The sequence below is a fragment of the Ornithodoros turicata genome, chromosome 9 (assembly GCF_037126465.1).
Source record: "Ornithodoros turicata isolate Travis chromosome 9, ASM3712646v1, whole genome shotgun sequence".
Classification (NCBI taxonomy): Eukaryota; Metazoa; Arthropoda; class Arachnida; order Ixodida; family Argasidae; genus Ornithodoros; species Ornithodoros turicata.
The window spans coordinates 17,022,356-17,083,303 of NC_088209.1; the positions used below are offsets into that span (position 1 = coordinate 17,022,356).

General features: G+C 47.5%; 1 protein-coding gene across 1 annotated transcript; it reads right to left on the reverse strand.

The window, feature by feature from the left end:
• Nucleotides 1-33,044: 33,044 nt before the first annotated feature.
• On the reverse strand, nt 33,045-50,791 carry LOC135368217 (alkaline phosphatase-like). Its single transcript, XM_064601364.1, has 8 exons — nt 50,603-50,791; nt 48,682-49,016; nt 46,476-46,718; nt 45,724-45,922; nt 37,571-37,711; nt 37,102-37,293; nt 36,884-36,991; nt 33,045-34,465 (listed from the first exon to the last, which is right to left on the reverse strand). Exons 1-8 carry the CDS (start codon nt 50,694-50,696, stop codon nt 34,251-34,253), a joined length of 1,527 nt encoding a protein of 508 aa, XP_064457434.1. The 5' UTR covers nt 50,697-50,791; the 3' UTR covers nt 33,045-34,250.
• Between the last annotated feature and the right edge of the window lie 10,157 nt (nt 50,792-60,948).

The following is a 60,948-nucleotide window of genomic DNA, read 5'->3' on the forward strand; positions in this document are numbered from 1 at the left end:
GTAGCGGAATGACAAATGTGAATTTATACGAAGCTTTTTAGGAGTTCTGGAGAATATCATGTATCTCTCTCTCTGAAGAATTATGAACAGTTGTGGATTCGCAGGGGCTCACAGGCGACAATGTTCGAACGGAATGCCGCAGTAAAGGACTGACTACGTCACACAGAGTAAAGTGAGGATAAATCGGCCGTTTCACAGACTTCACGAGCTGGTATCGCGCTTTATGAACGCTGCATAATACAGCACATGTTCCTCTAAACCCTGTTTCGTCAAACAACGCTATTTTATTTCCCGTATTACCACAATGCGAAAAAGCCATGAAGGTGTGGTTGTGAGCAAAGTCCACACTGAAAGGTTTGAGTATGGAGACAGCAAAATCGACGACAGCATACGCAGGACGCTGATGTTTATGTCCTGCCGTCGTCTTCTTCTGAGTCCCGTGCAGAATCGGGCTTTTTGAGTGTGGGGGTCATCCACCAGCTCGCCTGCATTCGTGCCGTATGATGAAGTAATTATTCCTTCGAGCTAGGCGGAATCTTGTATTTCTCCATCTTTATTCCGGATTTGTTATTCATTTTAATAATTCTATTATTTATTGTTATTTGTCTACGAAGGGTGACAATATACATTACATAATGCTTTCGAGCAGTAGAAATCATCCCATTTTCTTGGCATCGCCCGTGTGTCTCTCGGCAAATCCCTGTCTATAGTTGCAATCAACTGGCCCGTTCGGTTATTTTATACAAGCCCCGGGCACTAATAGAAGGCATTCAAAAGTGAGGAACCGCTTCTTTTCTCGTTTTCTTTTTACCGCTCCTGGGATGCAGCGAAAAGTCATCGCCGCGGAAAGGTGCTTTTCGAATTGTCCCCATAGAAAATAATTGTTCCCTTAGGAAATAATCGTTCTCCCAGATCGCGGAGGTTTTGCACCGGTAACATCCGCGACGCAATGGGGGAAAGGGAGGTAGAGAGCGAGGAGGTGAAGGTGAGTGACGAGCTTTGTGGGTGTTTCCCCTTGCCCTTTCCCGTGAAACTCTCTCTGTCTCTCTCGATGCAGGCGTCATAGGCGAGAGGAAACCGGTTTCTGGCGGTCTCATCACAAGCACTTTGTTGTCCCGGGAAACATATCTCGCATGAATCAGTGCAGAATGAATAGTGTTTGGAAATATCCCCCGGGTTGAATACAACAGACGCGTTTTCCACAGAGATGATTTCAGCGCAATTGGTGATTTTGAAGTAAATATAACCTACTCCTTTTGTGGTGAAAAGTCAAATGCGAACCTAGCGGGAAACGCACGCAATCAATCGTTTACAAATCGAATTTAGTGCGTAGCTCCCAAGCTTACTCGTCGTATACACTTTTAAAACAGAACATCGCCGCATATACCATGCCCTTAGCAAACATTTCTACAATCCTCAGCCAATGCCTTTTTTCTCTCCTTATTTGTTTAAAACGAGAGGAGTACCTCTTTTTATGACACTTTCACGGTTATGTTAGTTGTCACAGAAAAAAAAGGGGGCACGCCCCGCGCTTTCAAAAAATCAGACACCATACCAGCATCACTTTGTGCAATGTGGTCCTCCTTCGGGCATGCTATGCAGTGAAGTTCTGCTTTTAGAGCGTACCATGCACTGTATAAAGAACTTTTCCAACCTTTCAGTAAATTTTACTGAAGTTTGTTGAAGTTTACAGTTCATTGACCCTGACCCGTCTATGATGTCCCTCCCCTCCCCTCCCCTCACACGCGCGTAATCTGTCTCCAAATAACGTGTGCCTTTTATGAGAGCAGATTACCAGGAGACATCTAATCCACCTTTCCAAAATGGACAAATCTTCAGAGCCTCAGCCGTCTCGCAGATTGAGTTATTTCCCGAAGCCGGAAAGGGATCAGAGCTCGTGTTTGTGAAATTGGAGAAAGGACTTCCCTCTGGCGTCGTAAAATTTAATGGACCGGATGACGTCACGCGGGGCGCCGTTCTCGAAATTCTACCCAACTCGCTGGGCCGCTGTTTTTGAAACCGGCCTGGATTGGCTTTGGCGCAGCCCTTTAGGCTTAAAACATCGACTGCAGCGACGTGCCGTGGTGCTCGTATTTTTTTTTTTTAGCCTCACACGAGACGTGATAGGACTGCCGTATGCCTCCTTAAAGCCGCAATAGCCCCTGTTTCAGGCGGAATACGGCGCACGAAATGGCCCGGACTTATTGGCGAACAGATTTTCCTACGAGTTGGTCTTCGCCGCACATACGCCGTGCTATGAGGGAAGGCAAACGCGCGTTCTCCGCGTAGCAGCGAGGATGGGCTAACGCGAAATAATATTCGCGTCCTCCGTAATCTCGCATGTGTATTAGAGAAAGGTAAGGTCGCGATCGATGAGACTAAGCAGACGGCAGGTGATCGCAATGCATTTAGAACGCGGACGCATGAAGAAATGCTCGACCAGAAAACTGTGTCTGCTCACCGAAGCGCCTGATGGTGTGGAGATGCGCCGCTGGGGACGAGGGTAGTGCATCGTCTGCTACGCCCGAAGAACTCGCAGCGTTGTGTCTGGTTGCACAAGGATGAATCAGAAGTATTTGCACATTGGATAGTGCCGTGGAGAAGGCGAAAACGTAGTCGCTCGAGGCCGTGCATCGAACGTGGACATAGCGGCTGTCTGTCTCCCTTTTATCCGCTTGGAGAGCGACTGTTTGGCGCATGCGCACTTCCCTGCATCTCTCATTTGAGCTTTTTCCCTTTCGCACGGGCGAGTCCACGTTGAAGGGGAGGGCGGAGCGCGGAAAGAGGGGGGAAACTTGGATGGGGAAAAAAGGGCGAGTGCGACGGCCAAGTTTGGGGATGGGAGGAAGGCATATTCTTTTCCGGGTACTGATAGGTCCATAATGATGCTATTTTATTTTGGCAGCGTCGCTAATTGGCGAGAGGGAGCGTCATGCCGCCAAGAATACCACAGCTCGGTCACACTGTAAGGTGGAAAAGAGGATGTGGTGTGGGGGATGCGCGACATAGCGGACACAGTTGCATACGCCTCGAGAGAGCTTGGTACAGGGGAAAAATTAATGAAATTTTGACATCCGTAGGAAATCATCGAGTTTATATGTATATCTTTTTAAAGCTAAATTCAGCATGTTCGAAATACTTCCCTCGTGACATCAAAAACAAAACCCAGAGGAAGAAAAACAAAACACTTTGATTTTAACACGTTTAACGGGTATTATCTAGTTCTCACCATGGACCTGCTCTAAATGCATCCTGCCACTTCCATCCGCAGAAGAACAACGAAACGCGAGTGACGTTTCAAATTAATGTCTGCAGATGTTATTTTATAGTATTTCAAAGGTCTATAGTATTTACGGGGCTTTATACAGTTAACTCGTTTCGAATAATGTAACTCTCGTGCTTTTACTTGCCTCGGTGTTCTGATTTTGAAAAGTGAACGTCAACTATCTCATTGTCGCCTCGTGCACCGTTTGCCTTATGAAGCTCCGTTTCAGGCACTGCCATTGGAATATGTGTATACAGCTCAATTAAAACGAAGGGGAGGGATGCAGTAGTATGATATGGCGCAGGTAAATACTCTAGTACGCGTAACTTTCGCTCCGCCGTTAGATTAGTGGTATACTCCGTGAGCGTGAGACGAATATGTGCATTCACGTATGCTAACTTTTGCGCCATTGACAAACAAAATCCAAATTAACTTTAAAAAACTTAAGAGAAAAAAAGGAACTGCGCATGTCGAAAAATGGTGAGCAGGATCGCGTGCTGACTGACTTTGATAGATCATATAGGCATGCGCATGACGTTACCAACAGTAGTTCTGTCTGTCTGCTATTTCATATTGCCACGTTGAACGTAAGAAACACTATAAAAATGTTCTTATTTCTTTTTCTTTTTTTGCGTAGAACTATTGTTTACGAATTTAAGTACTCGCGTATTGGATGTGCCGTTTACGGTGTCAGACACTGAATGTGAATATTGTGAGTCACCTATAGGAATAGCGTAAGAACCTCGAATTACAATATCAAATACAACGCTGCTTTATTCATTAGTAATTTCATCATTATATCAGTATCGTCTCATTTTATAAGCATCATTACTAATTCCTTTTGTGGGGTTGACCTCTGAAGTAACCCGGGGATATGAACCTGTGTCTTTCCCGATTTAGGTCCCCGCATATTGTTTTTCAACTCAATCTTACCCCAAAACCTTTTTTTAGCGCAATATCAATTACTTTTACACTATATGGGCAGAAGGAAGCGCAACCAGTGCTGTTCCTAAGTTTGGCAGAGGTATACAGATAACAAATGTACAAAACTGTCGGATCGAGCTTAACCCCGCCTTCGGCTTTAAAGACGCTGTTTCCCTGTGCCTGATGACGTCCTCCAATGTTTAACCTTTCTGCAGTTCATCGCTATTGTAAAATCTGTTAAGTTGTCAATATTGTATGCGACTAGTTGTCCCCAATTACGTTATACCGGCTGCCAGGAACAATCTGTAAAGTTTGCTTCTTAGCACGCACCGTCTCTGCAAGGCAGAGCACGCTTTACAGGCACAGCGAATGGAGGACAAGGTTTTGAACAAATCGGGGTGGAGATCGTTGTCATTCGGGATTATGGTTGGCTAGGGGCGTGCTATGTGGTGAAGTTCATTTTTAAGAGTGTCACGCCGAGACTGGGAGGTACCCGGGTTCGAATCCCGGTGCCGGCTGTGCTGTCTGGGGTTTTTCCTGGGTTTTCCTCAGACGCTTTCAGACATATAAGTCCCTTAGAAGTCGGCCCAGGACGCACATTCCCCCAGGGCGTGAGTCGTGACGTTGCCCACATACGTGAGGCCGACAACGGCAAGTCCTATCACCACCACCACCACCACGACCACCACCACCTCATTTTTAAGAGTGTAGAGTCGAACGCTATGTGTACCTCCGCGTTGGCGTCTGATTGGCTGCTGCAATTCTTCAAGTGACGTAACAATTGACAGAGGTATCTGGATGATGGTACGTCTACTCGCCCGTATCCGAAAAAAAAAAAGTGCGTTTTTGTATTAACGATGCACGTGTCATGAAGGAGAAGTATTGAACAATAAATTGTAAATAGAATTACGAAGCGCAGAAGAACAATATTACACCTATTAAACCCGTAACTGAATACCTGCAGATAGGAGTTCTTGCCTGCTTTATCCACTCCAGACTCGGAAAACGGCGTTTATCTTATTTAGTCCATGAAAAGAAGGTACCTCAAGGATTCTATACGCGAAATTTCATTCCTGTTTGCGAGCGTTGTGCATTTCTATCCATTTTTGAAAGTCTGCTGACCTCCACGAGTTTCGACGACGCGAGGAGAAGGGGACGTCATGACTTGCCCACAAATTGCAGCGATGTCATGCTCTGGAGGGAGCGCTCGTCTCCTCGCAACAACGCCAGCGTCCGGAGAGGGTCACGTGGCGCTGACCGAAGGAGAGGGAAATGGGAGAGATGTCTTCCCCGTTCTTGTGTTTTCTCGGAAGTCGGAGAGGTCGGAGGATATGTCACGTGAGCCCCCGGAGGACGCGAAGGGCAACAATGTTGCGAGGTGAGAACCCGCCGCTCCGTCGGAGCATAATATGATGTCACAGTTCTCAAAAATAATAAAAAAAGTATTTTCCCTAACGTTCGCATCACGTAGAGCCAAAATATTTTGCAGGAATGTAAAGTGAGACAAACAGATTTCAGTAACATAACTTTGGTAGAATTCTGAAGACACGAGATTTAGTCCGTAGTGGCAGTTTAAGCCCCGGAAGGAAACGCTCCTCTCCCACGAAGGAGCCTTCTGCAAAATAATGGGTAACTTGCGAACATTTCAAGAAAAATTGCCCGTGGAAAATGAACAGAGGTTATAAGATATATCACTTTTCAAGTGAGCAAGAAGAACGTTTTAAAGGAAGCCAGTTTGCGTCTTCGTACAGTTTGCTGCTTAGACATTGACCGCGTTCGGTTACTTGTGCGGTGGCTGTCCCTGAACGCACTATGTGGTGAAGCGCTGCTTTTACGACTAATACGTTCTTTTTTTTTTCATGAATTAAGGGGGGGGATATGTTTATTAGACAAAAAGAGAAAAAAAAACGGGGAAAGGTCAGCCAAACGGGACGTCGGCTTGCTATTCCAGAAATAAGAAATAATAATAAATAAATAAAAAGAAAAGAGAATAATTAAAGAAAGAAAGAAAGAAAGAAAGAAATAAGAAGGAATAAGAAATAAATAAATAAATAAAGAAAATAAAGAAGTAAGAAAAAGAAATAAATAAAGAAAGAAAATTAAGAAAAAAGAAATAAAGAAAAGGAAAAAAAGTAAGAAAAATAAATAAATAAATAAATAAATAAAATTACGAAATAAGAAATAAAGAAAAAGAAAAAGAAGTAGGAAAAAACGAAAAACTACCAGATGATGAAAGAAGGATGAGGTAGATTAAAGACAAAGATGACAAAAAAGATGACTAACAAACGGTGAAGGAATGATGAGATGAATCACAGAAGATGACTTTAAAAAGAAAGCATGAGGTTAATGCGCTGAAGGTGAGAGTGGGGCACAGAAGAAGAATGAGATTTCACGAATTAAGGGTCTATTTATGCGGCGTCGCTTTAATTGCAACCTGTTTTCAGCAAATGTTTTGAGCCAAGTGGATTCCTCTCGCAAAGTGCATTACCCGGTGCGTCATAACCACTTTACATGCAGCTTTACATGCTGCTGCAGTGTTGTTGTTCGTGAAATGAGGAAAGTGAGTGGAGGAATAACTATTCTATTAATTTTTCTTCGTCTAAAAACTCTGATACACACCCGCTTAACATTATTCATGTCACACATCCAGAAGTTATTGACGATTTCCCAAATTTTTAGCCTTTGTTGTCACAGCCAGTTCCTTCTTTTGCGTTCTTTTTTAGCGTTAAGCAATCTTTCGCTTTCCCTATACACGTTTATCAACTGCTTTTCGCTTATCTGGATTACGTCAAAAAGTAGGATTGACTTTTCCCAGAGGAGTAACACAAAAAAACATCGTCACGAATTTTTTTACCCAAACTACTACCGTAATAATTGATATCGCTCCTACGCCTCATACCTTGCACTCACTAAGGCGATGCTGGCTGAGACAGCGGGAAGCTTCACATAAGAAGTGACTGAAACCAGCCGTGGTGAATGGATGTCTGCGGGGGAACAGCCAAGTGGATGCGTCTGAATCGCGCGTGTAGCGACCTCTTCGGCTTTTGCAACACTGCGCGACCTCGCGTCGAGCGTCTCCGTCGCTCTAGCAACAAGAGCATCACGTGGTACTCTTCCCGAGTATGCACAGACCATAGAATTAATATAGGAAGACTCTATATCCCCGAGCGTTACCGCCCGGGCGCAGCTATCCGTTGGTCATGGACAGTGTTAGTGGACGAATTTATGTCCCTAACTACAGCGTAGCTGCTCCGTGTGTTGCTAACCCTGTGCAGTCACGCGGGATAACAATCGGAGAAACGGGCCGATAGAGGCATACGATGGAGGGAACGACGTCAAGCGAAGCAAGCGAGGCACGCCGTGTAATTAGCGTTGAGTACGTACGAATCTTCTGGGTGCGTGCAGAATTGAGTAGGGCTATCGGTATCACAAGAAAAACGTTGTCATATGAAACGTGAATCATACTTTATATGTGAGATTGCCTGCGACGCCACCAATCCTTTGCTTTCCACGGACACGGATAAACATGTTTACCGCCATGACGTGTTGAAGTAGCGTTTGTGCGCTTTGCGAGCGAAATCAATAAATCGTTACTCATCGTAACGAATGTAGGCATGTATCTCCGAAGACAACAGTAATCCAATTATGAATACACACAGTTAACCGCCATCTTTATGCTGCTCTGCGAACCAACGGGAACCGGAAATGGCAAAAGAAGAAACCACCCGCCATTCTATATGCTCTGGTCCGTCGAGGTTCGTGATAATAAAGTGACGAACGAACCACAGCACGCAAGCGAGTGATGTATAGTGGGAAAATATTCGCTGCTTATTTGTTTAACAAATACATACGAGACACGCACATAGTACGCCAAATTTAGATAGCAAATGATGAATTTAGGAAAACGAGAGCGTCGAGTTTAGCGGAATGAAGCAGCCAATGGAAGACAACGCCTCCCACATGACCAACGGATGGCAGCGCTCTTGTGGTCACGCTTCTCTGAGCGAGTCCGACCCCCCCTGGCACAGGCAATCCGTTCCTGCACCTGCCTCGTATGCTCGCGCTTGGAGAGCGTCGTTGTTTCCCGAGAGGAGGAAAAACAACGCAGGTCTCCTCGGTGTTCGCGTCGAAAACGGCGAACCACTACCTCATTTTGGAAGAACAACGTGTTTCTGAGGACGTTGCGTATATTCCCCAGTAGCAGAAATGCTCTCTTCTCAAATTCAGATGATGAATTCTTCGCTGCCTTACTGCTATCAAAGGAGTCGGTCCGGGTTTTGTATCCAGTGTTCATTTGTATTTAGATTGCGTACTTGACGAATATACAGGGTTATTCTTGCAAACGTTACACACTTCAATCGCACTGTAAAAATAGAAAACTAGGTTTGACCCGTCCCAAACTTGGTAGACTGATAGCCATTTATCTGAAGTTTCATTCGAATTTTTTGTAAGAGCCATTGTCATGTAGAAAGAAAATTAAAAATCAAGCAAAATCTCGCCCCATGCATTTTCAATGGCCTATCCCACACAAACACCGCCATTTTTTCTTGTGTCTGCTTCATATTCACATCACTTCACACAGATAGCGCTGCCTACCACGATGTCACATGCCTATTCTGACGTTATGCACCAATCGTGTTGTTCCAGTCTTGTTCTGTATGCTAGTGCCACCTGTGTGTGGTGAAATGAAACTGAAGCGCACAGAGCAGAAAATGGCGGTTTTTGAGTGAGATAGGCCATTGAAAATGCATGGGGCGTGATTTTGCTTGATTTTTAGTTTTTCTTCTACGGGTCCATAATGCTCAGAAAAAAATCCAACAAAACTTCAGACAAATGGCTACCAGTCTGCGAAGCTTGGTGTTGGATGAACCCCGTCTTCTATTTTTACGATGTGATCAAAATGTGTAACGTTTGCTAGACTAACCCTGTATAATATCATGTATGTTCATCATGTATATCCGTATATGTTTCAGGTCACTAATTCTGAACAGTAGAAGTATGTACTTTGCTGTGAACTGATAAGTGTGGTCATATATTTGTTGATCTTATTAACAAAGTAGGAGTTCTGGCTCCCGCAGTGTCTAATTTTGTGCAGTACTTTCAGGAGCTATCAATGGTACACGGGTCGCAATTATGCAGCCGAGCCTCTGTGATTCGCGGTTTGTTGATGGTAATTACTATTGCCGTAAGGGCTGCCACTACATCACCGTCTTGATGGTACGTGCATGTTTATGCTTCTGTTCCTGTTTAATCATAGTACCAACGAAATGCAAAGCCACCATTAAATGACTCTTTCCAATAACATTGCATAATATCTCTCCATATGTCGCATTCAACAGGAGTGCTTGTAAGTCGAGCGACACTGACCAAGGTTATAATTAAAGAGGTATCGTCATAAAAGATGTGTGAACCGAACTGCTACAATGCTGGTACCGTCGGCTGCAGATTTAAGAACATTTTCGTGCTTCAACCTTTTTGCAACACGCATTTTTCAGCTGAGCTCATTATTGCAGAGAGACAATTAATTATTGCCCCATGCCCCATCTGTAGTGATGTGCAGTAGTGTTGTCCTTTGAGTACCAAGGAGGAATGTCAAGAGAGTTAACAACACAAACCTTCTTCCCTTCAGGTTTGTGATGCCTCAAGGCGGAACCCCATGCGTCTGTATGGGCAGCCTGCAATCTGCATCAAGCAGGTGCCACTGTATTCGAAGAGGGAGAGTGGCCAGTTCATATAATGAGATGTTTGTATATCTTTTATTTCACGATTATGCGCAACAATGCAGCTTTGCATAATGAGATCTGGATACTTAAAATACTGAAAAAGATTCCAACAGTGAGATATTAGCCGAGGCAAGCTACACCATGGACGACAAACACCCGTAGCATTAGTATGTCTGACCGTAAAATCAGAAGATCCAGGGGCGTCCGCGCATTTTTCCTGAGTCGATTATTTGTCGAAAAATATTTGTTTGTAACTGGCTGACGGGCACACCACGCCAGGTAATTCTTATTCGTGCACCACTACCAAGAAATGGTTCATTTTTATTCGAAGCATTACTCATTTACTTGCAGTTTAGGGAGCAGTATGACAATACATTGTCAAAGTTAATACAGCGCGCAGTTCATGGTCCTCAACGTGCCTTTTTACGCGAATTAATTGGACTGTAAAACTATTTACATGCGACAGGGGCTACCGGCTCCAGTCCTGGCCGATGACACCACTCCGTTCCCCTTCAACATCCGAAGAACAAATTTACAACAATGCATGCACACGGCAGGACACGTGTGTGCATTGAGTACTGCCTTGGGGTAAAGGAGATGCGACTCCGGTGCCTCTAGAGTTACCGCACATTGCACTTCGCCCCTGACCGGTGCAGCAAGATAATCAGCGCATGTGCCGTCCTTCATAACATGTGCTTTGTGTACAACACTCTTGGGCGTCTGGATCACGCTGGTGAGGAATATGGGTAAAGTGAGGAACAGCAGGCAGAAGGTCGTGTCATACCATGTATTCACACGAGCGACATCCTCAGAGAATATTGTAGTGGAAGAAAAAGCGAAAATACAGCTCGTTTTCGCCCCGTGTTATGTTGAGCGTTCACACGGTGCGGAATATCCAGAGTGGCGTACTGCGCATTTATCTGACGACACTTAGCAGACGTCTCCTGTCGTCTGCTACGAAATATCTTGTGGCTGTGTCGCAGGATATTCCCCACGGTTCGCAGTGTACGTGAAGACCACCACCTACTATATAACGACCATCTCATAGTCGGCAACCCCTATGAGAAGCCCGTCCGCACGATCCGCTAGGGGCGCTACTAATCGGCCCACGAGACCTACGTCATGATTGGACAATGGAGATTTGAATTTTGAACGCGCAGACGCGGGCGTACGACTATACCGTAGCAGACGACAGGGACGACAGCAACAGCTCCTATATGAAAACGTGTAGAATGATGATAATCGACTTGAGAAAGAAGCATTTCTCGTGGGAAATCTACCGCTTGTACAAAAATACTAAGGAAAGCTGAAGTACAAAGTATTACAGAAATTGGGTGGCGCCACCGCTAGCTTCCAAATGCGGCTCTGGGAAGGAGTTCCTATGACATGGTCGCTATGATCTAGTAGGCTAGTATGGTAATGCCAGGAGAGGTGCTGATTATGAGGAGATCGATTATGACGCCGAGAAACTCGTGTGATTAACTTGCGTTACGACTCTGTCAAAGATATGTAAGCTGACATTATCAGAGCTTGGCTTTTTTTTTTCTTTGGTTAAAATAATATGTATGCTGTTTTACTAAAGTTCGCTATTAACTTATTTTGTGTCAACCGTGACGACATTTGATGCATGACGTTATTTGCAACATGGTACATCTCCTTAATAGTAGATCCAGAAACGAATAAAGGGGTATCATTTGTGTACAAGATTGTTTTACACGCAGGCTGAATGGGTAAATCATTGACATAGGCTAAAAAGAAGAAAGGGACTAATATTGATCCTTGTGGAACTCCTAATGTGTTACTTACAGTATCAGAGGTATCCCGCTCAATAGAGACATACTGACACCTATTCGCACGATAGTTTCTGATTAGTTCAAGTGGCAATCCTCTTATTCCATATTTTGATAACTTGTCCAGTAGCAGTGTGAGGTTGACGAGATCAAAGGTCTTTGTGAGGTCAATGAAAATGCCCGTTGTTATTATCCTCTCAATGTTTTGCTTAATGTGTTCAGTTGTTTCAAGTAAGGCTGACTGAGTTGATTTTCCCTTGACAAAGCCATGTTGTGCTGGTGTCAGGAGAGAGTTAGCAATGAAGAAGCGTTCTAACCGGCTTAGTAGGATTTTCTCGAAAACTTTAGAGCGAAGAGGTAATAATGCTATCGGTCGACAGTTGTCTGGAGATTGCTTGTCGCCATTTTTATATACTGGAATGACTTCGGAGTTTTTTAGGGCAGTTGGAAAAATGCCAGTACTAAACGATGCGTTTATGATATGTGCAATGTAATATGCAAAAAAAAAAACATTATTACTTCTTTTTAATAGTTGTACAGTTATACCATGCAAACCGGCTGACTTTGTGTTTTTCAAGTTTTTCACTCCAGTTGTTACTTCGCCTGGGTCTGTGGGCGTGAGAAAGAAAGATGTTTGATTGTCTGCTATCGGCTTAATTGGGGACGGGTTCTGTAGTTTGTGATACGTCAGCTTGGCAGATAAAGACGAGAAATGTTTGTTCATTATGTTACAGATGGACTCTGTGTTGTATGTGATTTTACCGTCAGTTTGGGTCATGGCGTGATTTTTTGTTTTTTTACTCCTAGGTTTCTTGTTTAACGCCTCATTGATGATGTTCCACTTTTCCCTGGTGCTTCCGGCAGCCTGGGAAAGCGCTTTATGGAAGTATTCTCGTTTTGCTACTTGCAGAAGATAAGACAGCATATTTCAATGCTTTTTATATTTTCTAAGAAGTGTTGCGTCTGTCACTCTTCTCTACAGGTTGTTTTTATGTTTTATTTATTTCAGCAATGCAGTGGTTACCCACGCATTTTTCCTGAAAGAACGATTCGTCGCATACCTTGTAAGCGAGTAGGCTTTCCTTGCATTCTGAATAATGTTTAGAAACCTATTGAGTTTGTCGTCTACTAATTCTTTATACAATATGCTATCCCAGGGTGCCGATGCCAAAGGGGAGTCTAATTTATCATGCTGACATTCAGTCGGAGGTTATGGGTTGCGGTTGAACATTTCTCATCAGCTAAAGCAAAGATGGGATAGTGATCGCTAAGGTCGGAATACAGTGTTCCCCATACATGAAGTAGTTCTTATGGAAACTTGTTATAATAAGATCAATGACAGTGTCGGTTGTACTGCATGAGCGGGTAGTTGTTGTTAGCCACTGTGACAGGCCATTAGATGCAAGGATATCTGTGTACGTGTTTACAGCTCTAGACACATTTTCAAAAGTATTAATATTGATGTCGCCCATGATGAGAACATTCATTTTCACAGAGCATGCCGTTGACAACAGTGCGTCTATGTCGGATAAAAATTCACTGATATCACCAGAGGGAGAACGATAGACAAGTCCCACTACAATGAGTGCCATAGGGTATGGCAAATAGGATTTGATTCGTGGGTTAAACGGTATTTCCACAAACAAAGGTTCACACAGATATGTTGGTAGTTGTAAGTCTCTTATGATAAGATAAGGGATATCATATCGGATGTACAATGTGACTCCCACATGGCTTGAGCTATTACAACATTCCACGGAATAATCAGACAAGTCGTACGATTCAACAAAGTTGGAGTCTGCACCCAGCCAACTTTAAGAGGGACCAACGAATGAAAAGCTGTGATTCGTGATTGAATTTAAATCACGCAGATCATAGGAGTGGGCCTTAAGGCTTCGGATATTTAAATGAAAAGAGGACAGTGAGCAGGATTCACCGACTAAAGTGTTGAAGTTTTGTGGTAAGACTTCAGATAACTATGTTGACATCTGGACAGGAACGTGTAAATGCGACTACTGTATGAGACTAAGATCAGCAGACGATCTAATTTTTATCACTGGACTGTTTAAGCTCTTCCGAGCTTTGATGTTGCCTTGGTCCGTCCACAAAAATTGCCATTCATTTCTCTTTTTGAGCTTCAGTGCTTCCGCGAATAATTTTCGATTCTCTGGCGACAAATGATCATTGAAATATATGGGCATATTAGAGCAGTCGTTTAACCCGAGATCGTGGAGGGTTAGCCGAGATTTCCTAGCTTTCTGTTGAAAGCTCTGTTTCACAGATCTGGATACGAAGCGGACAATGCTAGGCAGATAGGCTTTGCTTGATGTTGGTGCCCTGTGAGTTATATCAATGTTGGTCATTTGAGGGGTGCATAATTTTTTACACCTATATCAGGCACTAGTTTCGAGCAGTCTTCATTTTGTTGGGCAGGAATGCCTCGGTTCTCCAAATTATTCGCACTAGAATACTGCTCCAAGTCGTTTGCTCGAGCCATCCCCTGAGCATTATCCACCTTGAATATCGCGTCGTCCGCCCTGAGTTCATCGTTTTGTTTCAGCAACTTATCGTGATTAGATGACATATCTTCAAAGACAGTGTTCATGTAGGCCATGCTTGGCTTGATCTCTTCCGGGTCTTTTGTGAATGAGTCAATTTCACTATCCAGTTTTTTCATTTGGCATAATATCTCTGTTGACTGAGCTTTCAGTAGTTCCTTCATGTCACCAATACTGGCTGCATCAGAGTCGCTAGAGGCTCCCGATCTTGTCTTTGACATAAGTACGTATACAGTTCAGCTCAGAGCAATGATATAATAGTACAAAGCTGCGAGCGACCACGGCAGTTTTAGAAGTGTGAGTAGGAGATGCAAGTAGGAGATGGCAACATACCTGATAAAAAAGGGAAGCACAAATAAGTAGTCGCCATAACACCACTGCCTCAGTCGCTCGCAACAAAATGTCTGGAGGGATCTTGTTCTTCGCTTATGTAGCGGTCGATGGCAGGTTGTGACGTCGTGGACGTGTCGTTGTTTGACGGCAAGTACACGTGTGGATGAAATCCCGTTGATTGCAGTGGAATGCAACTAGGAATTACATAAAGATGGTTTATACCCCTGTCACACGGGCATTTTCGATTCTGCTCGACCGAACCTGCTTGAACCAAATGCAGATCGGTTGGTGCTACACGGCCGCTTCCAAGCAGGATCGAACTTTGATCCTGCTTGACTCAAGACAGTTCCCATAACAGGATTGAGAATTTCAAGACGGCTCGACGGCCGCCATTTGCATCCTCGACCCCGGTGAACTGTCATAACTTAAGACGGACATGCCCGCGAAGCTACAAATGATGCTTACATCGGTATACGATAAATTACCACTAATATCGCTGTTATATAGGAAACGCGAAATTAATGAGTTCCGTTTATTCATTTGCACAGGTCAACCATCCAATGCGCATTGAAAGTGGCCGTGTAGCAGCGTCAAAACTCGAGCGTGCTCGGGAAGTTCGATGCAGATCGGATTCGAGAAGGATCGAAATGCCCGTGTGACAGGGGTATTACACTCAGTTTTGTCGTGTTATGATGCTGCAAGTGATAGTACGGGACAATGTTATAGCATACCAAATTATAGCTGAAGAGACTTTCATACTCACCAAGCTTTTTCTACGAGGTCCCCGCGTCCAAATTTGATACTCAACCGCAGCAAGCAAGCAGACGACGGTGCGTCGTTTCTCATTGGCTGATTTGAGGCAGAAAACAAGCAGTTCAAAGGAACGCTGTTTCGAGGCGTACTTACAATGCAATTGTTTATCTAACCAGAATTATGGGTTGCATTTACGCCTTATTTCAATTTCTGGTACGAAGTGCGTTCGCAGCAGGCCTGTAGTCGAGAGTGTCATCACCTCGTGGCGGCTCGCGCAACGGCGCAACGATAGCGCAACCACGGTCGCGCAACGGTAGTGTTCACGCACTTTCGCTGTCCTCATGCGCAGAGAAAACGGTGGTTGGTCGCTGCGAGTCCTCGCGTCACCACAGCTTTTTGCACAACGTAACCTGGGTTTGAGCGCGCACCACTAAATTTGAGCGGCGTCAACTGACCCTAACTTGGTGGAGCTAGCGCGAGCTCGGCGACAAGACCGAAATATAAATCTATATCGTCTTCCACGATGCGTCGTGCTCGCACCGCCGTTGAGGTACTGAACAGGGTCAGAGCGGGCATCCGTAGAGTGTTATACAGGGAGAGAGCAGTTCTTGGGGCCGTCCAGTTTGGTAGGCGGTGGCAAACATCAGCGACCCTCTTCGAAGAAAGCAATGGTAGGTATGTCATCCGCTTCTAATATCCTTCGTGCTGCTGTCCCACGAGCAACTCTCCGTGAGTTTTGGTTTGTGGCGAGGTGGCATCTAGCACGTACATCAATCCCAGACCTGCCGTGAGCTCGTCTTCGGGTGTTGGCGTTGCGATGGTTGTAGACTAGTGCGTTTGTTGCGTTAAAGGGAGCCAGCCAATATGGCTGGTCTTCCACGATGATGCCAATACATACGATGATGCCAATACACACATATATATATAATTGTGTCATCAGTTGGCAATACAAGGTGTGTCTGCTTTTCGGGCTCACCTGCTAGTGGCCTGGTTCTACAATCGCTTGCGGTTCCTAGGAGTCGTTCCCACGCCGCCACTATTGATCCGTACTGCCATCACTAGACACGCGTTCCGTTTTCTCTGGGGCGGTTCGGTGGAGTGGGTCGCGAGATCCCGCTTGTACCGTACACGTGACCAAGGCGGTTTTGGCCTGCCGGTTGTGCTCGAGAAGTACCTTGCACTTCAGTCGCGCGTTTATTTCGAGGCATTGCACACTCCCGAACACCCAGCGTGCGCATTAGTGCAGTACTCTCTGGGATGCGCCACCAGGTGGTTCATTGAGAGTCCTAGGTTTCGGCCTAGGTCCGAAGTCCTGCCTCATCAGTACGCCGACTGTACTGATATTGTAAGACGTTTACGAGTCCAGATTCCTGACGCGAACATCAAGTTATGGGCTGTCTGGCTAGATGGCCTGATGCCCGCCACGCCAGTCTTAAGTGGAAGCTTGCCCACAACGCTCAACAGCTTTCCTTCCAAAGCTGTTGAGGCCCCTGTGTTCAACACATGCGTGAACCAGGATGAAACCTCCTTGGCTTTATGTATCTTTTATATCGATCATACAAGGGTCGTTCAGGTTGACCGATACTTTTATTGCTTGAAAAATAATGAAAGAACATGGAAGCACTAAACTACGTCAGTTTTTCAAAGTATTGCTGCTATCCCTGTGGCACCTATTCAATGCCTTTGGCATAAAAAGAAGTAGGCCGCTCTCGTGGCTACCGTAGGACATCTTTCTGGAGGGCTTCATCTGTGTGCAGCGTCTTTTCCTGGCAGGTGCTCTTTAAGTGGCCCAAACAAACAGTGATCGCTTGGGGATAAATCTGGGCCCTAGGGGGCATGGGGCAAAACCTCCCAGTGCATTTCAGCCAGGGTTGCTACCGTCATGTCGCCGTCTGAGGCCCGGCATTGTCATAAAGAACGGTCCTTCTGGGCAACACACCAGGCCATTTCTTGCGAATTGCTTTTCTTGCAACACCCTTTATCAACGTAGAGTATATCATTGAGCATTAATCGTGACCCCTTGTTCCAAGAATTCCACACGGATGACATCCTCCATGTTCCAGAAGACAGTTCCCATGGACTTCCCAGCAGACGGCTGCATCTTGCTTTTATTTGGCAGTGGCGAAGCCTTATGTCGCCATTCCACGCTGCTTCTTTTTTTTTTTTTTCTCTGGCGTGAAATGATGCATCCAGGTTTCATCACATTTGATGATTGATTTTAAAAATTCGTTCCCTTCGGATTGAATCCAGTTCAGCAGCTGCTCAGAGACTGCCACGCAAGCTCCCATCTGGTGAAGTCAGGTTGTCGGGGGAACCCATCTTGCATAGACTTTACTGGGCAGTAAGTGCTCGTGAATGATTGTCTCCACAGTCCACACTGCCGACACTAATATTACGCTGGGCTGCAATGTCCTCGAGGATGGCTAGCGGGACAAACGTGTCCATGTGGTTCATTCGTCACCTTCGGCAAACTGTTTGCGCCATTCGTACACTATTCATCCTGGCATCGTTTGTTCCTCATACTGTGCCTGTGATTTTTGCAATATCTCAGCTGATTTGACGTTCTCCTCCACAAGGAACCTGATTATGCATCGCTCTTAAACAGCAACAGACTCACTGCGTGCCGCCACTTTAGGTGCCGCTGCTGCACGTGCACTTCTGCACGTGATGCACGTGCCGCTAACCAGAGAAAGATTGCACTTCGTCCTCCGAAAGTTTTATTGAATTACATTTACTCACTGATTTTTCTCGAGCAAAAGTCTTGGGGCCGTATTCTTAAACGGTCCTCGACTTACTCTCCACTCGAACTGCTTCTCAAGAGCGGCATTATACTTCAAAAATCGCCCTTGACTCGAAACGCCCCCGAGCGGAGCAAATCCTTGGCGCTTTCTTCGAGTACTACAACAAGGTAGCGCCTGCGTTTCCTTGAAACCCAATGGTTCCTCAAGTGGAGGGGCGCTTCTTACCTCCACTTAGTGGAATCGAACGTGATATCGAGTCGAGGATCGTTTAAGAATACGGTCATTGGTCACCCTTCAACGACCCTTGTATGTACTTTCTCAAATGCACGTATCAAGTGCCAGGGAAGCGTCTTGACTGCAATTGCTGAAGCAAGAGGCTATGTACTACTGCGCTTTCCCATTACCCACTGCATTTGGGAGCGAGCCATTTCAGTTCCCTGCATATCCTGATCAGTGTATAGTCAATATCGTAAATAACACTTCCTATATTTCTTAGACGAGTTGATCCGACACTCGCTTTCCGGATGCCGAGAAATACCTCTCGTCAAGACGCTGCATTACTTCATCGGATGTGACTCAATGTGGCTGTTACACCTCAGTGACAGAGGGTGAAATAAGTTGACTTTCCCAGATAGCCGTCGCCGCAGTGATCTCGAAGATCTAGAGCACATTCTTCTTCATTTCCCGCACTACAAACCTTCCCGAACCACACTTTCCGGGTCTCTCAATCAGCTGAACTCTCGCCACCTCTCTTCGTCAAAAATTGATTGGTCCATAGCCAAATCGAGTACACCAACGATCTGCCCTCAAAGCTCTTCTGACATTTTTCGACACCGTAAGACTTGGGTCCTCACTGGGAGAACTTGTTGTTGCTCTCTCTCTCGTTTTTATGACCACGAGCGACATACCCAACTGAAGCCGTGCAAAACGTCATAGCTTCCTGAGCGCTCAACGTCGCACCGCACGAACTTCCGGTGGCGCTCGACGACGCATCTATGCGATGAAAACCAACAAAAAATTCGCAGTGAGGAAACTCTGCGAAACAAAAATGTTATCCATGCAAACGTTGCTTTCCGTGCATCCCGAATTGCCTATGCAGAAGTCAATATGGCGGTCACGGCACAGTTGCGTCTAGCTACCGCTAGGCGTGCCAGATTTCGTTTCGGTTTCTGCATAGGTGGCACCCCCAGCGGTAGGGCGACGCAACTGTGCTACGCTGCAATGTCCAATTGGAAATACACGGAGCAAAGTTCGCGCGGCTAACAATTTTGTTACGCACAGTTAGATTACCACGATTTTGTTGTTGTTGTTGATTCTCATCGTATAAATGCGTCGTCATGCGGCGCTGGAAGTCCTTATGGCAAGCAGAGAACGCGCTATGTGTGAAAATGTGGGGCTACTTTTTCTGCACACACCCTATTTGTTCCATAGCAGACGACTGGCCATATATTCCATAGCAGATCACAGGCGCGACGGCGTCATCTGCTATGTGTGCAGCACGCCGCTGCCAATCTTCCACCGCTATGCGAATGCTCCGCTTATGGTGCCTGAATGCTAGCTAGAGGGAGCTAGTATTCACGCATCCTAACTCCGCTCCGTTAGCAGTTTCTTTTCTCCTTCTTTTTTATTTATTTCTTTTTTGTTCTTTTTCTACTACTAGAATGCTTCGTGAGGATGTCTCTCATGTGAACACACCCAATGTGACGAAAGTACATAAGACCACCAATGTGTTTGAGGGAAATACTGAACAAGTTTTTCACTTCAACATTGGTGCACGCCATGTGCATTTAGTGAAAAATTCGTTGAGTATTTTCCTCAAACAGTTTCGTGCAAGAGGGCCCTGGTCCTGCGATCTCGATGTCAATCCCAATACCTACGATCAAACGTCGAGCACGATCTGATACTAAGGCTTGTAAGGCTTGCGATAGCAAGGCAGCCAGGTCAAACCGAGGCGATAGGAAGCCTTGGTAGGCAGCCAAGTGTCACTCGGAAAGTGCTGAACAGCATATCCTGTTCGCGGAACTTCACGACAAGGTTCGCGGAACACCGGATGGCTTAACGTATCATTACCGGCATGTCTCTAAAGCAGAAATAGCAAGCCCCCCCCCCCCCAAATATAGGGCATGCAGGATAAAAAAACCTAAGGGATTAGCGAAATATATGAGAGGGTGTTGGGGGTCTAGGGGGAAGGGGGTCTGGATATATCACTGATTTTGTGCACTGGCAAACGTATGTCCAATTAGTAGTGTACAGGACAGGACGAGAGCCGCCTATATTTCGAATAGAGTCCGTTCGAAATTCGGACCAGAAGAAGACCAATATCATCAGGCCAGAAGAAAAACTGGGTATGTTCGCAATATTGATGGCTCTCGTCTTGAGGCTCGTTCCTCGACATTATATCGAGTTAATTATTTCTATATTATGCCGAGTGCATTTCATCGAATCTTCAAGCTGTCCGAAGTTGACAGGCAACATTTCCCTTCTTCTGAAGAACAAACCCTCAAAAAATTACACTGAAGCTTTCTGAAGATAGAATATGTACAAGTTTTCGCGTGGAGGACCACGATTCATGATGAAGCGTGGTCCACCACCTACAGACAGGTCTACAGCCATATTGGTCTACCAACAAGTCCTACAGCCATGTCCGACTCACCTTTGTGCCCTCGTCCGTCTGAGGAACAACAAAGGAGACGAACGAAACGAAAAACACGCACGAAGCCAATAGACCTCTCCTTGTTTGTAAACAAATGACGTCATAGTGTTCGACAGCGCCACCGGTTTGGTAGAGTTGAACTATATGCTCGAAGCTTGAGGCGAACAAGGTCGCGCCCGAAAACCACTGTCTTGAGGGGATTACTATGATCCCTGAAAGGGACGCGACCTTCGGTCCTACTTTTCTTCCAATAGGAGGCAGCGAACAAATGCTCATTCGTGGAACCCAGCTTTCCCCTTCCAGTTTGTTTCGGTTTCAGTCTGTCTACCAACGTCATGATGACGTTTCTCGGGTAGAGGTTTATACGGCGACGTGCGCGACCACTTGTGGCGCTGCAATCACGATGCTGCGATGCCACGGGTAGCATGAGCGCGGAGCATTGCAGAGCCTGTAGCAGTTTGAGAATGGTGGTATATTGCTCTGTTCCGCAATGTAAAACATAATGTGGGGAAAAGGGCGTGATTCGTCATTGTGATCCCTAAAAAACGCTTCGGAAGACATGGCTAATCAAATTAAAAATGGAGAGAAAAATTCCTGACACGTTTCGTTTTTGTAGCAACAAGCACTTCAGAGAAGAAGACTTCGAGTATCCCGTCGGCATCAAAATGTTCGGTGGCAAATTTGTCTGTGGCAGCTCTACAAGCTCTTTTGTGCTGTGGATGCACAGCAGCACAGCAACCATGTGCTTGCATCTACTAAGTTTCAGAAAAGCAGAGGCATAGTGAAATCAAGCGCCACTTCTAACATTACTATGCACAACAACACCTCCCGTATCCAGTGAGGGAAACCACAGTACCGTGTAGCGCACTGTCATCTCACAAGTATGACCTGCCTCAAAGTTGTTTACTCCTCCGTGCTGTGCTTTTGCAGTGAATTGAAATTGGAAGACGTGTACTAGGGCCGCTTTTACCGCTACGCCGGTACACGCAACAAAGCGCAGTTTCCTTTGCCGACAAGAAGCTCGTGAATGACCTGATAATCGGAAGCCTTTGAAAAGGGTACGAATACCTACCCTCTCAAATACCTACCCTCTGGTACGAGTGCCAGGCACGCCTCACATTTCCAAATGCCATATAGCCATTCGCCAGAACCAGAGCAACGCTGAAGCGTTGGTCCAGTCCTCAGCTTGCACCCCGCTTTGCACGTGCATGATACGTCTGTCAACCTTCCTATCCACGATTGCCACTCGCTTCGGGACTAGGGAGGGTCCTGGCTCAGTGCAGATATATGGAGCACAAGTGTAACAATTAACAAACGTCGGGCACACATCGTCGTTGGGTATCCAGTGCTACACTTCAAAACTGCTTCTCTCTCAAGCAAATACGGTTAACTGAAAATATTGTAATTTTGAGTTATTTACATACCACGCATACATTTTTGTTATTATGTGTTGTTTTATAATTCCGTTTGCATTTATTTTTGCGCCACGGTTTTGAAGTTAGCATCCTGAAAGTGAGAGCGAGAGTATGAAGAGGTCGCAGATGGTTAAACTGCGTTCGCAAAGGAACAGTTTTTAAACGCGAGATGGATACAATGTAGCGTTTCTCATATTCCCAAGCTAGCGAGCTACTTAGCGAGAACGAGACAAATTGGCACATAAAGCGAGAAATCATGCTCTCGCCGAAGAACGTATATGGTTCTTCGCCAGTGTCGTCTCCTTCGAATCTTACTCGTGAGCGTCACGGCTTCCTGTCCGCACGACGGCGCCACTGCAAGATCTTGTCGCCGATAATGAGTCTCAGTGAGTCCCTGTGTCCAGCCCGTTTTGCTCGTATATCCTATGTTGTTCCTCAGACTCAAGGAAACGTTGCATGTTTCGTCAATATGCCAGCTTTGTTGCCGTTTCTTTCTTTTTTTTTTTTCTCTCGCTCTTTCATTCTTTTTTTTTTATTGAAGTCAAGCGTCTATATGTAAGCTAGTCAGCCTCTGCTCTGCTCTGCACCGAACAGTTTGAGGGCGTCTGTTCTCTTCCATTGACTGGGTTACCGGGGTCGTCCGACCATATTCGACCTATTCGTGGCAGTATCAGAAACGCATTAGGCCCACTGACCACGTCGAGACTGGGAGGCGCCCGGGTTCGAATCCAGTTGTCCGCTGTGCTGTCCCGCGTTTTTCCTGGGTTTTCCTCAGACGCTGTCAAACATATGTCGGCGCAGTTCTCTTAGAAGTGGGCCCAGGACGCACATTCCCCCAGAGCATTAGTCGTGACGTTGCCCACCTCTGTGACGCCGACAACGACGAGCTCTTTCAACAGTAGCGCCACCACCGCATCAGGCCCACTCCCTTTCGGCCAAAATCTAAACACTCAAGTGTACACTGTTTCGACAACCCCATATGCACGTTTTCGATAGTCCCAGCAAAACACTCGTCTGCGCTTCTTGTTGTTGGAACATTACCCGGAACATGGCGCACCTGCAAATATAAAGAGAACGCCTATTTGTAGGCTAAAAGAATGCTATCGCTTGCCGACGTCCAATTAGCACTAGCGTTAAACTACATGGTGCCCACTTGGTATGCTGGCCAGCGTCTTGCTTTGTCCTGGCTGCTGAACGTACGCGACCCTCCTCTTCAGGTTCTACCTTCTGCTATACTACTACTACTGCTGCTATCGACTGTTGGTCGCGTATTCTGTCCACGGAGAGTGCCGTGTCGCCCTCTCGTGCCAAGGACAGCAATCATTTCTTCTAAGTAATTCTCTTTCAGATCGCACTCCTCCTCAGCCGAGAGACGTCGCTTGTTGACGGTGACATGTAAAGGGAATGTGCCTATCATTTATATATTGTACAGTACGGTGGGAACTCAGGAGTACTTAAAGTAACAAGTGCTCATATATTACTTTAACTGCATTTCTGAGTACTTGTACTTTACTGTACGCATATTTCACACCGTATGAAACTATGTAGCTTTGTACGGGTACTGTTTTCCAGAACTTCCCGTCATGTTTAATAAGGCTGCCCGCTTCATTTGCACTAATTATTCTCGCTTCACGAGTGTCTCATCCCTCAAATCTTCTTTAGGACTTCCACTTGTGTCTAAAAGGAGTCAGATTTCCCGGCTGTTGTTGTTCCATAAAATATACTATTCTAATCACCTAATTAAGTCATCCCTTCTACCTGCACCTGACTACGTCTCCCGCCGAACAGATCATCTACTTAAGGTTGGATGTTATCGTTGCAAAACTACCACCTTTCTTTCTTCTTACTTACCGAAAACCATCAAAGACTGGAATCAGCTACCTTCTCACATTGTATCAATCAGTTCTAGACCTCACTTTGAAGCTGCCATTGCAGAGTTTTTTCAAGTTTGATTGTACACATTTCAGTTTGACTGTATATGTATGTTTTTATATTTTTACTGTGTACGCTTCTTACCTCATCCCATTTATGTGTGTGTATGTGTGTGTCGTTTCTACTTGTTGGACTTCGTTGTTATTCATGCCCCCCCCCCCTGATATAATGCCCCTTAGGGCGCCTTCAGGTGCAATAAAATGAAAATGAAATGAAATGAAATGAATGTGCCCAAGTACCCAACTGTGATTGTTCAACCTTGGGTATTTTTCGTGGCTCATTTTATTCCCAGAGATTTGCACCAGAGCACTGTGCACTAGGAAGATGGATCAATTAATTGCAGAACATAGCACAGCTAGTTGCCCCTGCCAACATAAATGGAAATGATGGCATTTTGTTCGATTCGTGTTCGTAGTCTGTCCCGAGTAGCTTGGGAGTAACATCTCAGTTTTTCTTTTTGCCAGAAATGCTTACTAGGATTTTGCTGAAACATGAAAGCGAAAATTACCTATATAATTTTTACTCTTTGCAGCTAACGAAAGGTAAAGCGCAGACAAAATCAAAATTTCGATGTACATGAAGGTTAGGGGAACGTGAGGCTCAGTGAGACGAAAAAAGTTGTTGATTTTTTGTATTTTTATACATGAAAGAAAACTTTGCATTTTTAACTCCACTGACTAGAACACACCCTGTCGCCACACACACTTTACGCCACGCATCAAAGATGTCCGTTTTGTGGTCCGCTCAGTAGATAATTAGAGTGGAAGCAGCAGTTCAAGTAGAAAAACACAATATTTGATAGGAAATAATATCGCTCTGATAGGTTTGGCACCTTAGGTCATTGTAGACGCATTTTAAGTTACCGAGACGTATGCCCCTCACCGGTATAAGATTATTACACTCCTTCTAGTCCAGGAATGGGTCGTACGAAATAGCGTTAACTCTGGCTTCTTGCTAATCTCTTTCCTTAGCTCTATGTCTTTGAAGATTTCTTCTTAAAGATCTTGGAAGCGTGAAGATTTTTTCTTAAAATTTTTTTGAAGCATGATGTAGGCAAGCTTACGCTTGTCCCATCCTACAGTTGGCAGTACGAAATTTTTGCTGCAGGAAGCTGGCCCCTGAGGTCGGCCTTCCGTTTCGATGCCAATGCACTCTATGTCTTTTGTTGTCCTCGGGAAGATTATTTCTTAAAATCTTGTATGTCGCTTGCGGTGCTGTTCCCTTTTTTTTCTTTTAAATCTATGTATCTGATTGCGCAGCTATATAACGGTCATCCGGGCTGCACCCTTTGCGGTGTTGTTCCCGGGAAGATTTTTTCTTAGAAATCCGCCCCGTGGTGGGCCGTGTCGTTGAATGCGCGGCCTATAAAACTGCCGTCGCGGCCTCCAAAACCCTTTGCAGGGCTGTTTCCGGGAAGGTTTTTTCCTAAAAATATGCCCTGAGGTCGGCTTTCCATTTTGGTACCAATACACTTTGTATCTATCTGTAATCTCTATAAAAGCGGCTACCTCCACTCTTACTTGATGGCAATACACACACTCACTAATCTCGAGAGAACCCCACTTCAGCAAGCTACGGTATAGGGAAGATGGCGTTCTTTGAAGGCAAATTCACATTATACGAAACCAACATGTCTGCCTTCATTTTAAATTTCGGTATCGCGATGTAGCAATATCGGAACCTTTCGCCTGACTCTTGCTGCTGCGAACGGAAGTAATACCCTCTTCATAAGAGAGTTGATAACCTCTTTCGATTGGAGAGTTGAGCCTAGCATCTCATCTGAGACGGTAGCAATCTTTCACCGACACGTTCGCTCAAAGAACTGCTAGAAGGACGGCTGCACTGGAACGAAGCCTATCAGATTGGCGGTGATGCCTGGATATCTCTTCCTAGGGTTTTTCTCGGGCTCCTCAAGAAAAATCTCGTCGCAGATATCCACGGAGTCGACCTAGGACAGGCGGTGCACCCTGTTCAGCATAGCGCCGCGTAGCACGTATCAGGACAGGGCAAAAGTCCGCGGTCAGCTTTAGGAAGATATGACACGTTTCGCGCACACCAGAGAGGCTTGGCTTTTTTCTTTCTTTCGTAGAATGTGACATCCCAGGTGCCCGTGTGATGACGTGGCTTCCTTGACGTTGCCTTCTCTGTGCGTCTCTACTGCTCAGTTGCCCTGGATACACGTATGGTATACTGCGTGCATACCATGTGAAAATTACACGCTAACAACAACAACAACTACTACTACTACTAAGCCTCAGGTGACTATAGTTTATAGCTATCTTGGACGCACAGCCTGTAGAACACTGAAAAATGGCACGGAAGCTTTCTAAACATTCCATTCTTTAAATTATCGTTATTTCTTGAAATTAATTAGACCTTTTGGAAGCTTCGGTGCATTTCTTCGTGTTTACGCTTTGTTACTTATAAAAGATGTATCAGTCGCACTGCAATAGTACATCCAAGTTTTGCTCTTAGACTGCACAGTAACGTCAGCGAAAAATGGGGGGGAAAGACAAGAGGTGCTGATGACTATCTCGTTATGTCTTCAAGTTCACATGTTTCCACACTTTATCACGCACATACGTGATGGGTTCAAACTTTCCTTCGAAAATACAGCGATCTCACCATGTATGTTCCAAGCATTTGCACGCGCTCGGAACCAACTCGAGCTGCATTTTCGTAGACGACCGAGAATATTCGGGGCATGACAGAGCTGACATCAATTGGGACCCATATCGAAGAAAACCCCGACAATTAAGGAGCCTGCCAACGCCCCGCGATATTAAAATACCACTAGGTTCTTTTTCTTCCACGATATGTCGGTCAACAGAGGGAACTACCCCTATTGGTCGAGCAGGCGCCGTCGTTCTTCTTCCTCTCAGAATTGATGAAGCGCTCCGCTCTATTATAAGGCGACCATACTATAGTCTTCAATGCAATGCCCTTACCCTTCACATCCCGGGTACAGCCAGTCTATTTTTAGAATCGACTAAGGAACGACGGCAAAATGGAGTAAGTTCGGTTTAAATATACTAGGAAGCGGAGTTTCACTTTTATGTTGTCGCATATCAGCCACACTTTGCTATGAAGTTGTTTTCGCGCTAGATTACACGATACGATTTCGGGTATAGTGCGCCTTTTACGTTATCGTTATTAGATTTCCATCGTTTCGATGTGCCCTGTTCCAATGCAGAATGCATACTACAAATGGGGAGTGAAGTCAGACATAGCGTCCCCGCGTCCGTCCGTCCGTGCGTAGGTACGCAGCCTCCTGTAAAGCGTGCTTTCACTGCACACACACAGTGTACGCAGGTGAAGCACCCAAGCTGTGCGTACCCAATAAGAGTGGCTGTTGCGAAAAGGAGCTAACAGTGGGATGCCCTTTCACAAACTGTCGCTCTTTAAAGGGCCGTTGAGGCTGATCTCGAAACTATAGTGTCAATATAACGTAGTGAGACGACGCAAAACGAACACATACAGGCGAAGTCCCAAGCCCGTTTTTGAGATTCGTCGCACAGAAACGCGGACAGAGAATGACGAATGGCAGTCGTTCTCGTTCTGTCTTCAGTCTTCGTCTGTGCTCCTGTGCTTCATATTTGCTATGATAGAATGTCCCGGAACCCCGAGTTCGCTGGGAAGCTTCTTGTGGCTTCACTCCAGTACGTGATAGGTAAAACTATAGTTCACCATACTAGAACTGGCAGAACTTACGGCCTTGTGCCGTGGCGCGCCGGCGTCATTCATGGGCCGCCCTACAAAGTGCTGTGTCCGTCCTTTATATATGCCACGTCTGTCTACGTCTATACGTCGCTCATAGCCACAGTTGCTTCGCAGTGCTTGCACGGAATTTGAAAATGATGATTATGATTATGTACATAGGGCAATTGTCTTGTGCTGAGTCCATCTCTAAGTACCTGAGCTCGTTTGATGCCCAAGTCTGCTGTTGCGAATTCAGAGGCTCATGTGCACACGTAGGATCGCCCAAGTTTCACACTACATCGTCGAAACCGCGAACGCCGGGAACTCATTCACCGCATTTACAAACTTTCGCGACCCGCTCTCGTTCGCACTATGCTCCGAACGCCGGGAATGCCGACACTACCGTCTTCCGCTTCAAAAGTTGATCCGTCTCATTCTTCAAACTGTACTCTAGCTCCGCACGGATAATGTCGTTATGATAAATCAAGATAACAATTTCAAGACACCTATTTATAGCGTTTTATACAGCAACCTGAAAACCAAAAAACGTTGAAAAGCGAGGCGAGCAGCAGACGGCGTGCATCTACACATGTCTGCACCACCGATCTCTATGTATAAAGATCGGTATCGGCATGTGTTCCTCGATCCAGTCTTCCACAATCGAGATCATTCATCTCCACACAGTCGACGCACACTTACTTCCTCATCTTCTCTCAGTAGCTGCTGCTATGATGCCGTCTTCATATTTATGTTTCTGCTTCTCCCGGGTTTGCTGTCGTACAACATTTAGCGTTACCTCAGAGCCTTGATTATAATTTCGTAGACAAGGTTACGCGTCCGCCATGTTTGTTGTCCACGCCGCTGCTCTCCCTTCCCAGCATTCTCGCTCGTGGAGCGCGCTGATTGGTCCAAACTCGCGACTTTCCCGGCGCTCCCGGCAAAAGTAGAAGCAACCTCAACTTTCGCGTCGCGGCTTCGCGACTCTCGCGACACATTCGCGGCGTCTGCAGTATTCACAGATTGCTGTGTAAACGTGACAAGTTCACCGAGCATCTGCATCGTTCGCGACTTTCGCGGCGTTCACTGATGATGTGTGAACGTACCTTAAGAAGAGTCTCTCGATCAAGAACCAATCGGCAAGAACCTCTCGGCAATCCAGAAGATGTGGGTTCGAGTCCTACATCTGGCTAACCTTTTCAGTGACTTTCATCTTTCACCTCTTGATCAAGCCTTCGCCGTCATCATCGTCAGTGGTGTACGGATTTCGCACGACTCTAATACGCCCTCGTGCTCATCCTCGTTGTAATGCCTGCACACAATGGCTCCTGCAGGGAAGGTATAGAGCCACTTTTCAAGGCAGTCTTCAAAGCCTGCCCTTGCAGGTTGGCTGTCTTCGGCAAGAAATTACGTTTGAGGTTTACACGAAGAGCGTAATCATGGTGCCTGGGTAAGTAAATGACCATGCTCTTCATGTCGGCCGGTATGTTGACTGCTTGCCTTAAGATCCCAAGCTGACCTACTGTGCACCACATTATCCTAATCCGTACGAAAGGGATGGGGCAAACGGGTATCGCGCAGATAACGTTCAGTTCGGTTCGAGCAAATCCTCGACCACAGGCTGATATACCGACACCATATATACGACGTCTTGGACATTGAAATCTGGAATCTCGTTGCTTCTCAAATTCGCCGTTTTGCACACCACAAAAACTGTGAATTGCTCGCTATCAATCACCCTCCAGAGGATACAAGTCTCACCTTTGTCACGTCACTTTCAAATCAAAATCAATCAGTCACGTTGCACACTGAGAGGATCGTTCACAAACCGCCTTCGAAACTGGGCATCCGCTAGCACGCGATCTACTCCTCGCTTGGTGAAGCGGGGCCGTTGTGGGATGCAGAAGGTAGAGCCAAATGTCGAAGTCACTGCCTGCGAAGTCACGCGGCCTTTGCTTCATTTGTCTTCTGTTCATCAATCAATGTTTGCGACAGCTGTTTTCTTCTATTTCGCTTGGTCTAAGCTTCCTTCGCCTTCTGTTCTTGTCCCCGTTGTCGTCTTGGAAGACACTCGTGCTCGACTTTCCATGCCTTCTGTTGTTTTCGAAGTCGCTCTGCCACGGCTTTCTTGGCTTCTTGATGAGCTGTCAATGGCATCCGTTTCTATGTCTTCTTATCGTGGGGTACATCATACGTATCTCTCCCCCCTCCGTTGCATTATTCTCCTACAAATACAAGCAGACAGGGGATACCTTAGCATATAGACGGAGGAATGTACGGCTACTGGTTAGGTGATACTGCTTCTGGAAAATTTGTAATAATTACGCATTTTGCCTCATCTTCGTTCTGATATTTTCGTCTTCGTCCTTCGTGCGCCTTCAACAAAACGACGAAGTTGGCAGCCATGGCGACGTGCCTCTTGCTACTATTCACTCTTGGAGCATGTGCTGCGCTGACTGGTGGACAAGGTACGGTTGTTTTACCGGACGTCTTAGCAGTGACATATGCAATTCTGCAAGCAGTAGCCATGATAACGTACTCATTGCACTGCAGGTGCTCAGGCGCGACGTAAGGCCCAGATGTGGATGCGAGGTACAGAACAGTATAGTGGCATGGCGACATTTCCCCCGTATCTAGTCTTTAAATTTGTTATTCTTCCTTCCTTAACTGCACAGCCCATGACGTTAACTCTGACAAGGAAAAAGGTGAGCTATCCCTTGGTAGTCGTTCATTTCAATGACAGATATCGCGTCCTGTGGACATGACGTGGAAACACTGTAAACTGGAAAACACCCTTATGGGTGTAAATGGCTTGTCCTATAACTGACACCTCTTTTTACACCGTACATGGTCTGGAACACCCTTTTTAGAGGGTGTATTCCGTGTAAATCACCCCTGGAAAGGGCGCTTTTCTTTGAAAATGCCCTCTTTTGCACCCTTTAAACACCCTTTTAAGAGGGTGTAAGATTGTTAAACACCCTCCTAAAAAGGTGTATAAAGGGTGCAAAAAACGGCATTTTCAAGGAAAAGCACCCTTTCAAAGGGCGTATTACACGGGATACACCCTCTAAAAAGGGTGTTCCAGACCATACGGTGTAAAAAGAGGAGTCAATTATAGGACAAGCGATTTACACCTATAAGGGTGTTTTTCAGTTTACAGTGAAGCAACATCGGCCATGTCTTGCATCGTTGTGGGCGTGCAACTGCCCTGAAGATCGCGGGGTTAAAACGAACGTGATCAGAGTCTCAATTCTTTCTCTTCATAGACTTTCCAAGCTCTGTGACCATTAAGACAAATGCAGGGTGCCACAAATAGGCCCTGTGTCCATCCCATTTTCAACCAATTATTACAGGAAAGGATATGATTCTGAACGACGATTGGCATTGAGCATGTTACGTGGTGAAGTTATGTTTTCAGAATGCGCGCCGGTACTATTTTCGTATTAGGTGTGGCTAAGTATGCGGGGCACGTGCAATTATTGACAAGCTTTATATTCGTCAGGTTTACGCGCCCTGTGCGCAGATGATCGTCTAGGAAAATGCCGGAGCTACTGCATCAACGAGGGACACCTGACTGGCATCTGCACACTGCCTCACACGATGGGAACTTCGAAATGTGTCTGTTTTGATCCACGGCGGAGGTAGCTCGCTGACGAGCGAAACCTCGAAGTCGGAACATAAATCACGAACGTGACATTTCTTATGGATCCTTATTGGAAACTACATGATCCGTTCTCCTTGCACACTCGCATACACACCTTAGCTGACCTCAGCTGACGCCCCACTGCTGGACTACAGTGACCACGTATTCACACGAACACTCCAGCGGAAGATGCGGATGACGTCATGGTTTTCTGCTGTTACGTAAGCGCGATCGCGCACTGTCAGCACCACCTAGATAGAGAACGCCTGCTTACTCGTCGTCATGACGGAACGGGTAAGAGTCAGCCAATGAGGATCGTGTTTTCAAAGGCCGTAGCCAATCACGAACGTGCTTTCAGCGGTAGTGGCCATGAGGACGAACCGCCGTCGTCTGCGAGTTGTGATTGAACGTCCCCGCGTACTAAATGGGAAAAACTTGGAAATAAAGCGCATAAGGTCCCAGTCTTTCTCAAAAATGATTTTCTGGAAAGCGTGTTGCGCTTGTAAATATTTAGGTCTGCAGGTTCCATGTGAGCTGTGATGATTTGCGGGTTCTTGAATTCGCATAACGGTGAATCGCAGTAGCAGAAGAACTCTGACTCTTACCGTGTATTCACACGAGCGACATCCGCATCGAATATTCCAGTGGAAGAAAAAGCGAGAACACTTACTGCTCCCAGAGCAGAAGTTCCGTCCCGTGGTTGAGCATTCACACGGTGCGGAATATCGAGAGTGGCGTACTGCGCATTTAGCAGACGACACTTAGCAGACGACACCGTCAGCGTGTTTTCCTGTCGTCTGCTACGGAATATCTTGTGGCTGTGCAGCAGGGTATTCCACAGGGTTAGCAGTGTGCGTGAAGACAACGTTGAGCGGTTGCGCTCATATGACAGCAGAAAGCTATGACGCTTTTCGCGTCTTCCGCTTCTGGGGAATGTCGCTCGTGTGAATACACGGTTAATCGAAGGAGGGAGAGGAGGCAATGAGCGGGGGGGGGGGGGGCGTCTGTATCTAGGTGGCGTTAGTACTGTCCTGTCTTCCCGCGCACTGCCACCGCCACCTATCGTGTTCAACTTAACGGAAAGAAGGAAAATAAATCTAGTCGGTCAACTATAGACACAGCGTTGGAGATAAGAAGCAATAGCGCGCCTTGAGAAATACTGCAGCGCCACCTTGCGGTAGGGGAGGGCATTTTCTGCGACAATATAGTGTCATGAGACCAGTCTTAACAGCCAGTACGGAAGCGGAGTGAGTATAATAGATTACGTTATCGGGTACGGTCTCTTTTGAGTGACATGTCATGACTGTCAGATGTCACCGGTTCTGATCTACACTATGTGCGTAGGAGGACGGCGTCATGACCGATACTGCTGATATCGCATCGAGGTAACTACTACCAGCCTAAAGAACTTAGGCCACTATATTGTAGACGACTGGCGCCTGTGTGTTTCGAAGTCATTGGTCAGAAATGTACTATATGAATAGGAGGCTATAGCACTGGATATTCGTTGTTCCGGTTGAAAATCTGTGCGGTCGTTGTCTTCAGAAAAATTCCTCTCGTCCTCCACAGAAGCAACAAGTCGAATGTCATAGATCAACTGGTCATTTCAAAGATGGTATAGAGGATAAAAGTTTGTTTATTTCGAACGATACTTATGGCAGTGAATGGAAATGATGATGATGATGATGATGATGATGCAATCGAACATGATGAAATTCAGATGATGATCAAAGGCATCAAACAGATATTGCAGCATTGAACATTCTTCACCACGCTAGCTAGCCCTGGTCCTACCTCGATGACGAACACGCTGATGACGTGGATAACGACAGAGGGCGATCGTAAAGAATAAATGGCTTCCGTGATCTGCTTTAGTGATAATTATGGTGAACACGGGCTGTACATCGGACTTGTGAATTAACGGTAGTTACGGCGTTAAGTATGAGGAAGGCACAATAAATACGTAAAAGAAAGAATGCGTGAACCTCTCCCGTGAGGATTGAACGAATCGTTTGAGGAAGACCAATGACAGGCCGTTCAGCATGACTACGCTTCTTGATAAGAGGGAAAGCTCGTTCCTTTTGTACCGCTGCCAAGATAACGACGTCTTTCATTCCGCGGCGAATAACGAGACTCTACCGGCTCCGACACCACGTGGGGCATCTCCGCCAATCAGGCGGCTACCGGAGAGGTCACGTGCTTACGACAACCCATGAAAATGTGTGAGGCTCTTGCTGCTCTGACGTTCAGAGCTGGAGGCAGGTGGGCGTTCAAGGGTCTGTACATCGCCTACCACTAGATCCAGAAAGATAACACTTTTTCCCTCAAAGCTTCGGTACGCGTGATGTAAGTACACTCTAAGGAAAAGGGAATAAATTTGGGAGCTGTTACAGCTTCTGGTTCCCTAGATTGCAACTACTTTCCGTTTTATCCACGTGGCATTGAAATTTACTCCCCCAGCACTGCAAATAATCCCTAGACTCCGCATAACTTTCCCGGCATTTAGAGGGATTAATGCTTGTGGCAATCCATCCAGTCCCCAAAAGGCCGAAAGTTACGCCTTCATTCCCCTCAGAGTGTAATGAACCAAACATATCAAAGCGTCACAACCAGCGGCGTAGCCAGAAAAATATTTCAGGAGGGGTTCTATGGGGACTTTACATGGGGGAGGAGGATTTCCCCTCGTTTTCCTCTCCCAAATGCACTACCAAAGGTACGATTACGGGGGGGGGGGCGGTCGAACACCCAGAAACCCCCTCTCGCTACGCCAATGGTCACAGCCCCGTTAAACCTTCGTAATGTCACTGTCGACGGCAGTTGTCGATCACGATTTGAGGCTCTCTGTGGCTGTGTGACACCGGGCACCCGAGAACTGTCCGATGCAGGCGGCGTACGCTATAGCGTGAGGTATGTACGACTGATCGTGAACACCGGAGAACAAGTGGGCCCAGGGCCCGACAGCGTACACGGCGACCTCTTCTCCTCCGTGTGTGTCTCGCCGCAAGGGAAATGCCGACCTCTGTGAGAAACCAGGCCGCGCTGCAAGTGCACAATAAACACCCTGATTATACAGCGTCGCATGTGTTACAGTTTGTGATAAGTGACGCTGTAGACACGTAGTGTGCGTCTAATGTCTTATACCCCAGCCACACGGGCAGTCTTCAATGATCATTGAATTCAATGGTCTTTGAACACGCGCATGGCACCACCAAGCGTGTAACGTGTCAACTTCGCGGAAAGCATTGGGTCCAATGTTCCCTGAAAAGTTGACACGTTCCACCCTAGATGGCGCTACGCGCGTGTTCAATGGCGATTGGTCTCAATGATCATTGAAGAGTGCACGTGTGGCAGAGCTATAAGGTGAATCCGAAATAACAGCTCTATATCGTTACTTCACCTCTGGTGCCTCGAAACACACATCATATACATCATCTTTCCCTTTATAGCCTATAGTCGCTACTACAGCCTTTATAAGTCACTGTATAAAAAATTCGCGGGCTCAATAATTCGCAAATTTGTGAGGAGCCACGATCAGGCAATTATTCGCGGAACCTTAAATTCGCGGTGCCGCGGTGCGTCGACCCTGCATCACGCATCTTAGGGGCCCGTTGCATTTGTCTTCCTTTTGAACGACTTCTGACTGAGAGGGTTGCGACTAGGGGGTCCTTAATCGGCTCGTATCTGGGTCATTGCCGCCCTGTTTCCCGTCATTCCTGTCATCGTATCCAGCAGGTACGATGGACACTCGATAGTGATGCGGCAACTTTTACAAAGGCCGGCCCACTTGGCAGCTTGCTTAAACCCATACACGCTTGGTGGATGATCCAGGCTTACAAGGGACTGGAATAACGGGACACTGACGTCCGCGCGGGTTTCGTGAAGGCTGGACTACTGTCTCACTTTTGTGAGTGTTTTGTGTGTGTGAATAAGTAGTTTTCAAAGTAACCTACTCATTTATTTCATTATGTGACGAACTTTGTCAGGTATAATATTGCACTTCAAGTGATGCAGTTCGTTGTTGTTGTTGTTCATCGGTTGGTTCACCTTATTCTGTCATTCTGTTCATATTTATTCATGTTATATACATGCATTTTTGTAGATCTTAGTGCTACTCTCCCCTAATATAAAGCGCTCAATAAAGGGCCTTAAGAGAAAAATAAATTAAATGAATGACTGCTTTGGATGCACACACGCGTCCACACACACAAAAAAAAAACTTAGTAAGAGCCCTATTAGTCGTCTTATTCAAAAACGTTTCTGCATACAGTCAAAACTCGTTAATATGACCACTGCCATTCTCGCGGATTTTGGTTATAACGCGAATTATTATATTAACTAACACCACGTGTTACGAGTCGTACCATGCCCTGTACGTAAGCTTCGAAACGTTGAAAATTACGTAAGCTGGTAACAGAATACGAACAATGAGGCATTTTAAAATAATGTTTGGATGTAATGTATGTATGCATGCATAGGGAGCAGAGTAACGACGCTGAGCCACGCCAGCGAGCGCGCCCGCCATCTTGAGCCATTCGCGGCTGTGTCGCCTAGCAATGGGACGCCAATCTCCGCATTCTCCGGTGGAGAACAACGCGCAGTCGAACCAGCTCGCTAGTTCGCAACTCAGCAAACCGGTTTTGGATGGAGGTGACTCAACATGGACGGCTAGTTCTTGGAAGGAGAAACCACGTGACACGATTGGCCCAATCAAGGACACCGAACGGCGGCTCCGGCGCGGAAAATAATACGATACTCTGTACCCCTATTTGGTGACTCTATCATGCATGACTCACCCCGAAAGCGGGCCCGTGGTCGGGAGAACCGCCGGTTCAGTGACCAGCGGTTGTAGTAACCAGAGTAAAGTACACGTGTTCGCCCCTACTTGTGCGGAAAATACGGGTCAGTGTCATATAAACGAAGTGTCATACTAACGAACAAGTGTTACACGCAGAGGCCATTGACACGGTTCCCGAGAAAAACGATCATAAAGCGGAGATGTCGTATTAGCCAGCGTCATAATAACGAGGTTTGACCGTATATATCAATTTTACCTGCCCGAATATAGCACAGATATCAACATCCTTGCGAATCTCGTAGCCGTAATTCCGGTTAGCTATATAACTGTACTCGTGTTCAGCCTAAGAAGGAAAAGAAATCTAGTCCGTCGTCTACATACGCCGTTAGAGATAACGAGACGCAATAGCGCGCCAGGAGAAATACTGCAGCGCCACCATGGGAGAGGGCTCTCGTAGTGTCATGCGGAAGCAGAGTGAGTGTGATGGATTACATACATTATCTGGCGGAGGAGGGTGAGCGACGCCTTTGTGCCTAACCGTCCTATCTGCGGCGCAGTAATATTTTGAGAGCTGACGGACTACATTTCTTTTCCTTCTTAAGCTGAACGCGAGTATAAAAGAAATGTGTGATGTCGTTGCCAGTTGGCAAATTCATACTTACTCGTTTCGGCATCGGTATAGTTTGCTTTAGTCTCGTTATATCCTGGACCGTTCCCATACGCAAGCGTTGTTACAGGATAGTGGTTTACGTCCGAAAAGGATGACACACCTGCGTGGGAGTATAGTACACGTTGTAAGTACTACATCCTGTTACGGATTGCGTTCCTCGCGTGATGTCATCATAAGACGAAAAACGCTGAAGCTCCATGATGTCCTCACCGAGAATGTCTTTCCCGCGTTCCGGATAGCCACCCATAGTGAAGACATGGGAATGGTCAGCAGTCACAACCATCAGAGTCTCTTTCACGTCCAGAAGCTCTAAAGCAGACGACACTGATTCATCCAGTCCAACGGCCTCTTCCAAAGCATATGATGCCTTATTGATGTGATGACCACGATCAATTAGGCCTCCTAAATAATCGTAAACAAAGATGATCAAGTACCCCATTTTTTCTCTACTTTGTCGTCATCATCATCATCATTGCCGGCGTCATCACCATGGTAGTGGTGGCCTATGTTTCGCTCCGGTTTCCATGCGCGTGCGCGAACATTGATTGACACGAAAGTTCCGGTGGTGGTGGTCATGTGATCATAGTGATTATGACGATGCTAATGATGATGATGCTCATAATGGCTGTGGTCAGCGCTGTGTCTCGCTTCCAATTGATGACCGCTAATCGTCTCTTACCTTCAACTAGTAGAACAAATCCTTTTGGGCTTCGCTTGAGAATCTTGATCGCTGTCTCGGCCATTTCTTGTAGTGTCGGAGCGGAAGTCGTGCTGTTCTCCTGTTCGAGCACGTACGGCAAGTGGTCGTTTGCCACGAGACCTGCAATTATATCGATGCCGCTTATCAGAACGCGATATATACTTGAAATGAACATGAAAATGTAATGACAGAGAAGGACCGATAAAAAATCCGTTTGCGTCTGCATGCGTGTACATCGTGGTCTCCGTCGGACCTTTCTCCAATTGCATGATGTCTCACATGAACGGAGAAACAATGTCTTTCTCACTCTCACCACATTCTCTGGTATATCGTCCTCATCCTCTCGCGCATTCATCTGACGCGGAAGGAACATCTGATATTCCACGTGTTAGGAAGAACAAGAGCAGTGTTACTTGTCTTCTCGTGTCAGTGTGTCATACAATGGGAGTGAGCAATCATGAATGTGGAGAATGTGAGTACGATGCCCGTGTCTGTGAGCCTGGAGCTCTGCGTAGCAAACGAGGAGCTCTTTTGTCCACATTTGGACCCTAAAGATTAGAGCTGGGCGAATATTCAAAATTTCGAATACGAATCGAACAGTTTACTCTACTATTCGTATGTATTCGCAACGAATTTTGTCTATTTGATATTTTCGAATAGTTTTCAAATAGTTCTGGAATATACCGCGACACCACCCCGTTGGCACGCTTCGGCCCTATGAACATCGCCATCATGATCATGGTGGGCACAGGGATGGCATCCAATGTGTTGCTCTTTAGACGAAAGCGTGCTGAGCGAACGCAATGCATTTCGGACAGGTCATGACCTGTCCGGAATGCATTGCGTTCGCCCAGCACCTTTGCTGGGGCGTGTGACCATGGTCACACGTCGTACGGCTCGAGGGCTCGTGCGGTTGGCCATTTCCAAAGATGTGAAAACGACCCGGCGCTAAGACACACTGAGCCGGTGTGATGTACTTAAACTAAGAAACGCAATACCATGTCGCGCAAAAAGCATCGTATGGTTTATGCCGGCAAAATACGTTCATCTCTTGACTTTATGCCAACGAGAATATGTCGGGAAGCGCTAAAGCAGCATGTAAACAAAGTAACATGACCTCAAAATGACGTTGCCTATGACGTGCGACCATGACACGATGGCGGATTTGCAAAAAGCACCAACTTGAGGGTAGTTACAACAATAGCGGTAGGTAGACAACAATTTGTGTCATCCACCCGCCATTGTTGTATCTACCCTCAAGCGGGTGCTTTTCGCAAAATCGCAATCTTGTCGTGGTCACACGTCATACGCATCGTCATTTTGTGGGTGACACAAACCCGGCATTGTTGTAACTACCTTTAAGCGGTTCCTTTTAGCAAAACCGCCATCTTGTCGTAGTCACACATCATACGCAACGTCATTTTGTGGGTGACACAAACCCGCCATTGTTGTAACTACCCTCAAGCGGTTGCTTTTCGCAAAACCGCCATCTTGTCGTGGTCACACGTCATGTAAACTTGCGCGAATGGTTCCAGTCGACTTGCAGCCGTCCTCCCAACGCCGTTCTCAGCAGTATCTCCCTATGCGTGACACATCAAGTGAGCGCCATCTCTCTGTGTCCGGAAATACGTTAATTTACGGAGAACTTCACTCGGCCCATAACATGTACAGCAGCTTGCTTTCCTGCATGACAACTTGTAATGCTCGATCTGCGTTCCTATCTAAGTCCACAAGCACAGTTCTCTGCATATATGTGACTGTGTATCCCCACTACATATAATTGTAGTCCCAATAAACATATTCACAGCTCCTGCAACTGTATTCTGCAATAGAGGGAAGTATCCATACCAGTATAGTTTGTAAGCTGATAGAGAATACGCATTGCTGCAGAAAGCATGGGGGGGGGGGATATGTTTATTGAGAAAAAAAAAACAAGGAAAGGTTAGTCAGGCAAAGGCCGACTTGCTATTCCTTTCGTAAAGAGGAGCGGAAAAGGAAAGGGGACGAAAAGATAGGAAGGAAACGAAAAAAGGAAAGAAGGCGGGAAGAAAGAAAACGAAAAAGAACGAAAGAAAGAAAGCGAAAAAAAGGGAGAAAACGAAATAGAGGAAAGAAAACGAAAAAAGAGAGAGAAAACGAAAAAATAGAGAGAAAACGAAAAAAAAGAAAGAAAACGAAAAAAAAGAAAGAAACGAAAAGAAAAGGGAAAGAAACGAAAAAGAGGAAAGAAACGAAAAAGAGGAAAGAAAACGAAAAAAGGAAAAAAAGGAAAGAAACGAAAAAAAAGAAAGAAACGAAAAAAAAGGAAAGAAAACGGAATACACACACACATACACACAGACAGATACACAAAAGGGCCTTAGAGGCTGGTCGAGAGACCGGTTGCACGGAGAAAGCTCAAGAGGGCAGTCGTAACTGCCCCCTGGTTGTGCAGGACCGGGCCGAGCAGGGTGGCCAAAGAGACGTTAGGGTAGCCAAGTTGTCGCAAGTGGCGTTGGAGGACGAGTCTTTCTGGGAGGTACCGGTTACAGGATAGGAGGTAGTGCTCGATGTCGGCTTCCACATAACAAGTTGTGCAATCGGGGGAGTTCGTCTGGCGCATTTTATGCAGGAGTGAGGGTGTCCGTGCAACATTCATTCGAAGGCGGTGGAGGAGTGATTCTTCAGCTCTATTGCAGCGGCAGGCAATAGTGAAGTCCTGCATGGGGTCAATGAGGCGTACGAAATGATGATATGAGGTAGAGTCCGCTCGGAACTGCCGGGTACGGACATAACGCCACCGACGAATGTGCAGGGAGCAGACAGAGATCGTTAGGGGCAGAGGGGTGGCAGGAAGAGCTCTGTTAGATGTTGCGTCTCTTGCTATTGTGTCTGCGCGGGTGTTACCCAGAAGGCCTACGTGTCCCGGGATCCATTGAAGCGTCACAGAATGGCCAGTTACCGCAAGTTGTGTCAGAGCTTGTAGTATGAGCGTGTGGAGAGTGCATATGGTGCTGGGGCGAAACGAGAGCAGCAAATCCAGTGAAGCCTTGCTGTCAGTCAGAACAACCCACTGTGCAGCCGGCAGACCGAGCAGGTGCTGTAGAGCAGAGAGGATGCCGAGGAGTTCCGCTTCCATAGATGACATTGGGTATGGGAGGACAACGGCTTGCTGAAAGTCACTATCAGGGATATAAAATGCAGCACCCGAGCTGTCTGCCGTGACTGAGCCGTCCGTGTATACCTGGCGATGATTCTGATACGTGGAGTGCAAACAATGGAGAGCGAGTTGGAGGGCTACAGGTGCGGGAGTGTCACGCTTGCGCTGAAGTCCAGGGATGGTGGAGCAGATATCAGGACGCGCAAGGGTCCACGTTGCTGGCGCATATGTGGGAGTGGTTGGGGAGGGAGGAAGATGATCCTTCAGGCGGGCGATGGCCTTGCCGAAAGCTGAGTCAGGGCATTCGTCGTCAATATGGCAAAGATAGTGGTGAGGGTGACTGGTTAGATAGCGAGAATATACTCGAAGTGTATCAGCATCCCGCAGAAGAGGGACAGGAGTCTCCCGTGCTTCAGCAAGCGTGCCGTAAGTCTCTGATGTTCGTGGTACCCCCAGACAAATGCGAAGGCCGCGGGCTTGGATGTTAAGGAGCTCGCGCTCCTGTGTTTGGCTGAGGGCATGCAAGATAGGGAGGCTGTAGCGTAGTGTCCCCAACACGAGGGCCTGATGGACGCGATGAAGATCAGAGCAGGACGGGCCCCAGGACGCACCAGCGATACGTCTGAGGACGTGAACTGAGGCAGTCGCCTTTGTGGTAATCATCTTCACATGGCGGGACCAAGTTAGGTCGCGATCAAGTATAACACCTAGGTATCGGCATGAAGTGGTGAAAGTCAGAGGGGAGCCGTCAAGGTAGAGCGGATACCTGCGGAAGCACTTGCGCGAGAACGCCATTGCAACAGTCTTCGCCGGCGACACTGTTAGGCCGCGGGAGGCAAGATAGGTGGTAATCACATGTAGAGAGCTTTGCAGTCGGCGCTGGATCGTGTCTCGACGGGTTGCAGAAGTCCAGATGCAGATGTCGTCGGCGTATATTGTGATGGATGTATGAGCAGGGATCAACGGGGTAAGGGAAGCCATGATAAGGTTAAAGAGGAGGGGGCTAAGGACACTGCCCTGCGGGACCCCACGGGTCACGTGGTGCTTGGTGGTGTCCCCGCCAGCGGTGCGCACGAAGAGATAGCGGCCTGATAAGAAGTCTTGTATCCATCGCAGGGGGCAGCCGCCAACTTGAGCCGCAGTAAGAGCGTCAAGGATGGCAGCATGGTAAACACTGTCGTAGGCTTTCTTTACGTCGAGGAACACAGCGGCAGTCAATAATCCCTCTGCTTTGGCTTGTTGTACCTGACTGACTAGGTTGATGACACAGTCCAGCGCTGATCGGCCCGGGCGGAATCCCGCCATCACTTCCGGGAAATACTCAGCAGTCTCAAGGAACCAGCTGAGACGTGTGAAAATCATGCGTTCAAGTGTCTTCCCTATACAGCTGGTGAGGGCAATGGGACGAAAAGAGTCAATGTGATGCGGCGATTGGCCCGGTTTGAGTATAGGAACCACCATGGCCGTCTTCCAATTTTCTGGGACTTGTCCGGTACACCAACTCTCATTGAGAAGCCGCAGGAGGTGCAAGCGGCCCGATAAGGGAAGGTGCCAAAGGGCCTTATAGGTAACCTGATCTGCGCCAGGTGAGGTGTGCAGGGGGAGCGGCTGCAAGTGCAGTTTCGAGTTCAGAGAGGGTGAAGAGCGTGTCCAGGACAGGATGACTTGGCGCGTGGACTGGGACTGCAGGCGTTACTGAGCTAGGGGTGCTGGTGGTAAGTCTTGCGCAAAAATCTTCGGCAATTTGTAGTTCAGGCTGTGATGTACAAAGGGACAGGGAGCGGAACGGATTCCGCTGAGATACAGGGGAGGAGAGGCCTCGTAGTACTCCCCATATCCGAGAGAGTGGTGTACGAGGGGATAAAGAGGACGTGAACCTGCGCCAATGGTCCCGCGCAAGCTGACGCAGATGACGCCCAATAGCTTTCTGAACGCGCCGGGCTTCGAGGCGGTCAGGAGCGTGACCAGTGCGTCGGGCACGGCGTTCCGCGCAACGACGAAGAGCACGAAGCCGCTCGTACTTAGCATCGACGGCAGAGAAGCACACCGGGACACGGGAGCAGTTAGTAGCAGCCTGCGCAGCACCTGCTACAGTACGAGCAAAATCCTGCTGGTTTCCCAGTGCATCGTTTGACGAAGCTGACTCCAGTGTGGCCTGATAGAGCTGCCAGTTGGTTCGCTTGACGGAACGTGATGTAGCCGGCTGACGCGATCGTCGGATGCCGATAAGTACGGGCAAATGATCGCTTCCAAGGGTGTCGGCATCTACTCCCCATGTGAAAAGACGAGCCACTGATGTTGACACAGCGGTAAGATCAAGACATGAGGAGAGGTATGTGGCTTGAAGAAATGTTGGGGAACCGTCGTTTAATATACTTAGAGCTCTGTCGGCGAAGAGGTCCGCAAGGCGCTGTCCTCTTGCGTCGGTGCGTGTGCTACCCCAGACGGCATTATGCGCGTTGAAATCGCCACAAAGCACAAGCGGCGACGGGAGGCTGGCAATAAGTGTGTCCAATTCAGCAATGTCGTAGGAAACACCAGGGGGCAAGTAAAGGGAGACAACCGTGAGGTCAAGGGAGCCTAGACGAACGGAGCAGGCCACGTAGTCACCAGTCCCCTGCGTGCGCACTGTCCGGCGGACTACGGGGATGTCAGACCGGACGAAAAGCGCGACACGACTTGTTCGTCCTCGGGGTTCAGAAAGGAAGGTAAGGTAATTCGAGAGCCGAAAATCTTCTGTGATACCGCATTCGGAGACGCAGAGCAAGGGGAATTTGTGCCGCCATGTGAACTGGCGAAAATCAGGCGTCTTCGACTGGAGACTTCGAGCATTCCATTGAAAAATAGTCGTGTGGCGATAAGGGGCTGTTGGAGGAAGTGGCGGGTGATTAGCCATTCACAGGTGGAGAGGGAAGATGACGCAGAAGAGGCTCAAGTGCTAGTACTGCTTGAACAGCCGGTAGATCTCCCGAAGCAGGTATTTGTTGGACAATGGCGCGCAGTGCAGTGAACATCATAGCGATTATTGCGCCAAAGGAGGGATCCTCTTTCTCAGGTCGAGCTCGGCACGCCTTAGGTGATCGCGGGAGGCTGTCTTGAGGCGCCGGTTTTCCAGCTGGCTCTTGAGTCTTGACAGCAGAAGCAAAGGTCTTTAACGGTCTCGGGGGACGGTGCGTCGGCTGCTCGGCGCTACACGGAAGCCGTGGGAAGTGGGTTTCTCCAGGGGGAGGACGCCGCGAAGGCAAGGTTGCTGCACTCAGGACACGTCGTCGGTTCGCAGCGACTGCGGCCTTGGCAACTCTACAAGCACGGTAAGTCGCGGTATGCTGTCCACCACAGTTGGCGCACTTCGGCTCTCGTCGGGCCAGACATTGTTTGAAATCATGCGGTCCCGAACACACTTTACATCGCTGGGAGCCTCGGCAATTCCTGGCATAATGTCCGTATTTCTGGCAGTTAAAGCACTGAACCGGGGGGTCAATATACTCCGAGACTGGATAGTAAGCGAAGCCAAGTTGTAGCTTGGCAGGGAGCACGCGGCCAGGCTCAAAAGTGAGAAGAACACTTGACTTAACGATAACGTTGGCCGAGCCGTCGCTCTCGCGGGAATAGGCCACCTCCCTCTTCACCTCAATAACGCCGCTGGCGCGGAAGAAACCAAGGAGCTGTGCATCGCTGTACTGGCGTGGAACACCAACTATTCTACCCGTGGTGCGAAGGTATGATTGAGGAATGTATGGGAGAACGTCGACTCCAGCAAGTGACCGGAGGGCCACGAGACGGCGCGCAGATTCGTCAGATGACACATGCACAATGAGGGTACCCTGTTTATTGATGCGGTGACGGAGCACCGTCTCTTGTGTTGCCGACAGGATGTCGCGCGCGACATGGTTAGGGTCCACATCCCAGAAAGAGGCCAGAGGGTTCTCGCAGCGAAAAACGACCGGGATGCCGTCGGCACGGCTCTTCTTATACCGTACTATTTGAAACCCATCCTGAGGCACTTTGCAGTCATCCACTGGACTTGGGTCAGAAGACTGAACCTCCATACGCTGGTGAATGTCGTCCTGCTCGTGGATTGCCGCGCTCATGGAGCCGAGGTCAGTAAGAAGCTCGGTTCGTGAAGTACTCGGTGAGACAGACACAGCATCTTCGCTTGTCTTCCTTCCCACTGGCGACCGACTTCTCGCCGGCCTGGGTCGTTGCGGATCCTCGTCTCCGGCAGGATGACCAATGGTCCGGCGGTTTCCTCCGCCCCCCTCCATTGGTACGGGGGAGACGGCGAAATGCTCCGCCAATATCCGAAAACTGAGAAGCCGAAAGAAAGGCAAAAAGGAATTTCGTGAGGAGCAGCAGAGAACACGTCAGATCAGTTCAACGTCGTCGTCGTCAGAAAGCATGGGATCTTCAGACTCCCACTGTCAATATAATTCATCCCGGCAACATATAATACACATGTCAAAGCCCGAAGTAGACGCGCCGATTTTCTTATTTTTTGTTTATATTTTGACAGAAAATCCCATGGATGAGCAGTAGCTGTTTGCTCATGGACATACTCTGACAAGAACTAGCCATTCGAAATATTCGAACCATCATCAACAACTATTCAATTCGATTCGCAACTGCAGGGAAAAAAAATATTCGTAATGTATTAGCGGTGTGTCTGAAATATTCCTATTCGATTCGCAATGAAAATTTTGCTATTCGCCCAGCTCTACTAAAGATCATTAAACTTCGCATGGACACAACATCCCGCAACATGCTTTAGTGCAGAAAGGCGTAGAAACTGCCGCACGTCGAGTGTGTTCTCGGAGTGTGAAATAAGTAGACTGGGCCTTTCTGATGCTTCAAGGCAAAGCCGGTTTTACGAAGAAGGCCCAACTTGAAAGGAATTCGTTAGTTTGAATCGGAGGGCAAGCTCGGAGTCGTGAGGCCCCCGCCCAGGTACTTGGCCCGCAATATGTTCGTAGCAGCGAGCGTCAGGTTTGCTCACCTAAGAGGTAGTCCGTCTTCAGAGGGTTCACGGACAAAAGCTGCTTCCTGTTCCAGATGTAAGTGTGATTCCCCTTCCCCGTTTTTGACTTCTTCCATTCGTCAATGAGGTTCTTGCCGTCCTTGCGTATCCCGGGAAGACCTTCTTCGTCCTTTTCCGTGCTGTTTATGAAATTTCTTCGGCCGCCACCTAAAATGACCTGCGACATGTGCCATAGAAATCATAAGGACAGAGGCTAGAAGAAAAGCTGGGAGAGAGTCTGATGGGAGAGAGCAAACGATTTGTACGGAGGCGAGAATCTCTCCCAATGTCCAAGTCCGGGAGGCGCCATGATCGATATTCTGGATTCGGCTAGATTCGGCCACATCCTTTCCACGTGTTAAGACCAGGTGCGTTCGGCGCAATGGTATCCAATCCAATGCAAGTCGCTTCCGCTTCCGCTGGGCTCCGTGTGCCATGCCGTGCGCGAAGTGTGTTTGCTTTGTCTGTCATCACCTATGCGCTTGGATACCTTAGGGAACGATCATCGCCCGATTTAAACCTTGTGCTGCGACATGAAAGAACGGAACTCGCAGGAGACACCGTAACACGCTAGGTCTACCATATCAATCATGGCGGCTCCCATGTTGAGATGCCCCTCCTCCCTCGCACACTTGGTTTCTAGTTATTATGATAGTTCTATGACATGTGCAGAGAGAGTATGGTTACAAAATTTCGTACCGCAACGTCCAAAATGGAATGTGGTTACTCACGCGAAAGTTGGAGCCTGGACTGTCCTGGACCAATTGCTGGGCAATGTCCTTAGTATCGTTAAGCGAGCATTTCTTGGGAACAGAAGCTTCCCACCACCTGTGGCCGGAGTGCGCGTAGGTTCCAGCAGGGGTCGCGTGGGTGACTCTCGTCGTCGTCACGATGCCAGTCCACAAGCCTTCCTTCTGTGCCCACGTCATAATACTGGAGACGTGGGTCGATTTGTCGCTGTGGCACTCGCCGCTCTGTAACATGAAAACGCAGGATCTTGAGGAACTGTTGGAGCATGTCCGTAGAAGTAAGAAGACCAACCTAATGTAATACAGTGATATTAAGATGGAGGGATGAAGGCTGAACAAATTGAGACGTTGGTCATGCCGGTGCAAATCAGCTGCTCCAGAGCACTTTCTGTGTTAAACCTAAGGCGCTACTGACTTTATTGACATACTTGAAATATTACGAGCGTTGGGTCGTCTTGAAAGATGGCCAGAAGACTGATGTCTTCCAGAAGGTGTACTAAGGCGCACAGTGCGGTTTTCTTGGTCGACTTAGCCGGTTCCTCAGCGCGTTCTTCGCGTTGAATGGTCGACGGTACAGTCTGTCCGCAGGGCACCCTTCAGAGACTATACCAGCTCACGTGGCTCAGTGGCTAGCGTGCCGGCCATGTCACGTCGATGCTAGGTGGGACCCGGTCTCGAATCCCGGTGCCGGCTGTGCTGTCTGGGGCTTTTTCCTGGGTTTTCCTCGGACGCTTTCATAAATATGTCGGCACAATTCCCTTAGAAGTCGGCCCAGGACGCACATTCCCCACGGCGTCAGACGTGACGTTGCCCACCTCTGTGAGGTCCACAACGGCGAGCCTTTTCACCTCCGACACCATCTTCAGAGACTATTTGCTAGGCGTGAAGCGTCTTCAATACACCTGTAGCGATCACCGCATCTTCAGCACACGAGTCATCACCATCAATACCTCCTGCGCACCTGCCCCCGCGGCGCGAGGTTTCGTTTTCGACTGCATCGCCATTCCCTGTCATTAAACCGTCATACATCGCAGAGCTCACTCGTCTCTTTCATAGCCTCTACACACCAGTTGATGCTCCGCGTCCTCCTGCGTTCCACGAGTTTGACAACTTGATGGGACCCACAGCCGGGTTTGTTGTTCGTCTGAACCGCACCAGCCAGTAGGGCAAGAAGTAGGAATCGCGGCTTTTCAGCTCCCGTACTGATATTGCTGTTACAACGAAAACAACCTTCATTAATCGTAGTTTGTGATGCGGGCCTCTCATCCATTAAAATCTCCCGTTTAATGATTACGTGGAGCACCCTTTAAGCAGACGTGTGGAGCACGGGTGTGACGGGGGGAACAGGGGGTTAGTATGCGTCCTGGGCAGACTTTACGGGGAACTGTGCGACATTCGTCTGGAAAGTCTTCGGAAAACCTTGCGAAAACCTCAGACAGCACATCCGGTGGGATGATTCGAACCCACCACCTCCCAGTCTTCAGCACGACCTTGGCTACCCCCCAACGAGCAGGACGCCATATAGGTGTATGTATTGGGGACACTGAGCAAAGTGCCGTAGGGGACCGGGGTTTGTGTTGACTGATCAATGAGTCGCTTCAACTTCCACACATGACACGTGCCTAGGGTTGCCACCAGGCCGGTATTATACCGGCACGGCCGGTTATTTGCTCGCTCTCTTTGCTCGCCACTTTGCTCTATTTGCTCGCCACTCTCTGCCGGTTGCCGGTAGGAGGGTGATACCGGCAGCCTTTTGCCGGTATTTGCGGCTCAAAACCTTTCATAGGGCGGGCTTTTCCGGGCTTTTCCCTTCGACATTTCACTACAGCTTGAATAAATCTGGACCGCAGACCCAACTCCGAGCAGTCACCAGTTGTTTCCTTAGTTACTCATTATTATTATTATTATTACTGTTATTATTGTTATTATTACACACAGAAACACGTTTCCTCCTATTGTCTTGAGCTCTCTCTCTGGTTTTCTGTGTGTGCTCTTCCACCTCTCACCCACTTCCCTTTCCCGCGAGCATTTTTTTTCCTTTCCCTCTATTCCACCTCCTCTCCCTCAGCCGTTATTTTTCACTAGGAAATGTGGCAACCCTACACGTGCCACAAGGTTTTCACCAACAGAGGAGTAGCGGTCTGTTCTATTCTGCAAGTCATCATCTATTTTGCAAAATGTCCCTTACCTTCACTCTGTGGTCGACACCGAGAGTTTGGTAGTTGGCCTTCACCCCGCACAGGTACGCTGTGGCTGTGTTAGCAGAGTCGGAGGTCTGCACGTCAAGTCCATAAGTCCTTGACAAAGAGACGTGAGGAAAGTTGTCCCAAACCAGTGTCCCTTCTTCGCCGCTCTGTTTGCTCCGACGTTGGCCCTTGTAGATCCGTGCTGCCGTCACGGTGGAAGGGCCCATTCCATCGCCGAGAAATATAACCACATTGCGCGCCTTGCTTTTTGTTGGTTCACGAGCGAGCCTGGATTGAATTTCGTTGGCAGCCAGATCTCTCCAGTGAGTTCTGTTGACTGAGAAAAAAAACAGGAACTGAAGGGTTAGAAATAAAAGAAACTGGTTGGCGCGCAGCGTGCTAAGCGATGAAGTTCTGTCTTTAAAGCACGTGTGACTGTCACAAAAAGGCGTACGTATCTCGTTTTCAATAGATCAGGGACCCTGTATTCTCGTCAAAGTAATCTTCCTCGATTACTTTGTGTCTCGCCGGTCATTGGTCGTCACACCTTGGTGGTCACGCCTTCTTCGCGTAACGACCAATGACAGGCAAAAATACAAAGTAATCGAGGCCGATTACTTTGACGAGAATAGGGCCCCAGGGGAGATTTCGCCGTCGCTCGTGCTCATGGCCTGCTGGGACTGCTATGCGTCAAGGTTTTATTTTATTTTAATTAATACTATTTTAATAGTATACACACACGCAAAAAAAAAAAAAACGGACACCGCTTAACATGCTCTGGCCCGAACGCAGCGCCCAACGATATCGTTATTGCTTCTGATTTATGTAGGAACTAAGCGTACGTCTTTTTATGCCACCCTTATCCAAATTGATACAGAGAAGGCAAATGCATCCCATTTTCAACAAATCAGGAGATCGAGCGATACCATTCTGAATTACGGTTGTGAATAACTGTCCTCTAAATCTACACAGCTACAACGTCGACAGCCGTGGAGAAAGTGAAAAGCGAGGAAAGAAAAAGAGAGCAAAGAAAAGAAGAAGGAAAGTGTCCCACCGACAAGGATTTGAAGATGAACCTCGTAAAACAGAACTCAGTCACAAAGAGGCGTACACCCAGCGCTTTCCGCAAATCAGGAGTGATAACCATATCATTCTGCAAAATAAAGATTTATACCCTACACTCTAAAAACAGCACTTCACCGCATCGCACGCTGTATGCCAACCATTGCCAAGAATGATAGGGTTATCGCTTCTGATTCGAAGAGGGAAAGGGGGCGTACGCCTTTTTGTGGCAATTTTCATATATCCAGATTGCCACAAAAAGGCGTGCGCCCACCTCTCTCTTCGAATCAGAAGCGATAACCCTATCATTCGTGGCAATGGTTGGCGCACAGCGTGCTATGCGGTGAAGTTCTGTTTTTATAGTGTAGCCAAACGGGAAACCTAAGGCCGTTAGTGGAACGGCCGTTACTTCACCTATAGTCCAACTATCAGTTCGGATGACATCGTTCTCTGCCCTGATTTGTTGAAAATGGGAGGCGTACACCTTTTTGTGACAATTATGCAGTTCATAACTGCCACAAAAAAGGCGTACGCCTCCTGTTTTCAACAAATTAGGGCAGAAAACGATGTCATTCGAAATTATGGTTGGACTACATACTGGTCAAGTAACGGCCGTTCCGCTAACGGCCTTAGGTTTGCCGTCTGACTAGGGTATTAGTGAACCGTATGCTATCGCATTTGCATACGAAAGGGACAGCGTGGTGGTTCTGCGCAATGCGCGAACCTCTCTTCCAGCCGCTTTTGGGGCCCCCAAAAGTACCGAATCATCGCTATAATTACCGTGAAATATCCCATCTCAGACTTCATACATGCGAATAAATTTAGTCCCCGAATAAATATCGGAAACACGAGTACGCTTACGTTCTTTGCTCCGATCCGGAACGGGAAAAGTGAAATTTTCGCTCCAGCACCTCCCTGCAGCCACGAATAAGAACAGCCACCTCACGAACCACATACTGACCACACCGGTTAAACACGAACGGCGACCTCGCACTGGTTCTGTCCCCCGTACGTCTTACATCGACATTGAAAGGTGACGTCGCCCTTGACGTCACGGCACACCTCCTCGGCGCAGAGGCAGGTGAGAACAGCACTTCTGGTGTACTTCTACCCCTTCCCTCTCTTCCTCACACCCATTCCCCCTTTCTTCGTGCATTTCTTCTTTCTCTCTTTGTGTCAGTTTTAACGCGCATTATTTGTGCGCTTCCAGAAGACAAGTGTAACCTCCAAAAGTAATCAAACGTTCCGAGCACACCCACCCGTTAAGCATGTTTTATGAATCGTATGACAGTCCCGGAGTCCCTGACATCTTGTACAAATACAATCCTCGAGATTGTGTCCCTTATCCGCGCCAATTTTGGCTACGATATAGGCCTATTTGCTTAGACCGTATACTTGTCGCTGTTATCGCGGGTTGTATATTATTCGTTAACTCGTCGCCCACGTGAAGCCAATTTGAGGTGGGCATGTACGTACACGTGGTGTCATGCGGCAGGGTGTCAGGGTTGACACGTGTGAGGTTGCGAGATTCAGAAGCAGCAATGCTTAGTTGCTGAGCGAGAAACACTAAGCATCATATCTAGGGCGAGAGAGCAATTTTGCTTCATGCGGTTAATTGCAGGCTTTCATCTTTGACCTTCATCTGAGGCGCTGCGGTGAACGTGCACGAATGATTAAGGCGGGAGATTTCGTTAGAGATCCTGCTGACCTGTCGCTATTCCTTCGCGCTAGTAAAGATATGCAGCCGTAAAATGAAACACATTTGTCGTATGGTGACCTCAGGCAACTATAATACGCTGGCAGGTTGTGCTAAAATTTGCCGACAAACGTTAGGACAAGGTTGGTAGAGTCGTGTCTCTGACACACGGGCAGGCTGCAGCTCATGTGAAGTAGGAATCCTTTACAGCTTTGAAGGACCCCTGAGTAGAGATGCGAAGCCCCGAAAAAAAAAAACGGAGATTTTGGGGAAAAAAAACTTTTTCCTTTCGGGTTCTTTCCTCGTCTCCGGAAAAATTGTCCACAATTTCCAGGCGACAAAATTCAAAAATGTAAATTTTCGTGCCTTCGATGCGTTCCAACCCACCAACAGTGCCTTAGGTGCCTCTAATCCGCCAACAACCACCAACTTAGAGCTCCGTCTGGCTGCTCCAAGCGATCGCCATCGCGTTCACATAATGTCGGAGTTCTGGTCGGAGTGGAAGGTAGCAGTCTCATGGGATACTCTGCTCTGCATTTATGCCTAGAGGGTGAACAGTGAACACTACTAAAGTTTCTAGCTCATTCTATATGCTGTGGCTTGGCCGGCAATGCTTCGACTCAGCAGTAACCGCGTTTGTTTCCCTTCTCTCCAATTTTTCGGACAAAAGACAAAAAGAAAACGGCTTTTTTCGAGCGATCCAAAATTTCCGCAAATTTTGCATCTCTACCCCTGAGTGAAAGGAGTTGACGCCGCTGACACGCGACAATGGCGATCTCGCTTTAGTGTATCTCCCAGCGCACGCAGAAATTGCTGAGTGCCTCGATGATACGGGCATTTTTTCACTCCCCGTGTGACCAACAGGGTCTAGCCAACGTTAAACACATTTCGATCGCATCGTAAAAAAAGAGGACGGAGTTTGGCCAACCCCAAACTTTGCAGACTGGTTGCTGTTTGCCTGAAATTTTGTTGGAATCTTTTGCAAGCGTTGCGGTCCTGTAGAAGAAAAATTAAAAATCAAGTAAATCTCAAGCAATGAAGCAAAATCTCACTCTATGCATTTTCTATGGCCCCATATCAGTCAAAAAACCGCCATTTTCCCCTATGTGCGCTTCGTTTTCATTTCATCACACACAGGTGGCGCCAACATACAGAAGAGGGTTAGTGCATAACGTCAGCATGGGCATGTCACATCGTTGTACGCAGCGTCGCTTGTGTGAGGTGATATGAATGTGAAGCTTGTCGCATTCCAAGAATGCCGTATTCCAAGTGGTTCCTAAACCTCCCCGCCCCACGGCCAATAAAAATAGAGAGGACCCCGTCGAGAACCCCCCCACACACACACACACACACATACACACACGGTTTCCCTCGTCTTGGTGCAGGACATCTCCCATCTGAGCGCATGAACGTTAGCCATAACGATACACTAACATTTTATGGAGATGGAGACATTCAGAACCAGTTCTCTGGGCCAAAGAGTCTTGCAGAACGACGTGAGTGCTTGTGCTTTCGTACTCCAAATATGATTTTCGTTTGGCTCCGGTCCGAAATCGTTTCATTATCAAAGGGGTCGTGACAGATCATCCAATGTTATCTCATATAAACGTAAGAGACAGTTCTTTGCGACGATGTGAACGTGCAGTTAAAGTTTCACGGCGAAGAGGCTCATAGACGCGGAGGAAATGGGCACCTCCAATGCCGAAACTCATGCGGCTCTGACATCAAAGCCTTCGCCGCCGCCAGTTAGGCAGCGCACGAGAAGTCACGTGCTTTAGGCTGCCAATGGGAATGGACGCAGCTCCGAGCTCTGTGACGTCTGCGCTTTGCTCGGGGGGGGTGTTTGAAGGCTTGTGTCTCGCTAAGTACGATACGTAGAAGAGTAATTCTTTCTTCCTCAGTATTCTGGCGTGCAGTACAATGCGCCCATGATGTAATTGAACCACATCTGTGAACGTGTCCCAACCCCTTTAAACGGTTGGATGTACGCAAATCTCCGAAACCACAAACACGAACGAACGCTTAATCCCGAGCAATTACGGGGCCGTCATCTGCTGCGTGCCTCTGTCACCGACAACGCAGGCGAAACGGTTTTCCTAAGTTTTAAAGCGTCCGCTCTAATTCGACAAGTGGCCACTGCGCGGTGCACCGTGAAAGGTGGGCGGGGTGGGCGTCCGCGTATGCAGGGATAGACGCAGACGCTGTGCTCTTTAGTGGGAGTGAGTGGACCTCACGACATAAGTAGATTTTGACCCTCGTGCACAAGTGAAAGCAGGCGTGAAAGCGAGGTTGCGTGACGCGTGGAAAGCGTCACGTGCCGCAGAACAGCGCCATTTTTTTCATTTTTTCTCTTTTTTTTCAGTTTTGCTATCTATAGTCTGGGAAGCACTGCCGTACTCCGTGACACGATCCGCCAAGGCTAACCACGTTAACAAAGACCACACCCTTAGAAGAAAAGCAGGCTCTCTTCTGCCCCCCCCCCCCCCCCGCATACACAGATTTGAAGGGAGACCACAACTAGGGTTGCCACCAGGCCGGTATTATACCGGCAGGGCCGGTTAATCGCTCGCTCTGCCGGATGCCGGTAGAAACGAGCGTTTATCATTATGTGCCGGTAGAAAGCTGATACCGGCAGCCTTTTGCCGGTATTTGTGGCTCACCATCTTTCACATGAGCTTTTTCGAGGTTTTCCCTTCAACATTTCACTACAGCTTCTGGAGCACAGACCCAACTCCGCGATCACCAGTCGTTTTTTTTAGTTCTTCATTACAGTCTTGTGTTCATAGGGGACAAGAGCAGTGGTTGTGCAAAACTGTTGGTGGTTGTGTCGAGCCAGCTAGGACTTTGGCCGTATACAACCATCATGAGATCCCCGCCTGCAAGTTGGAAGTGTTTGTTTGCGTCGATGCGTTTTCAAAGTGAGTTGCAATCCAGCCCGGTAGCTCCAATACAATCCAGCAATATTTATAGCAATTTCTAACATCAATAATCCAGCCCCACATAGGAACATATGTGTCCTCGTATTTGAGCGAGCAAGCACTGCCTTTCTCTCTGTGTGCCCGTCCACCCCACCTCATCCACTTGCCCTTTCCCAGGAGCCTTTCCCTTTCCTTCTACCCCACCTTCTCTCCCCAAGCCGGTATTTTTTACTATGGAAGGTGGCAACCCTAACCACACACGCTGTATGGGAACTGTGTCAATGAGACCTGTTCTTTTGATAACAGGACGCTTGAGGGCGCTGCGATCCGGCGCTCCTCGCGCGTCTGCGACAGAGCCGTTTATAGAGAGAGGTTGGCCATTAGGAGGAGCCCAACTTATGCCGCGTCATGCGACGTCACGGCTGAACGACCTCCCTCTATGCGCTCTATTGTTGTCCACAGGAAAGGGTAACGTTAACGGTAAAATTAATTTCACTTAATTAATTACACAAAAGAAAATAGTTTGTGTGTATACTCACACCACTGGTAACACTATGCACTCCGTCTTTTTGTGTGCGATGAACTTCCTCTTTTTTTTTTTTTTTTTGCTTTGGCTCATTTTTCGTGAAACTCCTTCCTGTAGTAATCATTCGGAACGATGCCGATACAACCACCCTCGGTTTGCACAGAGGGCATTGAGGCGCCCCGCACTGAACATGTAGTGGCGCCACCATGCGTGGAACGTGTCGACCTGTCAGATATCATTGGAGCAATGCTATTTGAGAAGTTAGACGCTTGCTGCCGCTACGCGCGTGTTTAATGGCCGTTGGTACCAATGATCATTGAAGAACAGGTGCTGGTGGTGGTGGTAATTGAACTGCTTGCCGTAGGCGGGAACCGCCACGACGATCTCAGGGGGGAACGTGCGTCCTGGGCCAACTTCACGGGGAAATCGGGGAAAGCCCCAAGACAGCACAGCTGGCGCCCGGGCTCGAACCCGGGTCACCTCCCACAACAACTGGGCTGTCCAGTCGCAAGGAAGTTGAAGAAAAATAAACGCACGAAAGAAGCGCCAATAGGCATTGGGATACACAACGTGATACTACAGTCCCTTGAGTGCAACAGTCTACGCAAATACGTGGCTCTTTGAGAGTTTTGTGTAACAACGTATTGTGATTAAGCAGCTTTCCACCCACGGAGTTAGAAATAGCTATTGATAATTTATTGAAAAATTGTGCCCTGTCCACGTCACGAGATCTTCTAACTCTACTGTAATACTTTACTAATAGTTCAATTTAATTCACTTAATACTCCTACAATTTTGGTATCGAATAATATACTTTAACTTTTCATTTATGTTACTATAATATGTACGTAGGACTGCGAGGGCAAAGTGTGATTTGCGGATTCTCCTCCGCGATTATTCATTTAGTCCCGCGTTTTTAGTGTCCCATATAATGCAGGAACCTTAAATTGTACATGACTGTGCCGCCATCTGATGAAGCTTGAAGGAAGCGCACAAAAACGCGCGGCGCAGAAGTTTCGTTAAAAAATGGTAGACATGATGACGAAGACATTATTGTCTAGCGGGGACATGAAGTAGTTTGCATTTCGGGTAACGCCAACTTAAGTTGGTCAACTTCGTTGTGAACTTTTCCCTGAATCTGTGAGGATTGTTTTTAGCGTAGTTTCATGTGCTGCGGATGTTTCTGTTGCGCCTCTGCAAGTTTGAACTGTTTAGGTGTGATAATCGATAGCGAAAAAAAGGTTCCATTGAATCGCGCCAGGTGGCCCAAACGTCGTTTATCGTATACGCATTTGCAAAGCCAAGAACACGAAGGCGATGTGTTAAAATCGACTGATGTGACTGATGTGGGTTACTAAACTGAAAGCTACATCTGCGGTAATCACTTTGTTTAATGCACTTCTCAGCAAACAGAGCGTATCTTTCAAAACACGGTAGATTAAAGGAGCAATGAGGTTACATTTAACGTGAGTCGTAATCATGCATTGTCTCTCAAGCTGCTTACTGGGTGTCTCCATGCAAAATATTTTCGCTCTGTGGTGCGTTATTGCTGTGCAATCGAATAGACGATTTTAAAAAGATGCGCGCGCCACCAAGCACTCGGCGCAAAGCAGCATGGGAACTTTGAGGGACACTGCTCCGTCGTCTGCCTCGGTTATGGTTCACCCCGGCTGACGCTGCTGTTGCGCACGCCGGGAATGTTGTTGTTCTTCCTCTACATCCGCTTCTGGCCTTCTCGTAATGCTCTAAGGTGCTTCAAGTTCCCATGATCCCTTGCGTGCCACAGATGGCGCTTGCTTTTGTAGAAAGGCCTACAGTTGGCAATACAAGGTCTATTTTAAAAAAAAACTGTCGGAGAAAGCAGCTGCAGACAGCCGACACGATGCTCTCGTGACGTACGTGGTGAATGCTCCGTGCTTTCTTTATTTTTTCTTCCCAGCTCACGCGCCTCTTATACATGCTTGAGCTGTGCCGCTGTACGTCACTGGTCACGTGAGGGGAGTAGCATACGTCATGACGTCCTCTCGTTCTGCAGTGCGCTCTTTTCACGAGGGGAAGGATCTTTCGAAAGTGTGCGAAACACTGCCCTCGCGCTCGCTCTGTACAATGCAGAGAACTTACCTCAACGAAGCTATCACTAGACGAAATTTGGACAAGTCGACAAAGGGGTCTTGCCCACTTTTGGAAAAGACGGCACATGAAATACTTGACCGAACTGCGGTCAGCTCGTTCGTCGAGAGTTTTCGAGTCATCAGCGCTTAAACCTGGCGACATAGTCGTTCTTGCGCGATGAGAAACGACCACGCCCGCTCTGGAAGTTGTGCAGGATTGTGGACGTATTCTGCGGCAGAGATGAGAAAGTCAGGGCTTGCACCGTACGCCTACCTGATGGGACTTTGCAAAGAAGACCGGTGCAACTGCTGTATCCGCTAGAACTGGCCAACGGTTAAAAATGCGCGCTAGCCCATTTTGGGGGGAGTGTGTTAGAACATTTTTTGCGTGTAACATTTTGGACTGAAGTTGTAAACGTGTTACAAAAGGAAGAAGAGAAGAAGACAACGATCGTGCCGGGAGCACCAAAAGTTATGTGAAATCGTTCGTTAGGGAGCTTCGCTCAAAGACAGAGACTCAAGCATTCCATCGCAGCATCATTTATTTGCGACCATGTCTCGCGGTACCCGAACCAAGAACGACAAAAAAAAGGTTCACGTGCTCCCGGCACGATCGTTGTCTTCTTCCCTTTGTAACACGTTTACAACTTCAGCCCAAAATGTTACACGCAAAAAATGTTCTAACACACTCCCCCCCGAAATGGGCTAGCGCACATTTTTAAGCGTTGGCCAGTTCTAGCGGATACAGCAGTTGCACCGGTCTTTTTCGCAAAGTGCCATCAGGTAGCGTACGGTGCAAGCCCTGACTTTCTCATCTCTGCCGCAGAATACTTCCACAGTCCTGCACAACTTCCAGAGCGGCCGTGGTCGTTTCTCATCGTGCAAGATGACTATGTCGCCAGATTTGAGCGCTGAAGACTCGAAAACTCTCGACGAACGAGCTGACCGCAGTTCGGCCAAGTATTCCTTGTGCCATCTTTTCCAAAAGTGAGCAAGACCCCTTTGTCGACTTGTTCCTAATGATAGTTTCGTTGAGGTATAAGTTCTCTGCATTGTGGGGTGGGTAGAGACGTCAGACGTTTACCGACAAGGAAGTGCGCTGGGGAAATTGGCATTTCTTCAGAGCTATTGCTGTAGAGGAACGTTACAGGCCGTGAGTTAATCACCGCTTCCACTTCAGTCAGGATGGTGATTATCTCTTCCGTATCAAGGAGCTTCCTTCCTAGTATACCTCCTTCAGCGACGTCTTGAGGGATTGCACAAGTCGTTCGTAAAACCCGCCCCACCAGGGCGCCCGCTCCATAATGAACCGCCACTCAATTTTGCTCTTCGAGAACACGTATCCTGCCACGTTCATGGTTGAAAACATCACGGGTGGTGGTCCATGCCCGTATGCCCGTGGGTACGAACCATACCATGTTGGACCCAGTGGTGGATTTAACTTATGCCGTGCAGTGGGAGACGCGTTCCTGTACGGTCGTGCTACTTTCTGCTTGATGTGTTGTGTACCCACAACCTACTAGATTATAACGACCATGTCACAATCGGCGACCCCTATGTGGAGCCCGTCCGCACGATCCGCCAGGGGCGCTACTCATCGGCACGCCACGATTGGACGATGGAAATTTGAATTCTGAACGCGCAGAAGCGTATGTACGACTATACCGTAGCAGACGACAGCGATAGCTCCTATGAAAACGCGTAGAATGATGATGATAATCAACCTCCGAATAAAACATCTGTGGAACGTCCACCGCTTGTACAGAAATACTAAGGTAAGCTGAAGTACAAAGTATTGTAGAAGTTGAGCAAGCAATAACTGGGACGATGAGAAGCGCCACCGCTAGCTTCCAAAAATGCGGCGCTGGGAAGGGGTGCCTACGACATGGTCGATATAATCTACTAGGTCGTGGTTGTACCTGCCAAGTTAGAGAACACTCTACGCCGAAAAACGAAAGAATGTTGCGGGACGCCTCATTGTTCCTTTAAACGATATTTTTAGAGTATATTTCAAGCAAAATGCAATGTTTTCAGTATCATAAGAGCCGCCAATGTGTTATGTGTTTAAGTTCTACTTTCAGAGTGCAGGGCGAAGGTGCGGCGTAACGTGCACGGGCGCCAAAGCGAAGGCTCGGAGCGGGATGAGCGGGGTTCCGGATGGATCGATCTTCGAATATGTGAATCCGTCTCATCCCGCTCTGAGCCTCCTTGTGGCAAATTTGGTTGAGGGAGCGGTATATCTTTACAATGTCAATTAGAGTTTCATTCACTGCCCTTGAGTACTACACATGTTTTCTTTTATTTATTTTTGTCATTTAATATTGTTTTATTGTAAAGCTGTGAAAACCAAGATGCGGTTTTCACGCATGGGTCATGCGGCTACAAGGACATCCGGTGGGAAAGAGCATGCAACTATATTGGACGAATAATTACCTAAAGTTCATTAATTAACTTATTCATCGGATGTTCTCGGGGAAGTGCAACATATAGCAAAATTCGGCCCAACCTTCTTTCTTCTTTTTTTAATCCATCCTCGTCTTTAAATATCTTCAAACACGCACGTAACAACGACAATGTCAACAACTTTATTTTTACTGCCTATGTCACTGCTATGTTAGCCTGCCTCGAACTAGACAGCCTAGCGTACAGGCGTAAGTTGGTCAAACAAATGTTCCTCATTCTCCTCTATAACGACCAAACTAAGCTAGAAGCAGCGAAGTACCTGCGACACATTGCAACCCGTGAGTTAAGAGGTAGTCAAGTATGTCAAACACTACAGCGCAGACATAGACGCGTTCAAATACTCCGTTTTTTTTTTGTTTTTTTTTCGGGTGTTGTTGACGCGTGGAATAACCTACGACGCAGTATGTTGTGGATTCGGACGACGTTGTCATCTTTACGAAGCGTTTGAGCCAGATGGGTTGACCTTTGCCATTAATATTATATGACTGTATTGTATTGTCCTTACTAGGGATGGGACACACGAAAGCAGATGTCCGTCTTGCGACCCTTCATCACATTTCTGCAAACTACCAGCCTGATCGACTCTCTCTAAAACCCTGTCAGCGTCGTCAGCATCATCCTCATCACCATCCTCTCATTTTTCCCCAATAGCAATGGGGTAGCATTCTGCTCAATGAGCGGAAGTCATCCCCATATCATCGTCATCATGTATTTCTCTCTCTCTCTCTCTCTCTCTCTCTCTCTCTCCTTACTAGGGTTGCGGAATGGGATCATCCATTCCATTCCACTTCCATTCCGAGGAACGGAGATTTGCGGTAATTTCATTCCTTTCAACTCCTCGGAATGAAAAGGTACGGCCAATTCCCACTCCTGGAATGGCTCGGCAACCCCATTCCATTCCTTGAATTCCACGAATAAAAGAAAAGGGACCGGTAACCGTGCTGGGTAGCCCAGCAGTGCTTTAGAGGAGATTGACGTTACCCAGCGTGGAAAACGCACAAAGACAAGGTTATTTCGCCCTTGACCGTGTGCAGGTGCGGTGCGTGGGTGCGAAGGGCGCGAGGGCAAAAACCATTCCATTCCGCCTACGAAAAAAATGCCTAATTCCATTCCCATTCCATTCCTATAGGACAGTTTCCGCCATTCACCAGCTCCCGTGGCATAGTGGTTAGAGTGATCGCTTTCCACGGCGAGACTGGGAGTTGACACGGGTTCGAATCCTGTCTGAGGTTTTCCCTGGGTTTTCCCAAGACTTTCCAGACGAATGTCGGCACAGTTAATTCCCCCAGAAGTCGGCCCAGGACGCATACTAACCCCCCTGGCCCCCACTCCTTCCGGCTGTCCTCTCTCCATCTGTCCACGTCTATACGCCGCTCATTTATAATCGAATTTTTTCTATGCCGCGGTTGGTCCTGAGTAAAGGCCGCAGCGAGCTCTCGGGTGACGTGCATAAGAGCACGGCCGCACGTGACTGGCGCATGCCTGTTTGCGCG

Bases quoted from the DNA above. Each gene is read 5' to 3' on its own strand.
- LOC135368217 (XM_064601364.1), bottom strand. From the start codon at position 50,696: ATGTGGTTCGTGAGGTGGCTGTTCTTATTCGTGGCTGCAGGGAGGTGC. The intron at 49,017-50,602 runs GTAAGCGTACTC...TTTTTTTCTCAG, and splicing joins TCCGGATCGGAGCAAAGAAC to TCAACAGAACTCACTGGAGA. The intron at 37,712-45,723 runs GTGAGCAAACCT...ATATAATTGCAG, and splicing joins GAAGACGGACTACCTCTTAG to GTCTCGTGGCAAACGACCAC.